Raw genomic sequence first — 72,089 nt, forward strand, 5'->3', positions numbered from 1 at the left:
AATATGTTTGCATTGTTTAAAATAAGTTATCTTTACTTTGTGGGGAATTGCCAGTGAAAATTGTATTTTCCTACGGGAGTACGGTCTGTGTAGCACAGGTGTGAAGAGAAAAAAACAGCGAAGAAGAGCGGAGAGGAGAGAGTTGGTTGAGCGAGAGAGGTGATATCGGAGGAGGAGCAGTTAGCTGGTTTCGAAGTAAGTAAGCTGAGACTTGTCGTAAGGAGAAGTTATAATATACAGTATGCAAATTAGAACCTAGCTGTTCGCTAACATGGACTACTGTAGGCTGCCGTTTCGCTGCTAGAGTGGAACTTAAGGGTTTGCAGAAGATCGTTACCGGATTGGATAACGAGAGCCGGACTCCAGATAGTCACTTTGAGTGCCCGCGTCGCTCAGAGTACCTCTGGCAACGTGGGAAACGAGGACCCGGACTCCAGACAGTCACTCTTAGCGCCCGCGTCGCTCAGAGTACCTCTGGCAACGTGGGAACTGAGGGCCAGTAGATGTGGAGCACGTGGAGAGCACATGGGAACCACACAACTGTATCCTTCCTGAACCGCTGTTTCTTCGGATCGCTTTAAGGTCCTTCTGAACAAATGACGACGTATTGCCCGGATTCATCTGTGTAAAATCAGGATTACACAAGGTACTGAGTTGTACTTTAATATTTTGCTCATTGAGTGAAGAGGCTCTGCACTGTTGAGTCGGTGGGATTCCTACATGCATGAGCATCTGAACAGGCCTGCAACGTAGAGTATATTTTCTGCCGGCAATAGGTTAGGTTTTTACAATAGTGGGTTATATAACTGGTGTTTACACTGTATATGCAGATTCATTGTACTGTTGGAACAATGCTCTGTTTTGCCTGAAACCCAAAAACCTGCCATTTCCTTATTTTATTATTATTTTTGCCAAATTAAAAAAGGGTTACTGAGTCTACTTTACACAGTGTGTAGTGTAATTTACTGTAGTAGTGTTCAAATGCTGATTGATCCAAAAGTATTAGAGAGATTCAAATTAAATAGTAGAGAGTATACTGAAGTAAAGAACCCAAAGCTCACTTATTTACTAATATTGCTTAAGTGAGGGCTACATCTGTTTAATCTATTTTAGTTCTTTGGTGTTTCCCTTAAGGAGTTAAAAAAAAACAAACAATAACAGCAAAACAACATCACAGCAGAACAATTCAGCAAGGACAGGTCAAACTGTGCTTCAGATTGATGTCTTGTTTCCTCCGATGATCCAACAGTTAATTCTGTTTCAGTGACCCACTCCTAATGCGCACAACAACATAGGCAGGTCATACCCAGTTGCGGGGTTGGCAATGTCCAGCAGAAGGTGTAGCTCCTACTAGATGGTCATTAAGCTCCCGGGTTGGCTCGCCATCTCGTTCTCCTTAGGAAGATCCTAAGGAGATCATCGGATCATCATTCAGTGATGATCCGAGACTCCTTAGTCCAAATCCCAGTCGAATGAAAAAAAAATAAAAAAACAAAACAACAACAACAACAACAAAAAAGCCTGTTGCCAACAAAGAGCGACAGTTAGCAACAGTTCGCTCCTCTGCTGATAAGCCGTTAAATTTCGGTTGACAAGAGCGGCTGTTAGCTTCAGCGGATCAGCTGTTACTCCTGCTGACTTTCAGTTGGCTTGCTGTTAACACCAAGAGCAACAGCCAATGCCTCAGCTGATCAGCCTCCGCTTCAGCTTTCCATTTAAATTAAATAAATGTTTACATTATCTAAAAAAACAAAAGAACAAAATACACTTCCAACTCACCAAGTCCAGTTTCACAACACACAAAAGATGATCCCGAACACAGTCAGGGTGAGGGAAAAAAATAATGCGAAAAGCTCCTTCTCAAGAAATAAGACAAAACAAAACAAAAACTTGTCTTAGACAAGTCAGCTACGAGTGGTCAATTTCTCTTATCTGTCTCTCTTTTTCTTTTTTGCAGCACAATCCTGTTTGCTTCTGCGCTCTCTGCTTGCTTTTCGCTCTCTGCTTCTTCTCTCTCTCACGTCAGAGAGCGCAGCAACCCGATTGGCTGAATTTAGTCACATGGATTACACATAAATGTAACCCTTCAGAATAAGAGAGTTCGCTGACAAAGCAAAACTGGTTTATACAGTTTCTCTAATCAATTAAAATATCAAAAAATCAAAATACAGCAATTTTAATGTCTCTAATTGTTGCTCTTTTTATGTATATATATATATATATATATATATATATATATATATATATATATATATATATATATATATATATTTAACAATTTTAAGATCGATTAATTCCCTATTTATTCTCCTATTTATTTATTTCCTATTTATCTAATTTACTATTATTTTTATGAAGAGGCTATTTCAACCTGGGTTACACCCTCCCCACTTAAATCTATGCAAGTCCGTTTTGCATACTATCCAAATTAAACTAACTGGATCTCAGGGATTTCAATAGAACTTGTGACAGCTTCACTTAAACTTTGGAACAGGGATTGAACTACACTGACAAGAGTCTTCCCTAATTTCGGGTAGGTTAAGAATTTTGGTTTTGTTTTCTGTTGGGAAGGTCTTTTAGCAGCTTGCTCTGTCTCAGGTTCATGTCCTTTGTCCTCATTGGTCATAGGTTCGGTCTCATTCACTTCAGTCTGAGTCACTTCCATAGTATTATCTTGACTAAGGTCTGAAGCATTTCCCATCTCATCAAGGTGAGTTTCTGGTAACCTGACTATTTTAGGTTCAGATACACTCAGTGTTTCCACCGAGTTGTCCATTTCAGGTAAGTTGTCCATTTTTTTTATATTGTTGTCTGCTGACACATTATCAGGTAATGTGTTTTGTTCTGGGACATGAGTATGGTCTGATTTAAGCTGCTCAACAACAGGTTTCAGATAAGTTTTAGAACAAACGACAACCTTGTATTCTTCAACCACCCTAGAAATTTCTTGCAGAGGGCCGGGAGTGTTATACAAAGGATAGTTGTCTTCCCCCTCTGAGTTGTACTCAATTTCAGGTTCATCATGATCAGTAGTGTGGTATTGGTGTGTTTTTGGGCGGCTGGAATTCTCCCGGACCACAGCAGGATTCTCAGGGACAGCTGGCAAGAACCCGCAAGGTAACAAAAGGTCTCTGTGGAGAGTTCTGGTCGGACCATCCTGGTTCTCAGGTTTAACTGTATATACAGGTAAGTTGTCTTTTTGATTTACAACTACGTGGACAACGGATTCCCACCTGTCTGATAACTTGTGTTTACCCCTAATCCTAACATTCCTTACCAACACACAATCACCAACATCCAAGACAGATTCGGTTACACGTTGGTCATATCTGATTTTGTTCCGTTCAGCCACTTTAGCAGCATTTTTACTAGCCAGTTGGTAACTCTCTCGAAGGTGAGATTTTAGAGCTTGGACATCATGGGCGTAGGTTTGGGTATGGACGGTCGTGACATGTCACGAGCAATATTCAAGGGATATAAAATAGTCCCGACCAATTTTTGCCATATAAATAAAAAAAAAAGAACATATGTATTTTTTAACAAAAACAAAATAAATAAACGAAAATCTACATTGATTAGTTTAATATTTCAATATACTACGCAGTGGTAGCATTCATTTTAAATGCTGGTGAGTTGGTGAGTAAGTTGTAAGGTCCCACCAAAACGTAGACCAAACCTACGCCCTTGTTGGACATACTGCGAGTGGGATTGTTGCTGGCGATGACTCAAAGTAACCTTAAAAGCAAGGTCTATGGGTAATCTAGGCTGCCTACCAAACATTAACTCGTATGGTGTAAACCCAGTACTTTCATGTTTGGTACAGTTGTACGCATGTACAAGGGGCTTCACGAAGTCACGCCAATGTTTTTTGTTCTCATCGGTGAGTGTACCCAGCATGTTTAATAAGGTTCTATTAAATCTCTCTACTGGGTTTCCCCTGGGGTGGTAGGGTGATGTTCTGACTTTCTGTATTCCGGCTAGGTTACATAGCTCTTTAATAGTTTTTGATTCAAAGTCTGCTCCTTGATCGCTGTGCAATTTTTCTGGAAAGCCATAGTGGATGATAAAGTTTTCCCACAGGGCTTTTGCTACAGTACGAGCCTTTTGGTTCGGTGTAGGAATTGCTACAGCATACTTTGTAAAGAAATCAGTGATAACAAGGACATCTTTAGTATTGCTGCGATCTGGTTCGATTGTCAAAAAGTCAATGGACAGTAACTCGAGAGGTCTGGTTACTTGAATGTTTACTAGAGGCGCTGCCTTCTCCGGCAGAGTCTTTCTGCAAACACACCGGCTACAAGTTTTGATTTTTTGATCAATATCTGAGGCCATTTTTGGCCAGAAAAATCTGGTTCGGATCAAATCAAGGGTTCGGTCAAAGCCAAGATGACCCATGTCATCGTGGAGGCTTTTCAACACCATAGATCTGAGGCTTTCAGGGAGAATAAGTTGATACTGGATTTCTTCACCTACTTGCCTTTTTCTGTACAAAATCCCATTCTGCAGCTCAAGTTTGTTCAGCTCACGCAGAAAGATGGAAAGTTGTGGAATTTCTTCTCGCACCACAGGAGATGGTGTTTCACCTGTTTCCAGCTGATGTATGATTTCATTGATAGCAGGATCGCTTCTTTGACTTTGACTCAATTCTTCTTCTGACATGCTTGGGATGACAGGACAAACGCTGCACTGATCAAAACTGTCAGGGACCGCGTTAGCAGTCATAGACAGAGATGTTACAAGGGGACAGGTAAGATCATAAAGATCTGCATCAAAAGACTGAAATACTAGATGTTTTTCACAGATTGCATTTACAGCACAAGAAGGAACATGAGTGAAAGGATCTGTGCCAGGTAAGTGATGTTGTACAAATTGGCGAATTCGCTCCTGTTCTTTCAGGGAGACGAGATCATTTACTGGTTCAGGATGTGGGCGGTGAGACAAACCGTCTGCATCCGTATTCTGTTGACATCCTCATCAGCCTCCGTATCGGCAATACCGCAGACAATGACCGAGTTCGGGACCTTGACGTTTTCTCTGTTGACTATTTCCATATTTTCTATTCTTGCTGAACTTGGCTTTTTTTTTTTTTTGACCAGGGTCAGAAATAAATTTTATGCTTCTATTTTCTCCTGGCTGGCTCGCCACTTTCTGTAACACTCACTATGTGTTTACAGTTAATGAACTCGTAATAAAACCAGAGCTAGGTTCGGCTACTGGAGTAGTGAGAAGTGTATTTTGAATTAATGACCACAGACCCAAAAAATTAAGTTAAAAAACAGCTGGCTTATTATTTGTTGAAAGAACAATAAAAGAATAAACAACAACAATGTTACACAATTAACACAAAATGACACAATTTCCAGAAGAAAATAGTTTCCAGTTTCTTTCAGAATATTTTATAAATCTAAATTAAGGATACTATTTATTTTACCTAGGTTATAGTTCTATTTAAGTTCCAGTTGATACTATTTATCCGTTTTAATTTACAGTTTGTTCTAATCTGTTTAATCTATTTTAGTTCTTTGGTGTTTCCCTTAAGGAGTTAAAAAAAAACAATAACAGCAAAACAAAACACAGCAGAACAATTCAGCAAGGACAGGTCAAACTGTGCTTCAGATTGATGTCTTGTTTCCTCCGATGATCCAACAGTTAATTCTGTTTCAGTGACCCACTGCTAATGCGCACAACAACATAGGCAGGTCATACCCAGTTGCGGGGTTGGCAATGTCCAGCAGAAGGTGTAGCTCCTACTAGATGGTCATTAAGCTCCCGGTTTGGCTCGCCATCTCGTTCTCCTTAGGAAGATCCAATTCAGTGATGATCCGAGACTCCATAGTTCAAATCCCAGCCGAACGAAAAAAAAATAAAAAAACAAAACAACAACAACAACAAAAAAGCCTGTTGCCAACAAAGAGCGACAGTTAGCAACAGTTCGCTCCTCTGCTGATAAGCCGTTAAATTTCGGTTGACAAGAGCGGCTGTTAGCTTCAGCGGATCAGCTGTTACTCCTGCTGACTTTCAGTTGGCTTGCTGTTAGCACCAAGAGCAACAGCCAATGCCTCAGCTGATCAGCCTCCGCTTCAGCTTTCCATTTAAATTAAATAAATGTTTACATTATCTAAAAAAACAAAAGAACAAAATACACTTCCAACTCACCAAGTCCAGTTCCACAACACAGAAAAGATGATCCCGAACACAGTCAGGGTGAGGGAAAAAAATAATGCGAAAAGCTCCTTCTCAAGAAATAAGACAAAACAAAAACTCGTCTTAGACAGCAAGTCAGCTACGAGTGGTCAATTTCCAGTGTTGGGTAAGTTACTTTAAAAATGTAATCCATTACAGTTACAAGTTACCTTGTTTAAACTGTAATTGTAGTGTAACTTTTTCGATTACTTTTAAAAAGTAATGTAACTAATTACTTTTGATTACTTTTTGATTACTTTGAGGTTTTAATGAGTATTGACCCATGTTCAACATTTAATTTTTGAGAACTGAGTGGGAACCTTAAAAGAGCACTAAGCTGTCCGGGTTTTCCCACAGTAAAATATGGTCACCCTACCACAAGCTAATGACTACTATTTAGCTAAGCTTAGCATTGACGCTAATTTTTAGCATCAGAACGATGGGTCCAAACCAACGGGCACACTTTGGCCCCAGTTAAATTTCTTCAGGAATTTTCTAGTTTACTTTATGTTCATCATGAAAAACACAACACTAGCACATTGCATACAATGTCTCATGGGAAAGAATAGATTCCAACGTTTGTCATGCATCAACACCAAACAGTCAAATATTCGTAAAACAATACGCTTCGTCTATCAGTGAGTTGCACTTACCTCTAAATGTTTCCTCAGGTTTCACAAAGATTGCTTCGACGTGGACAAGTTCTTGATAGCCGGCAAACACTTCTTGCATTGCACGGTTAAATTTGAGCCATTTTCACATGTGTAAATGAAATGCTCTTTATATTTCCAGTGCTGGAAGGCTGCCATTTTTGATGCGCTGCTTGAGCTGAAATGGAACCGTCCGCTCGCTTGCTGTTCCTCCAGGAGGCTCCACCAGCACAGGATGGAACATCAGAGTGGCATTGCGGCTGGCAAATATGATAGAGACAAGGAGCCGTAGCGGGAAACGGCGATATAGGGCGCAAAGCAATAAAAATATCATTACATATTTCGCAAAGGTTTTTGTTCATATTTTTTTTTAAATGTAACTAAATTTGTAATTCTTAATATTTTCGGAAGTAACTGTAACTGAATTACATATTTTCTCATTGTAACTGTAACGAATTGCAGTTACTCTTTTTTTGTAATTAAATTACGTAACGTCGTTACATGTAATCCGTTAATACCCAACACCGGTGATAGACAAAACATAAGTCTGTAGCAGAACTAAAAAGAAAAATTTAAATCAAAAACTACAATTAGTGAGGAGAACTGGGATGAATCCTTCAAATAATAAAAGACGTCACCTAAGCCTACATTATTGTCGGCATCATAAAAATAGCTGAGCATGGTGATAAACGTAGACATAGCTGTAATGGGCCAGGAAGATACTGTTTTAAACTGTACCGATGCGTGATACTAATCGAGGACTAATAGTAGCTTAGCTAACGTAGACATGAGCTATTGCTAACATAGAAGGCCGAGAACTTTGGGTCGAACTACTTGAAAAGTAAAACTTAATCTGAAATAATCTAAAAAATATGCATTACAACGGTCAGTAAAACGTGCAAATTTTAACATCCACTTACTTCGGATGGTAGACCACGAACACAATCACTCGGCTGACCCGCCATTCTCTTGTTTCTTCTCTCAGTTTGAATGAAGGCTTTTCCCAGTCAGAGCAGAATAAACTTCCACCACCTAGTGGTCGAATTTTTTACCCAAGTAATTACAGTTGTATAGGTCCCAAATGCAGATTCATATATAAACAATCTTATAGTATTAAAAAGTAGTCGTGGGTGTAATGACATGTATTTTTCTCTCACAAAAATATGTCTAAGCCACGAGACAAGTAAAGAGAGAAATACGTATTGAACTATGGAAAAAAGAAACAGTTCTGAAGAAAACTCAGATGTCCCAGCATTTACTAGCATGTAAACGCACCATCTACACACAAATCTTGGAGCTTCCACCGAGGCGTGAAATGAGTCTCAAAAATAGTTGTGCACTCGTAACCGGATTTGTGTGTAAATGCAGTTTTGCGTGTGCGTACCAGGTGATTTGTGTGTACTTTTTCAACATGTATTTTATTTTTAAGGTTTACAAATCCTGAAACGCACACACAAATCTTTTTACACACGCACAAATCCTGTTACGCACACACAAATCTTTCTGACACTATTTTCACTCCATATCTGTATTACTTTATCTTTCTCTCTGTAGTTAGAGAACCTGACGATGATTGATCGTGGAGGGGCGGAGTCTTTAGGTTTCATATTAAGCTACCGGTGGGCCCTCTCTATATCTAGATTCATATCTTGTGGTAATTTGAGTGAAGTGCGCATCAAATCAGTCACGAAGGAAATCATGTCGTTCTTTTCTTCTCCTTCAGGTATCCCATAGATGCGTAGATTATTGCATCTCGCTCTTGACTCGAGGTCTTCACACTTAGCTGAGAGATTAGCTTCTCTTTGTAGCATGTAGTGCATCACGCGGTCATGGCGGAGCAGCTGATCCTCAGCGTCGCTCACTCTTTGGTTGGTGTCTGTAATTTGCTGCTCCAGTTTCGTCGTTCGCTCAAGCACGTCTTTCAGTGATGCTTCAACCCTTGATAAAGTGACTTTAGTATCGTGTGAAGCATCTGTGTGTTCCTTTCTCAGTTGTATTAGCTCTGCAAGCACAGTCTCCATGTTGTTTTTCTGTTCACTTACGACCATCGTAGTTTCTGGAAATTGGCAGGTTTCTTTTCGCGCAGTCGTTTTACTTTTCTTATCCGCTTCTTTCCTGAGAGTAGACATCTTTGTAATTCGTCGAGTTGTTCTAAATTTTATGTTGTATCGTCAAATAAGCTAGTTTTTAGGAGATTTTCCTCGGAGTAGGGTAATCAGCCTGCTTCTCCTTTCATGGCGTCACCGGAAGTCCTAAAATACTCTTTCTAGAGAGTTCGACAGATATTATCTCCTCAACTTTGCCCAGGATTTTCTTCGAATTCCAGTTGCTAATATTGCCTTATGGATTTTTTTAGTTTGTAAATTCATATTTTTGTGTGTGTGTGTGAAATATATTCTTCCCTTCGATTGACTTCTTACGTGCAGTGTGAACTTTTTTGAATATATTTATTTTTTATTGTTTCAGACAGGCGGCTCTTCAGGAGGAGAGGCCTCAGCTCCCGGTTTGGTTGCAGCTTCCCAGAATCTAAGTATTTCTCAGTGCTGCGCTGATAAACCCACTAGTGATAGCCTTAGAGGGTGTAGGCTATACCAAATAAAACTAAGTGTAACATTGATATGTTTCACTGCCTGTGGAAAAGCGCACTGTTTACAGAAGTAAACATTAATGACAATGAAAAGAATGTACAACTAATAGGGAATGCGTTTTGTGTAGCATTGACTGCAAATTCTGTAGAGATGTCTGTTTTTATTTGTAATCGGACCAGGAGTGGTGCGATTTTCATGCACTTCATTGTTTTCTTTGCTCCACTTGGTGTCTCCTCTACGGTGAGCTGAGTGAAGCCCAGCGATGGACGGTGAATGTCACTCTGTTTCTGTTCCATTTGCATGACTTGCATTACCTGCAAAATGTGATCATTTGTCAGTATTAAAAGCGAGGTGTTCACACTTAACCAAATCTCATTATTTCTCAACAACCTGACCAGAACACTGAGGCGTTCTGGTCAGGTCCCAAAAACCGTTAAACAGACCAGGGTGGTGCACAGAGATAACATTGAACTTCAACAAAACGAAGACACGTGGCAGACGCTTAGAAGTAGATTTTTTTTGGCTAAGTTATTACAAAAAATAATAATAATAAAACTTGGGTCATATTTGCCTGCAATGTGAATGTAGCCTAATTTCTGATCAGATGTCTTTTGTGTACATGAGAAATTTACCTTGTGTAGAGAAAATATTTGAAGAGGAGCGCTGCTTCCTCTCTGCCGATGTGGCATCCACTTGCAGAGATCCTAGCACATCCACTACTCAGCAAGATATAGAGGCCCAATCCGAGAAAATGGAAAGTTTCAGGAAGAGGCACGGGAGTGGTGGGAAATTTCATTCAAGTCCGAAGGCGTCCATCCTGGGGCATTGCGCGCACCCTTGCTCTTCAGAGCCTCTGTGCTGCAACAGTGGTAACAAAGACATCTTGATCTCCCAAGAGGAGATTCTGGAGAGGAATGGCAGCGAGGTCGCCCTCTGCCCCCAGGAGACCATAGGGACGCCAAGGCCCATTAGAGTCAGCAAACGCAACAAACTTAAACCCCCACCTCCACCCAGGCTGGACCTCAAACCACCCTCTGGGGAATCTGTAGCACGGGTCAAGGATGTTTCCATGACAACTTCAGTCTGTACCCGGAGAGTGGGTCAGTATTCGCTGTTTGAACTTGGAAACGGTATTGAGCCTCAAAGCGTTGAAGGTGGTCAGGAGAAAAGATCAGAGTGGGTGTGAGCTTTAGGCACACATTACTGTAGTTCCCCGTACTACAGCAATGTGTTTTTCCTTTAAACCCAGGCTGCTGTTTAGTTTGAGAATCTGAAATGGAGACATAAACATCAGACACAACACATCATAATTAGAGATGCACCAATCAGAATGGGCTGCTGCTTTCTGCACTCCAAACAAGTCAGTCGTGAACCACTGCAGAAGTACAAAATTACTAAATAACCTTGAGTCTTTTTCACTTCATACGCCTATAAAAGGATTTGAGCACTTGTATGACCTGGTAGTTGTTATGCATGATGTGTTTACTGATTGGAAAAAAAATAATCTTTCCTTTTCTAGCTGCCTGGACACTGGTTAGGGGTGATCAAGTTGGAAATTGTTTTTTTTTTTTAGTGCCGCTCTAATCATAATCCATTTTGTTGCTTTTTTTATTATTTGCCCTCTCTCTTAGGGTACGTGCTCTGTGATGCTACGACAAAAATCCTCCTACCTCCTGAATCAGAGTTAGCAATGACAGAAGAGTTTTGAATAAGGCGTCTTTGAGCAAGCGTCGTTCTTGGGGGGTATTAAAGATTTAAAAGAAAAAAAAAACCTACAAGAACGCAGCCCACCTGTTTGTTTCCATACAGATTTGACCCCCAACACTGTCCACAACAAAGCCGAGTCTTGACCTGGACTCTGTTCGCTCCCCCATCTCAAATCTCTCTATATGATTCCCAACATAGATAGCCCTGCTTTTGAGCATGGATCAGTGAGGTCAAAGTCAACTGGACCAGGTCAGATGGTTCAACTAAAACGAGAGGCAATGCCGTCACCCGGCCCATACATGGAAAGAGAGTCCTCCTGCAAAGTGAAGGACACTACGAAGGCCCCTAAAAGCTGACATAGGATCACTAAGTAATTATGCTCCCCCGTAGGGGCCCAGTATTTACGGCGACAGCTCGTCACTCTATTTCAGGGCCTCCGAGGGATCAAGAGGACCACAAACATCAGCACACTTCCACACTGGAAATAGAGGAGAGTTAGCTGTTGCCCCCGCAGGATCTCTGCGCTCTGCTTCGGCTTTAGTTTCACCTTGATCGAAGCCGAAATTAATTTTGACACTCGCCCGTTAAGGACAGGAGGATGTGTCGCTGTGTTTACACAGCCAGTGAAACCACTTTAAACGATTTACACAAAATGATTGAAATGAGTCATCGATATGACTGAGTTGCTGTAGAGCTGAGGGGCTTATCTTTGTGTAAAGAGATACTGTAGCTCTTGATCTTCTTCTTTTTGAAAAAAGCTCCCCGACTCATATCTTGGATTCGTAAAGAGAACTGCACACTGACTGTGAAATGGCTTTTCCTTTTTTTTTTTTTAAACCAAAGACAAAAGCATGTATGATGAAGAGTTTTGTTTTCTTCTTCCACCAAAGTGTCTTTTGTGTATGCTTTCATTGTTCAGCTGGGCCGGCATTTAATCTAAATTAAATTCTCTGATGAAATTCTTAAGTGCTACAATTCTTGTACTAAAAAAAAAACTTAAGCCATTTGAGATTTTATACGCCCTTCCCATAGACTTTTGTGCTGCTGTGCCAGTGAATATGCTACTGTTGATGTACAATATGTAACCTGCAACTCACAAAAACAGGTTTATAATTAATTTATACTATATATATAGGAAGTTGGGCCTAATCAGAAGATATTAAATTCTAGGGAACCCAGGTGTGAGCAACAACAGAACACACAGTGTCTACAAGAAAAGAGCAAATATTTAATATAATAAACAATTGTGGATCCACATTTAAAACAGACAAACAAATACTGCGTGCTTTTTAAAAATAAATAAATAAATTGAATACTTCAGTCTCCAATGAATTAATTCTTCAGTCTCAAAGTCTCTCAGCTGGTGACCAGTCGGGTTACTATCTACCCGTGCGCCTGGTCCTCTGGGCTGGGGCTCGCCATCCAGTTTCAGGTGAAGAGGGTCTTGGAATCTTTGGCCCTCCAAGCCAAAAGTGTACTGTACACACTCCAAAAAAAAACCTGACCTATAACAAGGCCAAAGTAAAACATTTTAGCACATAAGATGCTATTTAATCATTTCTCAAGTTCTTCTTATTTTTTTCTTTCATGTTGTATAACAAGTTAACAGAACACAATTTTTCCAACATATTAGTAAAACTAAATAGATTAGCTTATATGTGGTAAAAAAAAGAATATAATATACATTCAATCTTAAAATAAATGCAATTACATAAAACAAATACAACATACACAACAATAACAATACAAAATCTTACAATCAATTTTATTTTATATTAAATTTTATAATTTAATAGGTATTTTAGCCAATTTTCACCAAATTTACTTAACCAACTGCCGAGCGCGTGCGATGACTCACCGATGCTCCGAGCTGTCAACGGCTATTTTTCGGGCTTCAGCTGTTCACGGGGGAAACCCTCCGAGATCTAATAAAACCGAATGTAGTATTTTGAATTATATATTTAGTGAATTTATATTAATATTGTTTTCCTTACCAATTTCCAGATTCGTCAATTTCTTTCTACCTCTTTACGGAAACGACCGTCAGCTGTTAGCTCTCAAGCGTTCGCAGCGAAACAACCGTCAGCTGTTCTCAAGCGTTCTGAGCGAAGCAACCGTCAGCTGTTAGCTTTCAAGCCTGTCTGCCGCGCTCCGAACGAAACAACCGCCAGCTGTTAAAAAGGGGCGGGACGATCAACCCCATTGGCCGACACGAAACCAGACCGCGCCAGCCATTGGCTGCCTAATCTGTCAATAGAAGCTAACACTAAAAGCATATTTCACATTTTTTTGAAGATTTACGTAATTACCTTTTAGCTATTTTGGTAGAATAAGACATTGAATCAACATCTATTATTTTTTTCTTGTGTTTTTAAACACTGGGTTACAAATAGGTTGCAAAAATAGTCACACATCTTAAACTTTCTGGATTTTGACATGTACAATCACAAACGTCAGTATTATCCATGTGGATCTTGTGTTACACGTTAAAACAAAGTAGTGCCTCATTAGGAAGTGGAAGAAAAACAAGGATGCAACGTTTTGAAATTGTTTTAAACTTTAAAAAAAATCTCAAAAGAGACGTATTAATCAGTCTCTAACAGCTTCGTAGTGTCTGATGAGCTTTGCAGATTTCAGATGAGCTTTTTCTTCAACAACACTTCAGATCAGGAAGAGTAATGCAGTGTGTAGCTGAGTTAATTTTATTTATTTATTATTTTATGAACCTTCTCACAACATTTTTATTTCTATTTTGTCGAATTAACATGTCTGCTGACATGGCTATGGGCTCTTTGCACCTCAGCTTCCGCGTTCGGGGAAAAGCGGCTCATTTTTTTCCGGTCTATTAAACATGTCATTTAACAGTAGGTGTTTGCAGGGCTTGCCAAAGCTAACAATTAACAATGTACATTTTGTAAGGCGGGATCTAAAGCCCCATCAAGCAAACTGGAAAAGGTTTTAACATGTACGTTTGGTCATACATTCATGGATATGAAGGTGAGTCTTGCTTTAAAGTTCTTTAAACTTCGTGGCTAACATTAGCTTTAGCTTATGCTAATAAGCAATATTCTCGGACATTTTACTAATACAATTGTACTATTTAAATATCTACACATTCTTATTCTTACTAACGGACAATGTTCTTACGTTATTTTTTATTCATTTTTAAGTTTATTGCTTTAATGTGTGTTTTTTGTCGTTAGTGTCAAACAGAGACCAAGTAACGGGAGATTACTGTTCGGGCTTTTTGCTTCCGAAGCACGAGAAGTCCCATAACTTAAAAGTAGGGCAGCATTGTTAATGTTTTAGAGTTCGAGTTCAGCTGAATGTTCAGGTTCAAATTTGTTATTTTGATAAACATATGGCCGTGTTCCTCCTGCAGCCTCCGTGTTATTTTGTTTTATTACGTTTGCATGCTTCTTGTGAGGAGCTCAAATGGGATTGTGTTTACAGCCTCTGTCCATTTTTAATCATTATCTTTCTTCATCATAACATTAAAACAAGACCAGTTCCACATTGTTTTAATGTTGATTGTGGATCAGTTTGTAATTTTATGTCTGTAGAAGCTGGTCTTTAAAGTTTCACTTGGTGAACATGGGAGACATTTCTAAAAGATCAGCGTTAATCCCCAAATGTACAGTCATACTCAACAAATTTGAGTAATTTTCAAAAGTTCATTTATTTCAGTAGTTTGATACACTAAGTAAGCTTTTATTTCTGTTAATTATAATAAGTTACAGAAATGATTTACAGCTGACAAAAGATGAATGTTACATCACATTAATATGGCAAACTAATAAATCTCATAAGCAGACCTCATCAAAAAGCATATTCTAATTCATTGATTATGACTGTAATTACTTCCTGTACTGTAAACACGAGTTCATTTGAGCACAGTATTTTTTACAGTTTTAAGGAGGGCACTCAGCCAGTAGTTGGAAAGCAAAGTCTTAACAAAATGTAATGACTGAAAATAATCTCTCAACAGGTAGTTCTCAGAGATGCAGTTCCGGTTATCATGGTGACATGCAGTTGTTCCTGTGTGGCTGGTACTGCTTTGTGCAACCATATAGTGGCTCTGCTGTTCCAGACTGCCCACTTCTCCCAGCTCAGTGTCCCAGTCGTTCCTCCAGTTCACAGCTGTACTGAAACAGAACAGCAATGGCACAAACCCCGAACTGCTGTAGGTTTCAAAGCTGTGCACATGCATGGTATGTTTCATTAAAAATAGTTCAGTGAGATGTCTGTGATGCAGTAAAGTTTAGCAAGTAATTATGGGCTAGGTTCATTGTATTTTTATACTCATTATGGATAATGACTTTAACATAACACTATTTGTAGTCTTATGTAAAAGTAAACTATTTTTATATAGAGGTAATACATAAAAATATATTACTAAATTTTAAGTACAACATAAAAATTTAAATTGCACTTGACGTTGACATGTAAACACATGATGAAGACTCTTATGAACACTATGTCTCTGGTTCTCTATTTCAAAGGGTGTGAAACCTGGTCCAGTTGGAAAGATGGTGGTAGTAAAGCCTGTACAGGGCCCACTGTCTAAAGGAGGATTAAGGTAAATAATGTTCATAATATGTAATTTTCATGTCTTTCTGCCTTATATATTTTCGCCTTGAGTTAAATACATGTGTGTTTTTTTTCTTTTCTTTTTTTCTTACTTAAAGGAGTACCCTCTTCTGGGGAATGACAGGGCCTCTTCCTGACCTATCTGCGCTTCGAGTGGCAGAGGCATACAGCGATTTGGATCCACTGGAGAAGCCGCTGGTGACAACCATGGGGATGAGTGTGGAGAAACCGCTTGTGGATTCTGAATTTGGACTTGTGCAAAAAGGAAGTGTACTGTCCTATCAGCAACCCAAACTCTTAACCTGATGTATAGAGTTACATCACCATGCTCCACCTTCTCCTTCTCTTCCACTTTGTACTCATCTGTCACCAACAGAGTGTGTCTGGGTTTGCACTGAAGAGGAACAGTTTCATTTGCAGAGTTTGCAGTTATCCTTTGATACAGCTCACAGAATTGAGTCATCAACACGAGACCAGAGCTATATTCACGAGTGGCACATGCTGCGACAATCGAGAATAACCTCTTCAAGATTTAGGGAAGCGTGTCATGTGAGAGGTCACAGCACTGCTGAATCTCTTGCAGAGCGAATAATCAGGGGTACCAAAGAAACTGCAGAAATGCGGAGAGGTTCTGACATGGAGTTTCAGGCAGCAAAAGAATACGGCCACCATTATAATGTGAATTTTTCACCTTGTGGGCTAGTAATTCACCCTGAGGCCCCATGGTTAGGTGCCTCCCCTGATGGTCTCGTTTATGACCCCAAGGAAACACCGTCATTTGGCTTGGTTGAAATAAAATGTCCAAATATAAAAAGTTATGTTGACTGCAAGTACTTGCAGATGTCAGATGGAATTTTCAAATGAAAGAAAACTCATGCTTACTATTGGCAGGTACAAGGCCAGCTTCTTGTTACTGGTCTAATGTGGTGTGACTTCTGTGTTTGGGCACAGGAGGATTTCTTTGCGCAGCGACTGGATCCAGACATGGAGGTTCAAAAAATAATCAGACAGAAATGTGACCACTTCTATTTCAACATTTACATGCAAAAGTACCTCTCGATGAGACGTGCAGCACATAACGTGTGACATTCTGCATATGTGCCTTTTAATTTTAAAAAGTAAGGTTTCAATGAATGCAAAAAATAAATAAATCTCAAGTTACACTATTGTCAGTACCGTCATTTTAATTTTGCTTTAGCTTTGTTACCAAGTTCATATAAAAAGTGTACTAAGAAATGCTTATTTACAAACACATTTATTTATAAAATTTGATAACATGCAATCAGTACATAACAATAAAAATACAAATACATTTGAGTGCTTCTGTGATAACTCATTCCTTTAACAAATATACAGATCAGAAAAAAATGAACTTTTTTAGGTAACACTTTATTTGACGGGGTGTGCATAAGATTGACATGATACTTTCATAAACAGGACATAACACCTCTCATGAACATGAAAGAGTCTTTATGAATGTCTACGACTGTTGTCATGAAGAGTTACACTTTTAATGTAAAGTTACTCTAAAAGTTGCATTGAAAGTCCATTAAAAGTGCCAACTGTGTATTATTTTGTAACAAAATGACACTTTAATGCAAAGTTGGCACTTTTAGTGGGCTTTTAATGCAACTTTCAGAGAAACTGCATTAAAAGTGTCATTATTTACCGAATGACACTTCATGACAACAGTCATAAACATTCATAAAAACTCCTTCATGTTCATGACAGATGTTATGTCAGTCTTATGCACACCACATCAAATAAAGTGTTACAAAATGTTTGAGTTGTTACTCCAATTTATCATCTGCTTGCTGATTTTCTGATTTTGAAGAATAATAAGCATTTGCTGAACTGCACTCAGGGCAATGTGCCTTTAGGACAAGGTTTGGGAAACACCTAAAGTGAACTACACATTCGCTCACTTTATTTAGCCCATGCCTTGACCAGAGGTTTGTTTTGATAATTGATTAGCAGGTAAGCCACTGCAAAAAGTTAATTAATGGTGCCAACAATAGATAAAGGAATAACTGAATCAAAGAGTTTGTTTTCTTTAACTCTTCGGATTACCTGCTCAACGTGCACTCGCAGACGTGCGATTTTCTGTGTCTGGAGGACATTTTGAGCTGGCATCAGCCTTTTTTTGCTGAGAAAAGGTGGACTGTATACCTTGCACTTCACACACTCAGAGATGAGAAATCCTTTGTCTACCATTATGGCCATGTCCTCAGTAAGAAGATTAGCCAACCCTGACCTCATAAACAGCTCTTTGTCACTTATTGACCCCTCGTAGAGTGAAGAAACAAAGGTCACTGCACCATGGGGAGCCATTCCGATCAGACCTTTCATTGTGCAGTGAGATTTGTATTTGGAGAACATCTCACTTTGGAGGAGAGGAGAAGCAGGAGTTTGACATTTGAGCTCAGTACAATCTACTATCACTTGAATATCAGGGAACTCTTTGAAGTCTTCAGGGAGCTGAGCTCGGATGTCCTCTGTATCAATCCAGATACATAGAGAACCCAAAAGAGTGTACAAATAATTGGTCCATGAACAAATAATGCGGCTTACAGTAGAAAGGTGAATATTAAACCGGTTTGCTAGGTCTCTCTCCTTAAGACCTGCAGCAAGGTACATCTGGAACAGGAACAGCTCATCAATGGGTTGCAAGGAATGCCTCTGACGAAAGAAAAAGCAAAAATACATTCAAAATATATAAAGATCCACATTTATTTGCTTATTTATTTCAAACAGGTATTTATAAACAAAAGTAACCAGTGGAACAAGAGAAAATGTGTATACACATAACCAAGAACAGAATAATTAGCTTGCCACTACTTTTTGGTTTGTTAATTTCTTCCTGCTCATTTTCTCTTATTTAACCCTTATCTCAGTTAAATAAAATATATTACATACTGGCTCAATAATTATCAGAAATTTGTGATAATAATATGCAAGCAGCACTTTCTGAACATAACATAGTCCTGTATAATCTGTAGTAAAAGTTCTTATTGTATATACAATGTGTACTTGAGGAAGCTGCAGATACAAACGGTGTGTGCTGCTCTGACAGCAGTTACTGCTTCGCTGCTTCCCTCAACAGCTCTGGCTCTCGATGAGCCAATCATTTTGTGGACAGAAGGTTCAATGAGCCCCCAAAACATCATGAAGTGACGATAACTTGCAAATCTGTTGGTACACAACACAGTAACATTGCAGATTATTTTTAATAATACAAAAGGGGATAAAGTAACCACAACTTTTACTTATCTTACTTATCAAGAATATAAATACTTTCAAAGGATGACCTCCAAACCTCCAATAAATTAAATTTAAAAAGTTAAAAATCTTTTGAAACTACAGCAATATATTTCATTAATTCTTGTATTTTATATTATAAAATTGCAAAAATACTTTCAGCAACATTACATACTTTTTATTTTCACGTGATATCCATATAGTGCAGAAGGTTCATCAAATACAAGTCACTTCTGAACAATGACACTTATGACCTAACAAGTGTGACTTTAAGACGAAATGTAAGTCTGTTTATTGTATTTTTGAGTTCAGACATATTTAATTAAGAAACCAGAGGTGGGGCGAGTAACACAAATTTTAAAAAGAAAAAGGTTTGTTGCGGTGTGGATGCTTACCTCGTGTAAAATCGGATGTCATCATCAGACCCTGCGAACCTTTGTAATCCGATGGTAGAATGGATTTTCAGTTCTTCGATCTGGCTTGTTAGGGCTTTATTTCTTCTTTTAATTCCTGGTTTTCATTTATTACCATGTCCAGGCCAGCTGGTTCTGGGACAGAGCAATAATCGTTTTCTGCATACGTGCATTCCACAGGCGGATCAGTTGCGCCGCTGTCCGGTTCTGGTCTGCTCATTCTTTCCCATACACTGGCTCTTCCAGGCTGAACACAGAAGTTGTTCCATTGAAATAGCACAGGGACGGCTCCTGTTTTTACCATTCTTCTCCCGCCAGGAGTTTTAGGCTGATGAAACTGATCCGAAGGGAAGTGAAGGCTGCAAACTTTGCTATGCGATGTTAGCTTGACGTTGTCGCGACGAATATTGACAAGCCATCGTCTTTTTAAGTCAGGATCGCTTGGAAACCCATGAAAACTTAAACGACTGTTATATTTAGAAGACGCTGTGCACCGTGGAACACAACAGTGTTTATGGTATTGCTTAAATTGCCTTTGAAATACCAGTTTATCTTTCCTTGCAGTCATGGTCACTCAAAAGGAAAAAATGAGCCGTATTTGCGCATGCGGATGTGACGTCAGAGCGGCAGGTGCAAAGAGCCCATTTCTGTTTTGACTGCTTTTATTTTTGGTTCCTAATGTTTTTGGGGGAACGTTATTAGTGTTGCACAAAGCAACGTTCAGTGACGTAGCTGCAGCAGCCAGGCAGAGGCTGCCTTAAAGGAGCTGCTGGTAAGACGCGCGCTAAAGCTACCTCTCACTTTTAATAATGTTTATATTGCTAAAAATAGTTTTCACAGGTTTTGTTCTGCAAAAATATAATGTTAACTGTGCAAGTGTTTTTAAAACAACTTTGGTGTTGGTTAAAGTTAATTTGTTACGTTTATTAAGTTTGTATAAAGTTTCCCTCCAAATGTGTTTGTTGGGCCGCAGGACTGTGACGGTGATCGTGTGTATCATACCTGGTGCTGAGTGTGTCCCACTGTTTTATAGGTATGTAATGAATACACAGATTTATTTTGTGGTTTGATGTTGATTTGTACAAGATTTTACTTTTCTTTAGTCCATTTGTTGTTAATATATTAAAAAAAAGAAGGCAGAAGCTGCCTAACGGAGCTGCTGGATTGTGACGGTGATCGTGTGTATCACACCTGGTGCTGAGTGTGTCCCACTGTTTATAGGAATAAAAAAACCAACGCAGAGTACTATTCCTGTGTGATCCTTTCCACATCTGTTACAAGTGCACTAGTTGTGTAATACTGTACTAATGCACTACTACTTCCATTTTTCTTCAGATAATAAACTGAACATTGTTTAAACCTTTGGATATTTTAGATACTAGGACCTAACCCTGCTTTAAGCTTCAGCTTAAAGCAGGGTTTTACAAATGATGCAACAAATTGCATCATTTGTTCATAGAACGTGGCAACATTCAGATCAGTCTTCAAATAGGATGAAATATTTCATAAAGCATAAGAGCCAAAGTTGTTAAATTTTAAACCACGACTCCTGCTAAGTAAAATTAATTATGGGCCATTATAAAGAGAAATTGGCTTTTTTCTGTCTTGTTTCTAGAGCTGACAGAAACCAAAACTATATTGAATCTATAAATAGTTTGGTTTCTGTCAGTTCTGTAAAGATACAAGAGAGAACCAAAGCGAATTTCTCTTTACATGACCAGTACTTTAATTTTACTTTGCTGTAAAAATAACCATTAAATGGTTTCAAATTTAACAAACTCTATGCTTTATGTTGATCTGAATTGATTAGCTACTTAAGCACCTGAACTTCTGATTATCTGTCAGAAAATGTGTGCAGTTCACTTATTTTTGTGTTAATTGTACCGTCATTGCGTGTGACGTTAAGCTGACAGACTGACATAAAAAACACCCTGTTTTTCACCTGGACAAATTGCATCATTTGTTCATAGAACGTGGCAATATTCAGATCAATCTTCAAATAGGATGAAATATTTCATAAAGCATAAAGAGCCAAAGTTTGTTAAATTTTAAACCACGACTCTGCTAAGTAAAATTAAATTATGGGCCATTATAAAGAGAAATTGGCTTTTTTCTGTCTTGTTTCTAGAGCTGACAGAAACCAAACTATAGATTTATTATCAGAGATAAAATATATTTTACATATCCAAACATCAGCATCTCAGCATTAAGCCACATTTTATAGAATCCAATAATAACTAAATAAAGAGTTAACTGACCCCAACCAGACCCAAAAAAGGTTTTGCGTCTTTATTATTTGCTATACTAAAGACACATCATATCTTAATTTATTGCATTCTCGTGTAAGTTTTGGCTTTATTCTTAGCACTAGAAAAGAAAAGGTCGTCCAGTGACTGTGGGTGCATCAGCACTCTAACCCCCCTTCATTCCCACCAACTTGCAACACAAAGTTACACCCTTAGCCTAAAAACTTCTTTTCCTGAATAGTCAAAATAATCGGGGCACCAGGAGAAAAACTTTGCATCCAATCAATCATCAATCCATTCATCCAATTATCCAATTGATAGTTGTTACCGTCCCTCATCCTGAGCAGTCAAGTAGAGAGGAACAACTCCCTTTTAACAGGAAGACACTCCAGCTTAGAGAGACTGATCATATTCTATGACCTGTTCAAAATTAAGACGACTAAGAAAACAGAAAATATAGAAACATTAGGACTGGAAGCCATTTTATGAGGCCATGTAAGGAGTGTGTGCTAAAAAGAATCTGAACTAGATAAGTTCATATTCTTTGTATCTCTAACAGTCAGTGAGTGAGACACAGAGGTAAATTTAAAAGACACCAATTGACCTAATCACTTTTTCCCCGAAGGTAGGAGAAACCGGAGCACCCGGAGAAAACCTATGCATTGAGTTTAAAGTGTGTCCATTTAAAGAATGTCTCCAAATATTAGTGAGTGAGAGACTAAGGTAAATTTAAAGAGACCAATTAGCCTAATCACTTTTTCCCCAAAGGTAGGAAACCGGAGCACCCGGAGAAAACCTTTGCATTTAAAGAGATGGGATGCATATCAGGAGGCATCCTAACCAGATTTTCCGCTCAAGAACTCAATGGCCTTGAATTTGGAGGCACCCGATCCTCATCCCGGCCACTTCGCACTCGGCTGCGAATCGCTCCAGTGAAAGCTGTAGATCACGACCTGATGAAGGCAGAAGGACCACATCTTCTGCAAAAAGCAGAGATCTGATCCTAAGGCCACCAAATCGGATCCCCTCAACACCTTGGCTGTGCCTAAAAATTCTGTCAATAAAAGTATTGAATAGAATTAGTGACAAAGATTAGCCTTGGCGGAGTCCAACTCTCACTGGAAACGAGCCCGAGGTACTGCCGGCAATGAGGACCGGACTCTGGTCTGTTCCTGAGCTTCTGTAGCTCAGGATCAGATCACCAAGGTCCCTACCTTCAGCTGCCATCCTTTTGACTCTGCACCCCACCAGTTTGTCTCCCCCAAAGGTGGTGAGCCCGTGTGAAGAGGGAATCATGTCTCCTCTTCGGCTGTGCCCGGCTGGGCTCCATGGGTTAAAGCCCAGCCCCAAGGTGTATACGCCTCTTCTATGTGATGCTCACAAATGCACCTCATAACATCTTGTTGCCTTTAACCTCTAATGAGGGAACTTTAACGTTCCATCAACTGTGGCACGCCTGCCTGATTGACCACTATTTTGTCTCTGCTCAGGTTCCCTGAGGACAATCTTCCTGCCTGAACGTGTAAATGTGGCATTTCAAGCTTCTGCTTGCTAGGGGGCATTGGGCTAAGGTTCAACTTATCTATCTTTATAAGCTTCTCTTCTTTCAATAGTGGATCTAACCTACCTCCACCAGAGACAAGGTTCCTTTATAATGAACTGAGTTTCCTGTCAATGGATGGAAGAAATTTGGCTTGCTGATTGTTGGTCTGCGTTTCATTTTGGGTATTTTTGCAGCAGCATTATCTTGTATCTTTGTCTGTTCTCTCTTTATCGATTCATTTAAATCCTTGAATTTCTTCTTCTCCCAGTAGTTCTTAGTTTTCATCATATTCACTTCTTCAGTGAGATTCTTAATGCACTCTTGATCCCTGTGTCTGTTTGAGTTAGTGCCTGTATCTCACCATTTAAGGACTGAATTTTCTCCTTCAGCCTTTTCCAAGTCATATTCTGTGCGGTAAAAACTTCTTTCCTTATTCATGGCTTCTTGCTGTCGTCGTGAGTCTTCTTCCTGTAGTTTTAAATGTTCTTGCTGTTGTGAGGCTGGGAGCGTTGAGTGGCTCTCGCCTGCTTCTTCAAGGGTTTTCCCTCCTGGAGAGCTCTTGCCTTCTCATATGACTGATTCTCGTGGGACCTCTGGTTCATTATCTCACTTTCTAAGTGTGGGATTGTCTTAAAGTTCAGGTTTTCGTTTTGTCTTTGAGACTCATCTAGCTGTTTCTTGAGTGAACCAATGTTCTGATTTAGGTGCACAATTTCTTCCTGAGCTGCTTTCAACTCTTCCTCCACTGCGGTTCTACTCTGATGCTTCTTATCTATTTTTTTAAACCTTTGTATGAAATCCAGAATCAAAACGATCAATTCATCTCTACTCATTTGTTTAACTTCGCATTCTGTTAAATAATAAGTGTTAATTGGCAGCATTTCGACTGTCCGACTGATGTATCACAAAAGCTACGAAAAAATGCACTGTTCAATCCAATATGGTAAACCCAACGTCCGAGCTGCTGCTACTTGACTTCTGCAAGTTTGATTCAGACGCTGGATATTCAAGGCATCTGTTCATTGTGATGTCATAAGGGACAGATGCCTTGTCCCTTATGACATCATAACACTTTGGCATCATCAGATTACATCAGTGGAATAATGTCATGTATGCTATGTTGCCAGGCAACAGCAAAGCCAGCTCACTTTCCACCATATTCCTGGGAGGCTTACTGTGTGAAACGATTCTAAAATTCATTAACTCTTATTTGAGGAATTGTTTAAGAGAAGTAGTACTGCTCAGCACGCCACGCTGCCAGACCTCTCTATTCCTGGGAGGCTTACTGTGGAAACGATTATGAGTCTTACTTCCGGCGCCCACCGGACGTAGCGGCATTTTACTGTAATTTGTAGGGTTTTTTGTTCATCTATATTCATGATAGAAGTTACATCTCTCTTTTCAGTTACTGTACAATGTTTGGTAAAACTTGTTCACGGAGACGCCGTCTGCCATCAGAGAGCTGCTCAGTTCAGAGGACAGTTTGTGAGTTTAATCACGGGGAGCGACAGGAACACAGCGTTAAGTTTGGTAATGGAGTGACGGTGAATTAGCAGCGCTGCTAGCAGCTCGTCTCTCTGAAGAACCGACTTTAACAAAGAGAAAATCAGAGAAACTGGTCAGAGTTCTGAGCTGCAGGTTTGTGCCAACAGTGTAAAACAGCAGAAATACATAATATTAGCTTGGTGTGATGTGAATTTGAGTTTTCATTTGGATTTAAAAAGTCATAAAATTCATGATCTGAATCTTTATCATTATGTTTGGGCCAGCAATACATTTCTATAGTACAAAAAAATATATATCTGGGTTTATTTAGTCCATCACAACCAGAACGTCGAGGTTCTCCGTTGCTGAGTGTCGCTGCAAATAATCGGAGAAAAGACCGCAGCTGTCCGTAACCCGGAGAATCTCCTCACTGGACCCGAACCGAACCGAACCGAACCACACATTAATCTGTTCTAGAGAACAACTTGCCACTAGAAAGGGCCGTAAGATGCCCCTGTGGAACTCGGGTAACTGCTGTGCTCTAATAATTAGACCAAACTTAATTTGTGGCAGCAACAGGTGTGTTTTGAACGTGCTCCCGAAACCAAAAAGACAGTGTTTCTGTGATAAGAGGTAGTTTTCATAGCCTACCGACAGATAAGGAAACAAAAAGAATTCGGCTAAAAATTCTAAACTTGGAGAGAGAACCCAAAATGCTTTATGTGCTCGTTTCATTGTGTGGACAAAAAGCCAATGGAAGAAAACCTGCATAGGCATCCGAAGCAATTGAGTCAGTGAAGTAGCAAGATATGCTAACATTGAGTGAAATAAATGACATTTTCGTATTCAACATTATAAACAAACAAACAAAAAAAGCTCCTTGAATAGAAAAGAAAAAGAAAACTCAGTTAAACTGATTACCACAAAATGATGTTGATCAGCAGGTCCTGTTACAAAGTCTACATCTCCACCTTAGTCAGTATAGGTACCTTCCAGTCCGATTTGGCGTCCATCAGTAGGCCACCTTCCCGGCTCCCCTGGCTTGATCAATCTGCAGCCACAGACGATTTCCCTCCTCCCAGGTTTCTTTGGGTAGCATTTTAGCAAACCGGATGCCCAGTTCTTTGCAATAAGTGGATTTTTTGGTCTTCTTCCAGATTTCTTCCTTCAATAATCTTCGTGTAAATAGCACAATAACGGTTCTGTGTTTGTTCTCCATCCTTCGTCCCAGTCGATGAACAACATGCACGTCCCCCTTCAGCCTTGATGCAGATTCAGGAACGATGTGCTTCAGAGTACATATGACTAAAGCCCTGATGTCTTCATCTTTCTCCTCCTTCAGACCTTTTATGCGAAGGCTCCATTTCATTCTGTACCTTTTCTCTGAGCCTCTTCTTAAGACCAGCATTCTCCTCTCGTAGTTTTTCACTTTGCTTTTCCAGCTCTTTATCTTTTGCGGCCCATGTATTTTCAGGCAGTTTGTTTTTTTTTTTGTTTGCAATGAAAAATGAAAAAACGAAAATAGACTAGTTTTTCGTTTATTAAACCAAAATCGGATGACGGCTCGTTATCCGATTTCCCATTTAGTGAACAAAACGAAAATGGGAAAACCGGATAACAAGCGCTCAATTTCGATTTTCATGACAACATTTTTGACAAGATATCTGACCCGCAAGTTCTCTCTGTCAGGCTTACACAGGGTCCCTATCACACATAGACTTTATACAAGCTGCAGAAAGACGATCTGCCAAGCGCAAGTCAGTTTAAGTAATGCTCCTGTGCGCAGTCTGCTTCTGTGTCCCATCGCGCGTGTGCAGTCACCTGTCCTCCTGAATTAAAAAAAACCAAACTATTTCACTTAACAATGTATAGTTATGTATTTATATTTGACTGTTATATTCCAGACAACCACGCACACATATGTAAAACAATAGCTAATTAAAATATTTATTTTACCTGGTTAATGTGATTTTTGCTCCTGAACCTCGCCGCACAGCGTCTTCACGTCAGGGCTGTAAGATGTCACCTTCAGCTTCAAACAGGAGCGTAAGCTGACGTCTGTGAGGCGTGAGCGGTGCTTGTTTTTAATAAAGTTCATGTTGGAGAAGACCTGCTCACAGATGTATGTGGATCCGAAGATCGCAAGGACTCCAAATGCACACCTCTTCATGTTGATGTAGCTGTCGGGAATGGCATTCCATGTTTCGAATACAAGTTTGTCCTGTTTGGGAAGGTTTGCAACTTCGCTCCATTTGTGATTCTGAGCGAGAAAGGCCTTCTGATGGCACACATTTTCAAGATCAGCTGTCAAACTCTTGAACTTTGACACCCAGATGTCTTTGTCGGCGATGTCGGCCAGTTCCATCTCTAGATCAGGTTGACTTACACCTGGAAATGCAGTCATATTCAACAGGGATGGATCGATGCTTAGAGGAATGACAGGGAAAGATAAAGTGTCTTTTTCCTCTCTGAACTCACAGAATCGTTTCCCAAATGATGCTTGCATTGCAGTGATTGCAGATTGCAAATATTGCGTATTTATCACATTCCCACCTTGTTGGTATTCTCTCAAAGAGGGGAAGTGATGCAGTGCGACTCGCTGTAAATCCTTGGCCAACACTGTTAGCTTGCGCTCGAATCCCAGCACCTCTTCCAGCAGGTGCAGAGCTGTGCCTCCTTTCCCCTGAAGAGATGTGTTCAATGTGTTCAGGTGCGCTGTCATATCGACCATAAAGTGTAGCTTTTCCAGCCACTCTGGCTGTTCCAGCTCAGGAAAGGTGAGCCCTTTGTTGCTGAGGAATGTTTTCACCTCTTCTAGACACGCTGCAAAGCGTTTCAGCACTTCCCCTCTGGACAGCCAACGGACTTTGTTATGCAGCAGGAGATCAGAGTACTTGGTGTCCATCTCATCTAGTAATGAGCGGAACTGATGGTGATTTAAACCTTTTGCCATTATTTTGTTGACAATCTGAATGACAACATCCATTACTTCTGTGCATTCCGGAGGAAATGTTTGCGCACACAGTGCTTCCTGATGCAAGATACAATGGAAAGTCAGCAATTTTCTATCCAGTGACTTCTGGAGTAAAGTTACAAAGCCCTTCTGTGCTCCTGTCATGCACGGTGCCCCATCAGTAGCTACTGACACCAGGTGAGTGGTCTTTATTTCTTTATTTCTCAAACAGTCCAATACAGCCTCACATATGTCCTCCCCCCGTGTTTGGCCTTTTAGCGGTATTAAATCAATCATTTATTCCTGTGGCCCGGTAGCGCTCACGTATCAGCAGAACAACGCTATTTGTTCAATGTCATCTTTGTCTTTTTACGCATCACAGGCGATTGAGTAGGCCAAAGCTGAATTGATATCTTCAATCTGCTGTCTGGTGACGTTTTCTGCCATCTTCCCAGTTCTGTCCTGGACAGTTTTGGCAGAGAGAGGCATGTCTTTTATTTTCTGCAAAATTTCATCTTTGTTTCTGAAGTCCGAGAAAAGATGTTCTGAAATCTTAACAAATGTTTCTTTGAGATAATCTCCATCTGTAAATGGCTTACCATGCTTGATTATTTCCTGAGTAGCCACGAAACTGGCACATGTAGTAGAATTTGCGTCTTAATCCACTTCTTGAAGTGACTCTTGCTAGCTTCAGCCTTCTGCATCAGCTCCGAAACGGCCTTTTTTCTCTCCTCTCCCTCGGGATATTTTTTAGCAAAGACAGAGTGTTTGCTCTTGAAATGTCTTTCAACATTTGACTTTTTGTTGTTTGCCAGTCTTTCGCCACATATTAAGCAGACAGGTGAACCAGTTTCATCAGCGGTGAAAGCAAAATGATCTGTCCACGTAGCATTAAATGTTCTGCCATCTTCAGAATGTTTCCTTTTCTCTGATTTATTCATGATTTATCTCCCAGGCAAGGATCAAAAATTCAATAAATCAGTGCGCTAAAAAAAAACCGCGGTCTGCCAGACATGTGGGGTACGTCAGGAATGCCTGTCACACATCGGCGGACATGACGTATATTTTGGGTGCTAAAACAGTTCAAAAGTTTTTGTTTTAATGTTAAAAGTTTACCGTAATCTTCAGATTTAGAAATGTATTTTAAAATGATTTTAATTTATAATTTTTTAATGATTTAATTTTAATAAAATATTCTATTTCCCAAAGTCACTGGGGGCCACAACGGAAGGACGAAAGAGCCACACGTGGCTCCGGAGCCATTGGTTGCCGACCCCTGGACTAGGGCGACTCCAACGGTGCAGCTCAGAAGTTTATTGATGTTTCGTATATGAGTGTGTGTGGGTGTGTGTGTATGTGTATGTGTGGTTATCTGAAACAGAAAACAATAAAGGTACATATTAATACCCATGCAAGCAAAACACAGATACACGTAGATACAGGACAAAAATGGCCTGCAGCACCACAGAAATCCACCGGAGGGCACCATAACACTACAAATGAACAGTCAGGTAAATGCAACAAACATACAAAAGACAAAAACCGTCAGAACACATGAAATGAATGGTAATTCCCTCATATACTAATACAATAACAATATGTATCTGGTAAAGTATAGTATAACCTGAGCTATCATAATTAAACGCCTCCATTGTCGGCAGCCAGAGAAACACGAGGACGCCATCACCTCCTGGGCCAACAACCGACACAAACACAAATATAGAACATGAAACTGCACACTTACATCATAAAAACGCCCACAGGTTTCATACACAAAGGACCCAAGATAGATTGATGGTGGACGTCAGCGGATGCCACTTCCATGCCACCGAGCCACACAGTAGCACAGAAAAACAAGCCACTCAGCTACGTGAAACGGAACCACAAAAGAACAGATGCATCTTGGGTAATGTACTGCTAAACAAACAGACGGACTTTTAACAGCCGCCCCTGTATTTGCAACAAATACACTCATGCAAAGTCCGCTAGTTTGAAGGACGATCCAAATCTTCAGGCACTTCAGGAAGCTCCACCAGTTTGGTTACCGGGCGAATGTAGGTACTGTCCTTGACCTTCACCTCAGCAGCTCAAACGACGCCATCCGTCCCAGGGAAGACCTTGGTGATGGTCCCGACAGGCCATAGTCCCCGGGGAAGGTTGGAATCAGCGATCATCACAATTTGTCCCACAGCAGTATTATCAGTAGATTTCCTCCATTTCTGTCTTAACTGAAGTCCTGGGAGGTAGTTCTGGATGAAGCGATACAAATTTTTCATTTGATAGCAGACGGGTGCCTAGCCTCCATGGAGGCCGCTCAATGGGGTGAAAGTCAAATCTAATAGTTATAGAAACTGGGGCATGATCTGATAGGACAATAGCATCATATTTGCACCCAGTGAGAGAGGACAGCAATCTATTATCAATCAAGAAAAGATCAATACGCGTAAAGGTGTGGTGGACTAGGGTAAAGAATGAGTAAACCTTCTGGGAGGGGTGAAGAAAACGCCAGGCATCATGAACATTAAATTCAGACATAAAGGAGTTAATCATTTTAGATGAGCGCGAAGGCATGGTTATGTTTGTTGAGGAGTGATCCAACTGAGGATCAAGCCAGCAGTTAAAATCACCTCCCAATATTAAGAGATAAGTGGACAGATTGGGAAGTGACTGGAAAACATGTTTAAAAAAGTATTCGTTGTCATAATTGGGAGCATATATATTAGCCAATGCCACCGGGGTATTGCAAATGGTACCAGTGATAATAACGTATCTACCACAAGAATCAGAAATGGTTTGAGAGTGCACATAGGGGACAGATTTACTGATAAGGATAGCCACTCCTCTAGATTTAGTGTTAAAAGAGGAATGATAAACTTGACTAACCCAGCTGCACCTCAGTTTCACGTGGTCCACGTTCTTTAGGTGTGTCTCTTGAAGGAAAGCTATTTGTGCCCCCAATCGTTGCATATGATGTAATACCTTACTACGCTTCACAGGATTGTTGAGCCCCCCTGCAGTTAAAGCTGGTGAAACTGATCTCTCGTCCTACCGCTGTAGCTGGTGTCAAGTGAAGATCAGCCATAGGTCAAAGTAAAACACAAAAGTAAACGAGAATCACCCTGGTCAACTGAAAAAAAAGAGACAAAAAGAACCAAGTAACACACACACCCCTGCCACCTGAAACCCTCCCTAAACCAACCCATTCGCTGAAGCATTCCCCAAACGGGATGCGCGAAAAACCCATCAAAAAGAAAACAAAAAACAGCATCCAGCTTACTAGAGGCTGAAAAATGAAAGTAGTCTTAACTACTGACTACTCTCCTGGGAATGTGATGTAAATATAACAATATGTGAAAAATGCACCATCTAGAGAACAACAGGTTTGTAGAAACATGAAATATATTATAAGGCATGTAGAACTAATGTGCAATCGGACACACAAAGGCCCCCTTGTATCAACAAGAACCAAGAAAATAAAAATACATTTCCAAACTAGGAGTTAAATCCACAGTGTATCCAGAGTACTCGAAAGGCACTGTTGAGAACCACAATGCATTAAATAATAATTGTATTGTACAGAGTATTACAGTTCCCAAACAAAGTGTTATCCCATCACTGGGTAGCGGCCCCTCTGGAATTCAACTGTGGCCGGAACAACCACACTTCAAACTGTGGCTGGATCAACCACATTTTTAATGTTTTTCTCAACAAAGTCTGCAGCAAGGGCTGGGTCCTCGAACTTACCAGTCTGCCCGTTGGGAAGAGTGATCCGTAATATTGCAGGGAAAAAAAGCCCAAACTTGATTCCGGGGCAAGAGTGGAGTTCCTTCTTCACTTTCGTAAACGATGCGCGTTTTTTAGCAACTGAGGTTGAATAATCGGGGAAAATGAACACACGTTTTCCTTCATAAAGTAAGGGAGACGACTCACGAGCCCGCCGTAGAATCTCATTCCGTTCTTGAAACAGGTCGACACGGACTACGACTGGGCGCGGTGGGTCCCCCTCTGCTGGCTTGGCCCGCGATGTGCGATGAGCCCGGTCAAGGGCAGGCTTAGCGTTGAGGCCGAGCAGATCCTGAAGCAGCTTCGATACAAACTTTGTCGGCTGTTGACCTTCAGATCCCTCCGGTACGCCCACAAGGCGGATGTTATCTAGTCTGGAGCGACCCTCCAAGTCTTCACATTTCTTGGACAGTGTGTCCACTAATACATTTAACGATTTAACCGAGGCCTCCATCAGTGATGGGATTTTCGGCTCCTTTTCGAGATGCGGCTCTAATGGCTCTTCTTACTGTGGAGAGCCGGCTCTTTCGGCTCCCCATATATATTTTTGACATTATTAATTAATAGCTTAAACCTAATTTTATAATGTTTTGTTTCATTATTGACATTGTTAAGCACTTATGATAGGGTGACCAGACGTCCTCTTTTTCCCGGACATGTCCTACTTTTCAGACCTAAAAAGATGTCCGGGGGGAATTTAAAATTCGTCCGGGATTTTGGTCAACTGCCTCAAAACACATTACATAGCTTACAGTGCATTGTGATTACATTGCCACTACGTTCCACTACTCCATTCCAGGTTTCTTTGTATGGCAAATTAGTCACGCCCTTCTCCCCAAATCCAATCACGTTGCATTATGTGTGTGAGTGTGTGTGGGAAAAGTAAAGATAGCTGAGTTGACTTGTACACCGGCCGCAAGACTAGTTAAACCTTAAGTGTGACAGGCGATAGCACATGTGTGTCCGCCGATTCTACGGCAAAAATGCCTAAACGAAAGTGTACAGTTAGGGCCAGAAATATTTGGACAGTAACACAATTTTCGCGAGTTGGGCTCTGCATGCCACCGCATTGAATTTGAAATGAAACCTCTACAACAGAATTCAAGTGCAGATTGTAACGTTTAATTTAAAGCGTTTGAACAAAAATATCTGATAGAAAATGTAGGAATTGTACACATTTCTTTACAAACACTCCACATTTTAGGAGCTCAAAAGTAATTGGACAAATAAACATAACCCAAACAAAATAGTTTTTTTTCAATATTTTGTTGCGAATCCTTTGGAGGCAATCACTGCCTTAAGTCTGGAACCCATGGACATCACCAAACGCTGGGTTTCCTCCTTCTTAATGCTTTGCCAGGCCTTTACAGCCGCAGCCTTCAGGTCTTGCTTGTTTGTGGGTCTTTCCGTCCGAAGTCTGGATTTGAGCAAGTGAAATGCATGCTCAATGGGGTTAAGATCTGGTGATTGACTTGGCCATTGCAGAATGTTCCACTTTTTTGCACTCATGAACTCCTGGGTAGCTTTGGCTGTATGCTTGGGGTCATTGTCCATCTGTACTGTGAAGCGCCGTCCGATCAACTTTGCAGCATTTGGCTGAATCTGGGCTGAAAGTATATCCCGGTACACTTCAGAATTCATCCGGCTACTCTTGTCTGCTGTTATGTCATCAATAAACACAAGTGACCCAGTGCCATTGAAAGCCATGCATGCCCATGCCATCACGTTGCCTCCACCATGTTTTACAGAGGATGTGGTGTGCTTTGGATCATGTGCCGTTCCCTTTCTTCTCCAAACTTTTTTCTTCCCATCATTCTGGTACAGGTTGATCTTTGTCTCATCTGTCCATAGAATACTTTTCCAGAACTGGGCTGGCTTCTTGAGGTGTTTTTCGGCAAATTTAACTCTGGCCTGTCTATTTTTGGAATTGATGAATGGTTTGCATCTAGATGTGAACCCTTTGTATTTACTTTCATGGAGTCTTCTCTTTACTGTTGACTTAGAGACAGATACACCTACTTCCCTGAGAGTGTTCTGGACTTCAGTTGATGTTGTGAACGGGTTCTTCTTCACCAAAGAAAGTATGCGGCGATCATCCACCACCGTTGTCTTCCGTGGACGCCCAGGCCTTTTTGAGTTCCCAAGCTCACCAGTGAATTCCTTTTTTCTCAGAATGTACCCGACTGTTGATTTTGCTACTCCAAGCATGTCTGCTATCTCTCTGATGGATTTTTTCTTTTTTTTCAGCCTCAGGATGTTCTGCTTCACCTCAATTGAGAGTTCCTTTGACCGCATGTTGTCTGGTCACAGCAACAGCTTCCAAATGCAAAACCACACACCTGGAATCAACCCCAGACCTTTTAACTACTTAATTGATTACAGGTTAACGAGGGAGACGCCTTCTGAGTTAATTGCAGCCCTTAGAGTCCATTGTCCAATTACTTTTGGTCCCTTGAAAAAGAGGAGGCTATGCATTACAGAGCTATGATTCCTAAACCCTTTCTCCGATTTGGATGTGGAAACTCTCATATTGCAGCTGGGAGTGTGCACTTTCAGCCCATATTATATATATAATTGCATTTCTGAACATGTTTTTGTAAACAGCTAGAATAACAAAACTTGTGTCACTGTCCAAATATTTCTGGCCCTAACTGTACGTTTACGGAGGAATTAAAGAAAAGATTCCCGTGCTTTCGTCAAGGTCGTGATCCCTATGAGGCGGAGTGTTTGACGTGTAAGGCAGGCACTTATGTGTCTGTGGCAAATAAAGGTGCCAACGACCTGCAAGCGCACGTAAAGTCAGCAAAGCACGCGAAAGCAGCCAAGGGCGAAAGCTCTTCGGCTAAAGTCACAGATTTCTTGTGACATTTCCGAAATGTCCTGTTTTTTTTAATTTCCTTCGTTGGACCATTAAATTTACAGGCACTGGGGCACTGCACACGGCGCTGCGTGTCACGTAATCCCTGAGCCGCGTCAGTGCGGGCAGCCCTGTTCTTAATCAAAGGTAGATAGCGTGGCTGTCAGTGCGCCAACAACATGCCAAAGCGCAAATGTATGGAATTTCCCCGCTTTTACTATTTACTTATTTACCATAGTATGATACCTTCAGTACTTCTAGGTTCTGCAGAATAAGACGTTCCTGAAGTTGTTGATGATGGTCCTGGCATATCTGGGTGTATTTCCAATACTCCCTCCCTCCTGAAGGAAAAAAATGTTATTTATGTGATAGGAAATGACATCCAGCTATATTACAGAATCAGTGATAGAAAATGTTTTCAAATATTTTATAAGGGCTAAATTTTTAAATTAACTGTAGTTGTAAAGCTCTTTTTTACATGTTGTCTGAATACTCATACCATTTTTACATTACATGCCCTATTCACATAAAAACATATCCGTCTACCTTCCTAAAGAAAAAAAAATTATACACTAATACCTGTCACAACATTCACTGGCATGATAAGGAAGCACAGACTTCAAGAAATCCCTCTGGCAGATAGGGCAGCACTGCACAGAAAAATATTTTTTCAAAATAATAAAAATAAAAATATATATTCTTTGCAAGAATATTGGAAGTTATTTGCTTTATTTTGTAAAAATAAATTACTTCGTGCGCAACTTTTTTAACAGGATCCTACCTCTCTTTCTTCCAAATCTTCAATTGTGTCTTCTGGCTCCTCCAATGTGTCACAGTCATCCTCATCAACCTCTATAGGTTCAGTCTGATCAGTCCGATTCTGTTTAAATTGGGAAACATTAATGCCAGTATTGCCACAGGCATGTGTGTCTGTGTATATATATACATATATTTATATATATATATATATATATATATATATATATATATATATATATATATTATTAAGGAAGAATAATTAACATTAACTTTGGACAAAAAGTTTGGCTCCTTCTTCCTTAAAGTCCACGGATCTCTGGCAGGCGGACTGCGGCTGGAGGAAGTGAAACCACGACACTGCGCGTTGCCGTCACAGATCACAGAGTTTAATTCCACACAAAATAACGCATGAATCAATTAACAAAGCTGCAGAGATATAGAGATATATTCATTACCTGTAACAGGAAAAAATAGAAAAAAAGAAACACAAAGAAACAAGGGGGGCAAAGACGCGTCTTTGGAGAAAGCTTTTTATGCCAAAAGCAAAACAGTGGTAGCATTCTGAATTTTTAACGTTTACATGAAGTTTTATACTGAGTGGGCGTTTCTTCAATTTAATATATTCAACTAAGGCGTTCCGCTCTTTAACCAATTAGAAACTCCCGTAGGAACTACAGGAAACTTCAGAAGTCTCCCAATTTACAACGAAGTTCCAAAGGCGTCTGGTTTCTATCGAGAGACAAAGGCGGACCAGTTAATCTTGGACGATACCAGGTACGAATGTCCCCGGCGCCGAGAGTCTTAAGATAAGATTTCGCAGACACCCATAAATCTGACGTCTCTTCCATTATCTCTCCTAACGTTCTCGAAGAGACTTGCATCTGGTAGTTTTCAAGAAATGTTATCTTTGCAAACCCCTTTTTTTGCTTTTGGACACTCAGCCCCCCAAAAGATTAAGTTCTGCCAAAATAATACATAAAATCCACAGGACAAAATAAAGTATAATTCCTGAGCCATTTTCTAATAGTAAAAAAACATTTTCATTCAAACACTTTCCATTTGCTTCTAATATCGTCACAGATAATACAGTTTTCAAATACATTCATCCTTTAATAGTTTTTAAATGAGATAATACAATCTTCAGTAAACATGGTATTAATACTTAGAAGTTAAATGTTACGGGGTTTCAATCTTCTATTTTGCATTAGTTTTACACCATCGCAGATGCTGGCCTCCAGCAGTTCTCCCCAACTGCCTGCAAGAATGTTAATTTATGTTTCTGTGTTCTGGCCGGGCTGCAAGCGGCCCCATTTAGTGATCTGCATTCTAACCCCTGTCTGTCCGGTTCAAAACAAGAGTATCAAACCTACCCTTTTACACATGCGTAAAATTAACTGCATTAAGCACCAAAATCAATAATTTTCCTCGACAGTCCCCGTTTTGAGGTCTCAATTAAGAGACCTCACAAAAATTAATAAAGCCTTCTAATAGAGGACCAAAAACTATGCATTATACTACTAAAGAATAAAAACCCAAAAATCAAAAATAAAAAACTCAAAAAAGAGAGACCTGAATATATAACAGTCCCCGTTTTCAAACAGAACCTGCAAGCTCCACAACTCCCTCATCAGGAACACCACGAAAGAGCATCTGATAGGGAGGTGGAGCCGGTGGTCCACTACTTCCCTTTTCAATGGAGACTGTAATAAGCCTAAGGATAAGTGAACGGACGCACGGAATACAACAGCATCCACACGTCACCACTATGGCAACAAACGTAGCCACAGAAACTAGTAATGACATGACAATCCCCTTCCATTTACCAAAAATATTAGAAAACCACCTGTCTAAACCACCATCAATACCCGAATGTTCATGCATAGTGTTACTCAGAATTCTCAAACCCTCCAGCGCTCGAGTGACAGATCCATCAGGGGCAGTATTGTTTGGAATAAAAGTACAGCAGCTCTCTTGGAACATAAAGCAGACTCCACCCTTTTCGGCCAACAGCATGTCCAGCGCCATCCGATTTTGAATTGTCATTAAAGAAGTAGGAGCTAACTGATCCTTCAAACCCCCCACAGCATCCCTGGTCAGATTCGCTAGCCTCAAAAGATTATAATGGACATAATTTATCCTGTCAACATTTTTATTTGGCGTGATAGGAAAAAGAGCTGATAGTACTGGTAAATTTTCAAAACCTGGTGCAATTTGATCCGCCAATTTGTATTGATCCGGAACCCCTCTTGGCACACCGATGGCATCTACATAAGTGGGAGAATTAGTAGTCAAATCAAATGCAGTATCAACACGTGTATTACGCACCTGTCGCTCATGTCTCTGTGTCCGTAAAGTGAGCACCTGCGCCGGACCTACAGGATCAAGTCTTTCTCCAACAACCATAAGCGGCACTGCAAGGCGAGTCATAGCACATATTCCAACAGTCCTAGGAGGAATTCGCACATATAATCTATCACCCCCACAAAAATAATAAAGTCCAGCTCTTGCCCAACTCCCGATTCCGGATGCTGTTAAAGTAACATTACACCAATCACTAGAAATCTGTCCTAGATTGAAATCCGGCTTAAGATGAGTAAAATTAAAACACACATACAAACCTTTACCCTTAACCGGAAGAAAAGTTCCCGTCTGAGTATAGTTATTAATAGGTGGATATATGTTGGCAAGCGCATCACAATTTACTGGGTCTGCCTCAGTTGTCAATTTTAGCATGCAATTAAAACCCCAACTATCTCCTAAGTGTAATGGGGCAGGTTCCGTGTAAAGATGGGGTCTAGCTGTGGCACATGCAATGCAGTTCCCAATATTAGTTTCTTTAGCCGTTTGAACCATCCAATTCAGCCATAAATTCCTATCCCTATACCCAGTCGCTGTTTGAATGATGTCCAATGGTGTGACTGCAGAATAGTCAATTTTAGCCGCATACTGATCAGGAACGTCCATGTCCCTGTCTTCTTCACCATCAGGTGTGACCATATTAATTTTGATAACCCCAAGTGGATCCTTATCATCAATTGAGGCACCTAGAGTCAAATAAACAGCTGAATCCGCCGGATACTTTTTAAAGAAAGCATTGTGCATTGAGGAAATGGTTAACACTAAAGGATTTTGACCTTTCGCTGGAGAATGTATTAAAGACCCTCGTTTTATGGTAACCTTGTCATATTCAGTGTCATATTTATGAGCATAAGGTGGACTCCAACTTGATCCCACCCATCTGAAGGCCGATTTCCAAGTGGGACACAAGTGACGAACCCCATTTTCCTGAGTAATACAATGTCGCTGGAAGGTCAGATCTCCACACAAATAGAAAGAAGTCTTCTGCCAGGATTGGGGGTCGACCAGCAGCGACGAATTACCTCACACAGATCAATTTGATAATCAGTTACAGTACCCAGAGTGTAGTTCAACTCAATTCCACGATATTTAGTGAGGCACTTATCTACAGGAGATCTCAAAAAACGCTTCACACGAGCAGTCTCATTTCCGCCAGACACTTCGCGCTTGACGGAAATCGGTCGGAGATCAAGTGTCTGCGAGGAAATGATTCCACTCGTGGATCCTCCTAAAGCCCACACACCCAGCAAATTGAGTCCAAAAAACACACCCAGTAAAAACTTCCACTCCCAGTTCATGTATCTTAAACTGAACTCCATCATGCGAACCTGTCAATTGTAAGCCTGTGTTATTCAACAATTCTAATACTCACCTTTTAACCGCAAAGTTGCACCGGTAAAATTAAGCGTGAAAGGCACTTATCATTCTACAAATATGAAAAAATCATAAACTCAATTATCAGAATACAACCCAAAAACACAGTACACAGAACAGCCCCAAATGTAAAAATGCAAAAATAAGACTAAAATATGTATATAACAATAGCTAAAAATTATTCTGGAAATTTTAAAAATATATTCGCCACCAATCAAAAACATGCAGACATAAAGAATTACACAATAGTTTTCTCTTTTTTTTTTTTTTTTTTTTTTTTTAAAGTCTGTAAAAAACAAAATATGAAGTCTTTTTTTTTTTTTTCAAATGTTCTTTAAAAGTCTGTAAAAACAAAATATGAAGTCTTCTTCAAAAAATGATAAAAATTACGCGCAAAGACGAAAGTTCTTTTACAGTTCGCAAAAACGAAACTCGCAAGAAAAATGAGTTAATGTGGATCTTCTCGTAGCCTGATCCTTCTCGGTCGGAAACCTCAAGTTTCCACCTTCGCAGCCGTTGCTCACTGAAAATTGGATTATTATGCCAATATTCCAGTGAGTTTTTAAGGAGAGTATGAAATCTCCTTCTTCCTCAATGGAAGGACATCGGAACAGGAGTATTATGCCTGTCCGAGCCTTTTAAACCTTGAATTTCAGGAACCTGAAGTGGTCGCGGCAGGAATTCCTGCTACACTCCCTCCTGGAAGCGCCTGGCGATGCTCCTCATCCGAAGATTGAAGCCGAAGATCTTCTTGTACGTCTCGGAGCGCACGCTGTGGCTCCTCGGCTGCTGTGCACTGACTCCAATGAAACCAGGTGTCTTCTTTCCCTTGCAGACGGACAGCATGAGATGTTCTCTCCACGACTCGGTATGGTCCGGTGAAACGAGGTTCAGACCACTTTCTTTTGATGACTTTCAGGCGCACCCAGTCGATTCCCGGAACGGGTGGTGAGCCGGGACATTCCTGTGTTGTCTGATATTTCACAAATTCCCCTGCCAGGATCTGTAACTCATTAAAGAAATCTTTATGAGATAAGTGTGCAAGTTCACCTTTCCATCCTGGAATGCGGGTTGCAGGTCCTGGAAACATCCGTCCCGTCTGAAGCTCATATGGAGAGAATCCTGTTGATTGGTTAACAGACATTCGAACAGACATCAAGGCAATAGGCAAAGCATCCACCCAATTTAATTTAGTATGTGCACATATTTTAGCCAATTTTTGTTTAACAGTTTGATTCAGTCTCTCAACTTTGCCTTGTGATTGAGGATGATATACTGTACCGAATGAATGTTTCACTCCGAGCAGCTGCTCCACTTTCTGCAGATCTTGGTTCCTGAAATGAGTGCCGTTGTCTGATCTTACCTTCTCTGGAAAACCATGGGTCGGAATGTAATAATTGATCAGACACTTTATGACAGTTTTACTGTCCTCTTTTTTAGTTGGCCACGCCTCCGGCCAGCTCGAATATGCATCAACACACATTAATACATACCTGTATCCTCTAACGGGTGTTATCATGTCTGTAAAATCAATAATAATCTCCTTACCCGGTTGTGTAGTCCAAGGGAAATGTCCCACTGGTGGTCTGACAGTTGGTTTCGCATTGTGTTGGCCACAAATTTCACATGTTTTCACATGATGCTTGACCATGTCTCTCAAAAATGGATGCCACCAGTGCTCCAGATTTTTTAACATCTGTGCGATACCTACATGTCCGAGTCCATGAGCTTCCTGGAAAACCTGGAATCTCATATTTGGAGGGAGAATTACTTTACCATTCGGTCCGCGCCAGAGTCCCTCATTGCAGATGGCACCTCTTGCTTTCCAGACAGAACGTTCCTCAGGTGACACGCCTTTCTGATGAAAAATAATTTTTTTCCAGGTTATTCTGTTCCATCTGCTCCATTTCAGTACTCACCATGAAGAGAGATGGCAGGTATCCAACTGCTTCTTTGGCTGCCTCATCCGCTGCCGCATTTCCTGCTGCCACTCTGGTCTTGCTCTGATCATGTCCCTTACATTTAATCACAGCAACAGACTGAGGCAACAGCAATGCCTCCGCCAATTCTTTCATTTCAGTTTCATGTTTTATGGGCTTTTGTGCTGCAGTTATAAATCCTGCTCTAAGCCACTGAGGAAGTTCCACATGGACGGCACTTGCTACATAGGCTGAATCACTATATAGATTTACCCTCATTCCCTCAGCTAATTTCAGAGCTTCAATCATTGCTTTGAGTTCTGCTCTCTGTGCCGATTGGGCACCCTGCAGTCTTTCTGCCCTCAAAACGTGAAACTCGCTGCCCAAGTCTTCCACTACAGCGAATGCTGCTCTCAGTCCATCTGTATCATGTCGAAAACAGCAACCATCTGTATAAAAATTTCTCACACCTTCACCTGCCAAAGGAAAGGCTTGTAGGTCAGGTCTTATTTTTTCTTCCTTTTGTACTAACTCCTCACAGTTATGCGGCTCTCCGTCCTGCATCCTGTCAGCCATATTCACTCCGTTATGTACAAAAGTTATATTAGGTGATTCCAGAATTTTGCTCAATTTTTGTTGTCTCAATGTTGTCAATGTGAAATGTTGTGAATTCACATATGCTACCACACTGTGTGATGTCATAACCTGCAGTGGATGACCCATCACAATGTGTGCAATTTTTTGAATCATTTTTCCTACACCTGCAGCATGTCTTGTACACGCCGGATGTCTTTTCTCCATAGGGTCTAGCATTGCGCTAACATAATGGAGAATTTTCCTCTCACCCCCTTTTTTCTGAAACAGAACGGCATTCACTGTCAGTTCTGTTACAGAAACATCCAAATAGAATTGTAGAGAATAGTCCGGAATAGCCAGCTGCGCCGCAGCAGCCAACTGTTGTTTCAGAGAGATAAAAGCATCTTCTGCCTCCATAGTCCAAGTCAGAGCATGGGTGAGCTTACGAATCCCATGCTCTCTGACCAACGCCCGTAAAGGGTCCGTCAATTCTGTATAGTTAGGAACATAGTTCCTACTATATCCAGTCAGTCCAAGAAAAGACAACATGTCTTTCACCGTACATGGTTTGGGGTGATTGAGAATCGCAGATTTATGACTGGCAGACATCTGAGTGCCTGTCCCAGTGATAATCCGCCCCAAAAAAGAAACTTGCTTCCTAGCAATTTGCAGCTTAGATCTGCTCACTTTGAAACCCCTGTCTGCTAGGTGTAACAGCAAACTTCGCGTGCCCTCAATACAAGATTCCAACGTCTGTGCTGCCAGCATGAGGTCATCAACATACTGAACCAGGGTTACACCGTCTGATAACAAACGGTCCGCTAACTGCTGTTTCAGAACCTGATTAAAAAGCCCTGGTGAGAGAGCAAAACCCTGAGGCAGACGTGTATATCGCAGCTGCTGACCCCTGTAGGTAAAAGAAAACACATCCCTACATTCCTCATCCAATGGGAGACAAAAGAAAGCGTTAGCAAGGTCCACACAGGAGAACCAAGTCTGAGAAGGGTCTAGGTTAGTCAATGCTACATGAGGATTAGGTACTGGCACCGTAGGGGTCAATAAAACAGAATTAATTGCCCTAAGGTCATGTGCCATGCGGTAGTTGCCTGTCCCCTTTTTTCCACTGGTAAAATAGGAGTGTTCCAGGAGGAGGTGGAAGGTTCTAACACACCTGCCTCCAGAAGACCCCCAATAGTTTCTGCAATTCCCTCCTCTGCCGCTTGCTTATGAGGATATTGTGACCTCCAAATCGGAGTGCCCGGTTGTAAATCAAACGTGACAGGTGTGACATCAACAAGCCCCACATCAGTGGGACCCGTAGCCCATAAACACTCCGGGAGAGAAGCCAACATTGCAGCCGCAGTTGGATGATCAGTCAGCTCCCTACCATGGTGTCTAGGAAGTTGAACATGTTCCAAAACCACAGAGTCCACAGCCGAACACTTTATTTTGTATGTGTTTGTAGAAGGAGAGAAAGAGAGGTCAGGAGCAACAGTATTCTGCCAGTCTGTAGCTGCAAGAGAGCGTTTTACCACGCCCCCTAACTCCATGGCCTGATGTCCAGGATGGAGAGCCAAAGAAATATGTGGAACCGCTTCATCATGCATCTTATACCAAAACAACTGATCCTGAGTCAGATTAACTGCAGCAGCAACACCCTCCGGTGCCACATAAATGTCCTGTGAAAACACAGTCCAATCATTACCGGCTAAATTCGCCTCAAACTGCTCCTGGAACCATTCAGTCTGGTCTCGGTCATAAAACAAAGTGACATGAGGAAAATCAGGAGCAGACCCATACGGTGCGAGCGCTTGGATCCAGGGTTTCCAAAGCAGAAAACAGGACAGAATCCCAGCATGGTCAGTCGATTCCGGCTGTAAAAGACCCCAGTATATATCAGCCAGGTGCTCCTCGGATTGTTGGAGCAAAAATTGTCCATGTGTATATACTTCAGTGCAGGCATGGGAAGATCCATCAGGAAAAGTGACAAGTAGTCCATCAGGTCCACACAAAATAGTGGCCCCCAGAGCAATCAACAAATCTCTCCCTAATAAATTCACGGGAGATGAGGGGGAACACACAAAAGGATGTGCCACTTGTTGTCTGCCCACAACAGTGTGCAGAGGTGTGGAAATAGGCAGAGTTTGTTTCACCCCGGAAAAACCAACCACTGATATGGTCCGATCAGAAAGTTTTTTTGAAGGCATGACAGTATTCATGGTGGAATATGTTGCTCCTGTATCCACCAAAAATGGCAATGTTTGTCCATCAACTGTCACATCAATCAGGGGATCTGCCAAAGCTCCCTGATTCAGGTTCCTCTCTGGGGTGTGTCAATATTCTCCAGCCTGAAAGTACTGTCCCGGATGTCGCGGAAGTAATGCAGCATTTGGAGGCTGTTGTGGCAGACTCGGCAACGCGTCATCTTGTGCAGCAACCGGTGTATAATGAGGACACTGTCGAACCCAGTGTCCCTCCTCGCCACAATAAAGACACCTGTCTCTGAGTTTCCAGCCTCGTGCACCCCTTCCTCGCACACCCGACCACGCGGGGGCTCTCCCTCTTCTTCCACGCCACCCCTGAAAACCAGACTGCCAGCGCGGAGCAACAGAGATGTGCGGACCAGGTTGTGCTACTGGAACAGGGACCTGACCCGGAGCAGGAATTGATGGAGCAGCTGCTGTTAACATAGCTTTAGCCTCCTTCTTGTCCTGTTTGGCAAGATGCAGTTTTTGTCTGGCTTCGCCTAATTGAAGCTTCAGCAATTGTTTCTTAAAATCTTCCTGCTCCTTCTCCGCCTCTCTCTCCTCATCCTGAGAAATCTGTAAATTATGCAACAAATGCAACTCCCATTTTGCATGGTCACAAGATTTCAACTCCGGGTTTTTTCTCATTTGAGCAGCGACAGAAGGAGGGACACCATTCAAAACAGCTTGGCGAAAATGTTCCCTCATTAATGTGGGCTGAGTTGGATGAACTCCAGTTTGTCGACTCCAGATGTCTAAGGCTTTGTCTAAAAATACCTTTGGGTGCTCTTTGGAATCCCAAAAAAATTTAGGAATAATTGAGAGAGACACAGGAGGAAACGTGTCCCTCAAAGCCGCACCCACAAGAGTCAGAACAGCTGAAAGGGGCGTGTGATCAGGCATATTCAGAGTTCCAGCAGACAGTTCAACATTATGGAAATTCGTTGTCGTTGTTGAACGACTTAAAATAGCTCTAAAATCCCCCAAAGCTAACGTTAGCCCCCCTGTTAGTGTATCCAATGCATGTAGCCAAGGAGTAGCCCCATCCGCTAAAGAGGGTAGCTTGTCAATCAGGGTCTGTATATCCCCAAAAGAGAACGGCTTGTATCTCGGTCCTTGTTGTGATACTAATAAAGGCATAGCATGATTAGAGGAGCTCACAGACTGTACTGACGAAGCCTCCAAAATACCCGATATATTCTTAATGCGCGTGGCCAAATCATCCGCATCACGCTGCAGTTGCCCTTCCAGTTGCGAGAGACGGTCATGAAAAGACTCTCCATTAGAGGGGGCAATCACACCCTGTGGTGTGTTAACATCACGAGGAGAGGGACCATTCCCCCTATTCTGCATCTCAGTTTGGTCAAACCCCTCCCGATGCAACCCCGGAGTAGAGGCAAACCTCGCAGCGCCTCCCACATGTGGAGGAGAAGACAATGCGCCGCCCCGAGCAGGCGGTGCTTCCTCTACAAGACTGCCCACCAAGTTCATATCTACGCTCAATTGTACCTCCCTCTGCTCCTCCTCGTGTGGGGGAGGGACGAGGGCGGGTACGGGGCTGCCTAGTTGATGTGTAATTTGAGCCATACTTGGGTAAATGGCAGAAGGAGGCAGGGAAAAACAAAGTTTTTCACGCTGAACCCGATCTGCCATAGGCAGACCATCAGAAACAGATTGGGAATTTTTAAAGGAAGTCGTCAAATCAGGTGACTCCCTCACCGGCGGAGAGCTAGAACTCGGAGGAAACGCTCTCATAAGATCCCATCCTACCGTGCCCCCACGAACATCTAACACTGGATATAAACCCATGTAAGAGGGATTATTATCCTTATATGGAGGCGGAAGTGGAGCGCCCGACTGACTAAGTACCTGTTCAGGTTGTTCACAGCACACCACCGGACGATCTACATGGGCCTGAAATGAGTCCGGAGTCCGTGTAGCTGACCCCTTTTTATAACAGTGATCCGTACCTTGCCAACTCACCAAAAGCTTAGCCCATAACTGTCTATCCTGTTCCGCGTTCTCCAACTTCTGACTCAGTTTTTTTCTAGCAAAAAAATTAGCTGCGTCTCTCTGAACTCGCAGCGAATCCCTGTCAGCCAAAGCCTGCTTTAAACAGACATTCAAAATCAAACCCAAAGGCTTTTCAGCACTGAGCAGTTCATCTTGTTTGCAGACCGCATTTTCCAACATGATTTTCAATTCATCCGCCTTCACATTAAGCGAATCCAAACCGAGCTGTTGATCATAAATACAAATTAAGTCAGCAATCTGGTCCCGCAGAGTTTTCCATGGACCTAGACCATACGAATGGCCTATAACATCATTTGTGAACTCAGTGTCCATAATAGCTTCACCATAAAACGCAGCAAAAGCAGCGCAAATTCACACAAGCAGCGCTATTCAAACACAGCGTTCCGCACAGACAATTAGCGCATACACACGCACAGATACACACAGAAACACAGAGAAACACAGACACGGTTTCAGGAGAGACAGAGGGGAGAAAAAAAATAAAAATAAAAATAAAATGCCGGCTAAAAACTGCAGTAATTTCCAAACTTATAAACTTAGTCCTCCGAGTGATCCAACTCTATCTTAGTCCTCCGAGTGATCCAACTCTATCTAATTCTAAGTCCGCTGGAGATGAGTCAGTCTCCGGGCTGATTCAAACCCACACTAAATTTAATACACCAAAAAATTCATTATTTTAGAGGCACAAGAACGAATCCTCAGGGCCAAAGAAGACAATTAACAAACCCAGCAATTCTGACAGAGGCTACGTAAACTCCTACTGTCTTGACCAGCCACGATCACTTGTAGTGTGCATTTTCCGTCCAATTAGTAAACAACAGACTCTTTTAAAAACAATCTATCCTCTCCTGCAGCTTCGAAACTCCGAGCAGCTGCAGCTGGCTACGACAAGCCACGCCGGCCCGACCACAGACGACCAAAAAACAAACAAATAGTATCTTACCGCATCAAGCCGTCGAGCCGAAACAGGCCGATCCGCCCGCCAAGATTTCAGAACCGGACGAAGCCCCCAATTATTAAGGAAGAATAATTAACATTAACTTTGGACAAAAAGTTTGGCTCCTTCTTCCTTAAAGTCCACGGATCTCTGGCAGGCGGACTGCGGCTGGAGGAAGTGAAACCACGACACTGCGCGTTGCCGTCACAGATCACAGAGTTTAATTCCACACAAAATAACGCATGAATCAATTAACAAAGCTGCAGAGATATAGAGATATATTCATTACCTGTAACAGGAAAAAATAGAAAAAAAGAAACACAAAGAAACAAGGGGGGCAAAGACGCGTCTTTGGAGAAAGCTTTTTATGCCAAAAGCAAAACAGTGGTAGCATTCTGAATTTTTAACGTTTACATGAAGTTTTATACTGAGTGGGCGTTTCTTCAATTTAATATATTCAACTAAGGCGTTCCGCTCTTTAACCAATTAGAAACTCCCGTAGGAACTACAGGAAACTTCAGAAGTCTCCCAATTTACAACGAAGTTCCAAAGGCGTCTGGTTTCTATCGAGAGACAAAGGCGGACCAGTTAATCTTGGACGATACCAGGTACGAATGTCCCCGGCGCCGAGAGTCTTAAGATAAGATTTCGCAGACACCCATAAATCTGACGTCTCTTCCATTATCTCTCCTAACGTTCTCGAAGAGACTTGCATCTGGTAGTTTTCAAGAAATGTTATCTTTGCAAACCCCTTTTTTTGCTTTTGGACACTCAGCCCCCCAAAAGATTAAGTTCTGCCAAAATAATACATAAAATCCACAGGACAAAATAAAGTATAATTCCTGAGCCATTTTCTAATAGTAAAAAAACATTTTCATTCAAACACTTTCCATTTGCTTCTAATATCGTCACAGATAATACAGTTTTCAAATACATTCATCCTTTAATAGTTTTTAAATGAGATAATACAATCTTCAGTAAACATGGTATTAATACTTAGAAGTTAAATGTTACGGGGTTTCAATCTTCTATTTTGCATTAGTTTTACACCATCGCAGATGCTGGCCTCCAGCAGTTCTCCCCAACTGCCTGCAAGAATGTTAATTTATGTTTCTGTGTTCTGGCCGGGCTGCAAGCGGCCCCATTTAGTGATCTGCATTCTAACCCCTGTCTGTCCGGTTCAAAACAAGAGTATCAAACCTACCCTTTTACACATGCGTAAAATTAACTGCATTAAGCACCAAAATCAATAATTTTCCTCGACAATATATATATATATATATACATATATATATATATATATAGAGAGAGAGAGAGAGAGAGAGAGAGAGAGAGATTAAAACCAAAGAGTTCAACATAGTAATGTTGATTGATTAAGTTATGGAGGAAATGAGGACAACTTACTTTTTTATTTTTTCTGCAAGACCCAGCATGTAACGCCAGCATCTGAAGAGGCATTGTTATACCACAAGTTACACAGGGCACCTGAGGCATTTTCGCAAACTCCTCCGCATCAAATGGAAGTGGACTTGTCTCCAGTTCTTCCTGGACGGGTACCAGGAAGAGGACTATTTTCCCATTATTTGAAGCAGAACAGAGCAGCTTGCCGCTGTACCCTTCAGCATCCATTGGGATTATTGACAATTTCCTTTGACCACCTCCACCTGAGATAAAATAAAGATATGCATTTATTGGTGTAACCTGAACATTTTACAAATCAAAATAAATATTAACAATCTTATTAAAGAGGAATCATTTTAACCTGATGCTTTATGGAACATCCATCTTCCCTTCAGTTGTTTAAGTTTGATAAACTCGTCCTCCAACTGACTGACAATCTGTTATATATAATGCATACTACTATAAGAACACCAATACAAAATAAATTATGAATGAAATATTATGAGTAAATGATAATTATTGTCATTTATTACCTCCTCATGCCTGCTGTCGTCAGAAAAAGAAAGCACCCTTCTCCCTAACCCTGCATGTGCTAAGGGAAGTTCATCAGAACTTTTTGGGGTTAGATTGGTGGGGCCTGGCAATATGTATATTCCAATGTTGGAGATTTTTGTAGAACGAGTTGAGGCGATAATCCTCTGTTTGCCTTTTTTCAGGTCTGACTTTTGAAACAGATTTGGAAATTGCCTTTGAGAATAAAGATAATAATAATATTTTGAGACAAAACATCCAGTAAAGGCAGAGTCCATAAAATAAAAAAACAACAATGAAAAAACATATATGAAATAAATACATAACTGCTATCTACTTCGTTTCCAATTTTAAAAAGAAATTCAAATCTTACCGTTTTAATGCCTGGTTGACCCGTGTTGAAGAATTTGAAGCCAAAGGGCCAGAATTGTTGCCGATATTAGGGCATGAACTTGTTGAGGGAGAGCTTGTATTTCCCACAAGTTCCCTTGTGAGTGCTGTAGCCAAGGCATGAGCCATGTTTCCAACTATCTGCTTTTGAGACAACAAATAAATCTCAATTATATAGACCAATCAACACCTGAGTTGCTAAAAGTTTTGGAATCATAAATATAAAAATATCTTGTAAATCGAAAAATTTATGTGTTTTCCACATTTGAGTCAGTGTTAAATTTTTCACTTTATAAATTGCATAGTTGAAAAAGGACATACACAAATTAAATATGGAATATTTTATTAATTATCTGCCAAATAATTAATAAAATATAATTATAATAAATTATAATAAAAGTCGTCACATAAGCCTACATTATTGTCGGCATCATAAAAATAGCTGAGCATGGTGATAAACGTAGACATAGCTGTAATGGGCCAGGAAGATACTGTTTTAAACTGTACCGATGCGTGATACTAATCGAGGACTAATAGTAGCTTAGCTAACGTAGACATGAGCTATTGCTAACATAGAAGGGCGAGAACTTTGGGTCGAACTACTTGAAAAGTAAAACTTAATCTGAAATAATCTAAAAAATACAGTCAGTAAAACGTGCAAATTTTATCATCCACTTACTTCGGATGGTAGACCACGAACACGATCACTCTGCTGACCCGCCATTCACTTGTTTCTTCTCTCAGTTTGAATGAAGGCTTTTCCCAGTCAGAGCAGAATAAACTTCCACCACCTAGTGGTCGAATTTTTTACCCAAGTAATTACAGTTGTATAGGTCCCAAATGCGGATTCATATATAAACAATCTTATAGTATTAAAAAGTAGTCGTGGGTGTAATGACGTGTATTTTTCTCTCACAAAAATATGTCTAAGCCACGAGACAAGTAAAGAGAGAAATACGTATTGAACTATGGAAAAAAGAAACAATTCCGAAGAAAACTCAGATGTCCCAGCTTTTACTAGCATGTAAATGCACCATCTACACACAAATCTTGGAGCTTCCACCGAGGCGTGAAATGAGTCTCAAAAATAGTTGTGCACTCGTAACCGGATTTGTGTGTAACTGCAGTTTTGCGTGTGCGTACCAGGTGATTTGTGTGTACTTTTTCAACATGTATTTTATTTTTAAGGTTTACAAATCCTGTTACGCACACTACAAATCTTTTTAAGCACGCACAAATCTTTTTACGCACGCACAAATCTTTTTAAGCACGCACAAATCTTTTTACGCACGCACAAATCCTACTACGCACGCACAAATCTTTCTGACACTATTTTCACTCCATATCTGTATTACTTTATCTTTCTCTCTGTAGTTAGAGAACCTGACGATGATTGATCGTGGAGGGGCGGAGTCTTTAGGTTTCATATTAAGCTACCGGTGGGCCCTCTCTATATCTAGATTCATATCTTGTGGTAATTTGAGTGAAGTGCGCATCAAATCAGTCACGAAGAAAATCATGTCGTTCTTTTCTTCTCCTTCAGGTATCCCATAGATCATTGCGTCTCGCTCTTGACTCGAGGTCTTCACACTTAGCTGAGAGATTAGCTTCTCTTTGTAGCATGTAGCGCATCAAGCGGTCATGGCGGAGCAGCTGATCCTCAGCGTCGCTCACTCTTTAGTTGGTGTCTGTAATTTGCTGCTCCAGTTTTGTCGTTCGCTCAAGCACGTCTTTCAGTGATGCTTCAACCCTTGATAAAGTGACTTTAGTATCGTGTGAAGCATCTGTGTGTTCCTTTCTCAGTTGTATTAGCTCTGCAATCACAATCTCCATGTTGTTTTTCTGTTCACTTACGACCATCGTAGTTTCTGGAAATTGGCAGGTTTCTTTTCGCGCAGTCGTTTTACTTTTCTTATCCGCTTCTTTCCTGAGAGTAGACATCTTTGTAATTCGTCGAATATATTTAAAAAAAAGAAGGCAGAAGCTGCCTAACGGAGCTGCTGGATTGTGACGGTGATCGTGTGTATCACACCTGGTGCTGAGTGTGTCCCACTGTTTCAAAGGAATAAAAAAACCAACGCAGAGTACTATTCCTGTGTGATCCTTTCCACATCTGTTACAAGTGCACTAGTTGTGTAATACTGTACTAATGCACTACTACTTCAATTTTTCTTCAGATAATAAACTGAACATTGTTTAAACCTTAGAATATTCTAGATACTTAGGACCTAACCCTGCTTTAAGCTTCAGCAGAACTCTATCATTGACTGCTGTGTTTCTGTTCGCTGGTGTTCTCCAACAAACCTCTGAGATGGACTGTTTTCTAATTACATGACTTTCCTTGTTTTCCTTTTTAGTGTCTCAAAGTATACAAATGCTTGCCGACCTCTTATTTGTAGAACATTTTGCAACCTGCTACTTTCTGTTGGTTTATTATTCTATAAAATCACGATAAAATACATTAAATGAGTGGTGGGAATGTAGGATCTCTTTTTTCTTCTTTAAGTTCAAGATGTATAAATCCTTTTTCGAGGCACTGCAATACTCAGTTTAATCTCCAGCACAATAAATCCCAGATTTTGAATAATTGTTTGTTTGATCTCTTCTGTTTTTGTATGAAACAGCCACAGCTTTCATCACGTTTGTATGGTTCAAAACCATACAAACGTGATTAATGCGATCTTTTAATGCGATTTTTATAGTTTTCAATCAAGTTTTGTATTCGCTGCTTCTCCCAACACCGGTGTTTTGATATTCTGCTGCCCCCTGGTGACAAAGAATGATAACCGCAGCCTCATGTTTTATTCCCCCGCCTAAAACATCAGCAGGCTGGTACTCTGAGGAAGACAACATTAAGACATGGCGTGCTTTTCATTCGTTGAATTTTATGCTGTAACAAGGGTTAATAAGAGTTTTAAATGCAACTTCTTTTAAAGTTGCTTTCTACTGACTACAGTCAGTAAAAGGGCTTAAAATGCTGCTAGTGTTTGAAAAGTGATGATGAAAAAGGATATTTTTTCATATTTTTATCCAATAAAATCTTCTGTTGAGTTCTACTGTGTTTTATGAAAGCTTTCCTCCTCTTTTAAAGTTTGATATATATATATATATATATATATATATATATATATATATATATATATATATATACAGTACAGACCAAAGGTTTGGACACACCTTCTCATTGAATTCAATGAGTAGGTGTGTAGAAACTTTTGGTCTGTACTGTATATATATCTTCTTTTAAAGCTGAAGTTATATATATATATAACTTCAGCTTTAAAATAATATATATATATATATATATATATATATATATATATATATATATATATATATATATATATATATATATACAGGCTTGTCAGATTAATAGTACCTTTCAAAAACAAGTTTTTAGCACGTATTAAACATGCTATGAAATATAAATATGTTAAAACATCTAATTAATCATATAATGTCTTACTTGGTGATGGAACTACTAACAAAGAAACTTTTCAGTCATATTCTAATTTATGGAATGTGTATTTGCTGAGTATATTTGCTTTAGTATAGCAAATATTAAAGACCCAAAAACCTTGTTTTGGCTCTGGTTTGGGGCTGTCAGTGAGTAAAGTGACCATCGATGTTACTGGACTCTATAAAATGTGGCTTAAAGCTGAGATGCTGATGTTTGGACATGTAAAATGTATATATTCTCTCTGCATATGAATCTATAAATAGTTTGGTTTCTGTCAGTTTTGTAAAGATACAAGAGAGAACCAAAGCGAATTTCTCTTTTACATGACCAGTACTTTAATTTTACTTTGCTGTAAAAATAACCATTAAATGGTTTCAAATTTAACAAACTCTATGCTTTAGGAAATATTTTGCCCTATTTGATGTTTGATCTGAATTGATTAGCTACTTAAGCACCTGAACTTCTGATTATCTGTCAGAAAATGTGTGCAGTTCATCTTATTTTGTGTTAATTGAACCGTCACTGCGTGTGACGTTAAGCTGACAGCTGACATAAAAAACACCCTGTTTTCCCCTGGACAAATTGCATCATTTGTTCATAGAACGTGGCAATATTCAGATCAATCATCAAATAGGATGAAATATTTCATAAAGCATAAAGAGCCAAAGTTTGTTAAATTTTAAACCACGACTCCTGCTAAGTAAAATTAAATTATGGGCCATTATAAAGAGAAATTGGCTTTTTTCTCTCTTGTTTCTAGAGCTGACAGAAACCAAACTATAGATTTATTAGCAGAGATAAAATATATTTTACATATCCAAACATCAGCATCTCAGCATTAAGCCACATTTTATAGAATCCAATAATAACTAAATAAAGAGTTAACTGCCCCAACCAGACCCAAAAAAGGTTTTGCGTCTTTATTATTTGCTATACTAAAGACACATCATATCTTAATTTATTGCATTCTCGTGTAAGTTTTGGCTTTATTCTTAGCACTAGAAAAGAAAAGGTCGTCCAGTGACTGTGGGTGCATCAGCACTCTAACCCCCCTTCATTCCCACCAACTTGCAACACAAAGTTACACCCTTAGCCTAAAAACTTCTTTTCCTGAATAGTCAAAATAATCGAGGCACCAGGAGAAAAACTTTGCATCCAATCCAATCATCAATCCATTCATCCAATTATCCAATTGATAGTTGTTACCGTCCCTCATCCTGAGCAGCCAAGTAGAGAGGAACAACTCCCTTTTAACAGGAAGACACTCCAGCTTAGAGAGACTGATCATATTCTATGACCTGTTCAAAATTAAGACGACTAAGAAAACAAAAAATATAGAAACATTAGGACTGGAAGCCATTTTATGAGGCCATGTAAGGAGTGTGTGCTAAAAAGAATCTGAACTAGATAAGTTCATATTCTTTGTATCTCTAACAGCCAGTGAGTGAGACACAGAGGTAAATTTAAAAGACACCAATTGACCTAATCACTTTTTCCCCGAAGGTAGGAGAAACCGGAGCACCCGGAGAAAACCTATGCATTGAGTTTAAAGTGTGTCCATTTAAAGAATGTCTCCAAATGTTAGTGAGTGAGAGACTAAGGTAAATTTAAAAGAGACCAATTAGCCTAATCACTTTTTCCCCGAAGGTAGGAAAAACCGGAGCACCCGGAGAAAACCTTTGCATTTAAAGAGATGGGATGCATATCAGGAGGCATCCTAACCAGATTTTCCGGCTCAAGAACTCAATGGCCTTGAATTTGGAGGCACTGATCCTCATCCCGGCCACTTCGCACTCGGCTGCGAATCGCTCCAGTGAAAGCTGTAGATCACGACCTGATGAAGGCAGAAGGACCACATCTTCTGCAAAAAGCAGAGATCTGATCCTAAGGCCACCAAATCGGATCCCCTCAACACCTTGGCTGTGCCTAAAAATTCTGTCAATAAGAGTATTGAATAGAATTAATGACAAAGATTAGCCTTGGCGGAGTCCAACTCTCACTGGAAACGAGCCCGAGGTACTGCCGGCAATGAGGACCGGACTCTGGTCTGTTCCTGAGCTTCTGTAGCTCAGGATCAGATCACCAAGGTCCCTACCTTCAGCTGCCATCCTTTTGACTCTGCACCCCACCAGTTTGTCTCCCCCAAAGGTGGTGAGCTCGTGTGAAGAGGGAATCATGTCTCCTCTTCGGCTGTGCCCGGCTGGGCTCCATGGGTTAAAGCCCAGCCCCAAGGTGTATACGCCTCTTCTATGTGATGCTCACAAATGCACCTCATAACATCTTGTTGCCTTTAACCTCTAATGAGGGAACTTTAACGTTCCCATCAACTGTGGCACGCCTGCCTGATTGACCACTATTTTGTCTCTGCTCAGGTTCCCTGAGGACAATCTTCCTGCCTGAACGTGTAAATGATGGCATTTCAAGCTTCTGCTTGCTAGGGGGCATTGGGCTAAAGTTTAACTTATCTACTTTTATGAGCTTCTCTTCTTTCAATAGTGGATCTAACCTACCTCCACCCAGAGACAAGGTTCCTTTATAATGAACTGAGTTTCCGTCAATGGATGGAAGAAATTTGGCTTCCTGATTGTTGGTCTGCGTTTTATTTTGGGGTATTTTCGCAGCAGCATTATCTTGTATCTTTGTCTGTTCTCTCTTTATCGATTCATTTAAATCCTTGTATTTCTTCTTCTCCCAGTAGTTCTTAGTTTTCATCATATTCACTTCTTCAGTGAGATTCTTAATGCACTCTTGATCCCTGTGTCTGTTTTGAGTTAGTGCCTGTATCTCACCATTTAAGGACTGAATTTTCTCCTTCAGCCTTTTCCAGTCATATTCTGTGCGGTAAAAACTTCTTTCCTTATTCATGGCCTCTTGCTGTCGTCGTGAGTCTTCTTCCTGTAGTTTTAAATTTTCTTGCTGTTGTGAGGCTGGGAACGTTGAGTGGCTCTCGGCCTGCTTCTTCAAGGGTTTTCCCTCCTGGAGAGCTCTTGCCTTCTCATATGACTGATTCTCGTGGGACCTCTGGTTCATTATCTCACTTTCTAAGTGTGGGATTGTCTTAAAGTTCAGGTTTTCGTTTTGTCTTTGAGACTCATCTAGCTGTTTCTTGAGTGAACCAATGTTCTGATTTAGATGCACAATTTCTTCCTGAGCTGCTTTCAACTCTTCCTCCACTGCGGTTCTACTCTGATGCTTCTTATCTATTTTTTTAAACCTTTGTATGAAATCCAGAATCAAAACGATCAATTCATCTCTACTCATTTGTTTAACTTCGCATTCTGTTAAATAATAAGTGTTAATTGGCAGCATTTCGACTGTCCGACTGATGTATCACAAAAGCTACGAAAAAATGCACTGTTCAATCCAATATGGTAAACCCAACGTCCGAGCTGCTGCTACTTGACTTCTGCAAGTTTGATTCAGACGCTGGATATTCAAGGCATCTGTTCCTTGTGATGTCATAAGGGACAGATGCCTTGTCCCTTATGACATCATAACACTTTGGCATCATCAGATTACATCAGTGGAATAATGTCATGTATGCTATGTTGCCAGGCAACAGCAAAGCCAGCTCACTTTCCACCATATTCCTGGGAGGCTTACTGTGTGAAACGATTCTAAAATTCATTAACTCTTATTTGAGGAATTGTTTAATAAAGGCACAAGATGAGTTGAAGAAAAAGCAGTCTGACACTAAGGATTTAGAAATTCAGCTGTTGAAGCTCCAATTGCAGGAAGCAAAACAAAAATTGAATAAAAAAAAAAACAGATAAAAAGGAACATGTGATGGTTGTGGCTGCAGGTGCCGGAACCCCCACACAGAATGCAACTTCCTGGTAAAACACTAATCAGATTGGGGGAGGCCTGGTTCCTCCTCCTGTTTTTTTCTGTTTCATATCCCCAAAACAGGTACAGAGCGTTTCCTCGTGGACGGGGAAGGCGTTTGGCCGGTCACGAGGCGGTGCTCCGTGGAGGGGTCGTGGGGCGCGAACCGGGGGACCACAGGAGGACATATGCTACCGATGTGGATGTGTTGGACACTGGGCAAAACATTGCTGGGCCATACCAAATCACGGGGAACCAGGTATGATCCCCCACAATCCCAATGTTATACCTGGACAGTCTTTTCAGGGGAATAACGAGCCCACACAGAACATCTAGTGACACGCCCCTAGAGACCCACAGCCCAGCATGGGAACTGCAGACCCCATGCTGTCAGCAACACTGGAGGGGAGAGAAACACACTTCCTGGTGGACACAGGTGCTACACACAGCACATTGAACTTTGTTTCTCCCCTCAGTTTGACATCACAAACTGTATCTTTAACTGGGTTCTCAAGGACAGAACAAAGTCTGCCTTTCACTAAGCCTCTGACCTTCACACTGGGCAATCAGCACCTGCAACATTCTTTTGTCAGCTCTCCCACAACTCCCGTCAATTTGCTAGGAAGAGACTTACTGATAAAACTGGGAGCAACAATTATGTGCTCTGTGAATGGATTAATTGTTTCATTTCCCGATGGCACGTCCCTCCCTTGTGCAAACTTTCACACGGATGGACAATTTCTCATGCAGCCAGTTGTTTCTGAGTATGCAGACATATATTGGGGCCTTTTAACGAACTTACCCTCCAGCTGTCTAATGTCAACGTTTGTGGACTGGAAACCTTGGCTCCTGTGTCTGTGCTCCTACGTCTCTCCTCCGGATCCCCCCCACGTGACCCTGTTCTACGACAGAGACGTCTCTGAATGGTACCAGGAACCTTTCCTTTCCACTTTGGAGGAAACAACCTGGGAGGTAAAAATCTCAGATATTCATGTAGCTCCAGTTGGTGTAGCTGCTGCTGTCTCTTTCACAGAAACGCAGTCAGAATGTTATCAAATATCTGATGAAGCTGTGCCTCACATCTCTCTCTGTTTGCACCCTGAGCACCAAGCAAAAGAATTGGGCCCAATGATAAAACGCTCCCTGGCAGCCACAGATTGGATTGCGACAGCAGTGCCAGGTTTGTCTTTCTCCCCTTCTCTTGACACATATAAGATCAGCTTTTCAGGGTCTGAAACAGTAGAGCTACATCATGAACAGGTGTCCAGACATCACGGTAGGGAAAAATCAGACCACCCTTCAGCAGAACATATGATAACATCTATGCCTGCATCCCTCTGGGCGGAAACGCCTACAGATGTGGGGCTTGCTTCCTGTTCTCCTAATTCATTTCAGGTGGACTCTGAGAGACCCCTCTGGATTCCTCAGTATCCACACAAACCCGCAGCTGAACAGGGCATCGCAGAGACAATAACAGGACTGATTGAGGCTGGAGTGCTGGAACCCTCAAAGTCTGACTGGAACACACCCATTTGAGAAAAAAGGTACTGGCAAATACAGAATGGCTCATGACCTGAGAGCAGTAAATGCAGTTCTGAAAACACCAACTGTGCCAGTTCCTAATCCATATGTCTCCATTGCTGCTTTGACTCCTAGCCAGCAGTGGTATAGCTGTATTGATTTGGCAAATGCATTTTTCTGTGTCCCACTAGCTGAAAGCTGCAGGGACTACTTTTCATTCACTTTCAGGGGAGAACAGTGGCGTTACACCAGGCTGCCACAAGGTTTACCCAGTCTCCAGGGCTGTTTAACCAGGTTTTGAAAGATGTTTTGCAGGATTGCCCCCTTCCACGAGACACGACCCTAATTCAGTATGTAGATGACCTTTTGCTGGCCGCAACAACCGCTGAGCTTTGCGTTAAAGCCACCTCCCTGGTTCTGGCTCACCTCCATCAAAAAGGTTTTAAGGTCAGTAAAAACCAATTACAGATTGCACGAAAATAGGTTTCATTTCTGGGCAGAATAATTTCAGCAGGAACAACGGGGACCTCTCCCTCACACAAGCAGTCCATTTTGCAACATCCGAAACCCACCAGAGTCAAAGACATGCTCTCCTTTCTGGGTTTAACTGGCTACAGCAGAAGCTACATTCCGTCTTACACGGATCTGACCCAGCCGCTTCGAGCCTTGGTTAATGAACAAGGCATGAGAAATCTGAATAATCTCCTCTTTTGGACAACTGAGGCAGAACAAGCTTTTATAGCTGTAAAACAACACATGTCGTCCGCTGCAGAGCTCTCCATGCCAGACTACACTTTGCTGTTCTTTCTGGATGTTTCTGTTACAAAACTGGCCGTTAACAGAGTTTTGTATCAGAAAAAAGGGGGTGAGAGACGAATCATGATTTATTTATCTGCAATTTTGGACAAAATGCAACAGAGACATCATCCCTGCACACAGCATGCTGCTGGTGTAGCCAAATTGATACAAAAAACTGCACACATAGTCATGGGACATTCACTGTTGGTGTTAACGTCACACAGTGTAGTGGCATTGTCCTGGAAGCTCCTAACATTTCATTCACACACGAAGGCGTGAACATGGCAGACTGTTTTTCAGAAGGAGAACCACACGTGTGTGCAGAACTTGTGGCAAAGTCAGAAAAGGTAAGACCAGACCTGGAAGCAACTCCCTTGATTGGACCAGAGGTGAGACAGTTCTTCACAGATGGTTGTTGTTACAGACACCAAACACAAGAACTAAGAGCTGGTTTTGCAGTAGTAGAAAGCACAAAAGCAGGCTTTCTCACAAGAAAAGCAGAAAGACTGGAAGGAACAGCGTCTGCACAGAGGGCAGAAATAAAAGCAGTGATCGAAGCGTTAAAGCTTGCCCAAGGATCACAGGTAAATGTGTACACAGATTCCGCTTATGTTGCAGGAACAGTGCATTTGGAACTTTGCCAGTGGATGAGGGGCGGATTTCTGACCACCAGCGGCCGAACCATAAAACATGAGGCGGAGGTAAAAAAAAAAAAAAAACTTGCGGAAGCATTGCTATTGCCAAAAACAGTAGCTGTAATCAAATGCAAAGGTCATGACTTATCAGACACAATGATTGCAAAAGGTAATCAAGAAGCGGACAGAGCAGCTAAAGTAGCTGCGGGGTACACCAATTTGGCCATGGTGTGTTCCTCGGAGGAGGAATTACATGACAAACTCACACTGGAGGAGGTGGTAAGATGCCAAAAGGGGGTGCCACTTGAAGAGAAAAACATGTGGAAACACAGAGGGGCCACTGAAACAAATGGATGCCGGAGGGGCCCAGACGGCAGGTTAATTCTGCCCCCTGGGAAAAAACAAGAGCTGTTTCAGGAAGCTCATGGGGTTGGACATGTTGGGACTAAACAGATGATGTATAATCTTAAAGACTGGTGGCAACCCCAAATGATCAACATGGTGAAACAGTTTGTAAATAATTGTGAAATGTGTGGACAGGTTAACCCTAAGAAAACTTTGAAGCCACATCAGGGACAGTTTCTTCCACTCACAGGTCCAGGGAAAGAGGTTGTGTTGGATTTCACTGACATGATAAACATGGTGCAAGGCAAAAAATATTTGTTGGTTTGTGTTGATGCTTTCACAGGATGGCCTGAAGTGTGGCCAGCAGCGAGAGAAGATAGTAAAACTGTCATAAAATGTCTGATCAACCATTACATCCCCAGGCACGGTTTTCCAGAAAAAATCAGATCAGACAATGGAACACATTTCAGAAACAAGGACCTGCAAACAGTGGAAGCTCATCTTGGTTTGAAACACAAGTTCGGTACGGTTTATCACCCGGAATCCTAAGGCAAAGCAGAACGAATGAATCAAAATTTAAAAACAAAATTGGCTAAAGTTTGTGCACAAACTAAATTAACAGTGACCACGGCGCTAGAAGGACTTAAGGCCCTTAGTAAAACGATGCATGAGCACTCTGGAGTTTCAAACCCCTTGGATAAGTGGTTCACTGATCTGTTTGGAAAATATAAAGAAATCATCATCTCTTTGCTCCTTTCTGTGACAACTTTCCTTGCCCTCCTGATCACCTGTGGTTGCTGCTGTGTCCCCTGTCTGAGGTCATTGGCGGTGCGGTGCATCACCTCAACCATAGAGAAAGGCAGCAGTAGTGATGGAAATCCACCTGCCTATCAGATGTTTTCCCGGAGACGTGAAAGAACCATGAAATTCCAGATTGCCAGAGTTTAAGGAATGAAGTCCAATCCTTTCTGGGTGTGCCGGGGTGTGAGACTGTGGGCGCATTCCACGATTGTTGGACCAAGTTACAGCCGAAATCCCACACTGAAGCCTTCCAGGCAATGTCGGGGTTTCCCAGCGACCGCGCCGGCTCTACATCTGGACACACGCAGAAACTGATTTGACGTTGATAGGTCTCGCTATAGAGAGGCTGCAGTGATTTGATTTCATTACAATGATTAAAGTTTGATCAGAAAACATTTTTACTTACTTTTAATCCTAGTTTAATCATGCCAGTGTATTTTGAGTGTACTGCCTTTAATCCTGATTTACTTTATTGATTTGATGTTTTACGAATGTGTTCATTGTTCTGTGCCTTTCAGTACTCAGAATTCTAAGCTTTTCTTACCATTTCATTAACTTTGCATCCTTTTCGTAGTTCATTAACTTTTACATATTACATAGAAATCTCACCTTTTAGTCTTCTAACAATGTGTTCATTTTTGCATACTACCTAACATTTCACTGCCTTTACAAATAATTTTAACCTAACACTTCACTATAAGTTCCACACACTATCCTAACATTTTGTTCACTTAGCACTTTTGTAGAACTTAACAACTTCGTAGCTGTGACTTTTCACCTTGTTTTTAAATACTAACAATAAAACAAAAAAAATATACAAAACCTAACACAAAATTTTAGACTTTGCTCTTTTGAGTTCATTACCCTCCTGTGGCATGGCGTTGACCTGAGGTAACTACAGAATGAATATAATGAGAAATCAGACATATGAAGTAATAATGACAACATTTGGTTTCAAACAGTGCAATGATATTCTGCGTGTGTGATTACAGACAAATAATAAAATAATAACAAAAAAAACTAGAAAAACAAAATTTCTGAAGAAATTTAGCCGGGGCCTGCCAAGGCGCGCCCGTGGGGTTCGGGCCCGGCGTGGTCACGCCACAAATTGGCGTCGACGCTAAAGAACGCCGCAATGTAATCAGTGGCACGCGGAGAACCGCAAGAACGTTAAGCGAGGCGGACGTGCAACATTCGGTACGATTTAAAATGTTGTCAAGGCTTTTATTTTGGAAGTTTTGTTAAACGTCATTTCAAAGGGCCAAAGTAATCCCATGCGTAATAGTCCTTGGGTTAAAATAGTTATATAATGCTCAAAACACAAGTGGCTGATGTAAAAATATTCAAGGCTTTTATTTTGAAATTTTGAGTATGCTTCATTTTAAAGTTCCGAACTAATACCATGTGTAACAGTGCTTTGGATGAAAAAGTCAAATAAAGCCAAAAAGAGCAATTACGTCATGTAAAAATATTCAAGGCTTTTATTTTGAAATGTTCAGTATGCTTCATTTCAGAGGGCCAAACTATTCCATTGTGTAACAGTGCTTTGGATGAAAAAGTCATATACGGCCAAAAAGAGCAATTACATGATGTAAAAATATTCAAGGCTTTTATTTTGAAATTATTATTATGTTCCATTTTAAAGTTCCAAAGTAATCCCATGTGTAACAGTGCTTTGGATGAAAAAGTCAAATAAAGCCAAAAAGAGCAATTACGTCATGTAAAAATATTCAAGGCTTTTATTTTGAAACTTTTGTTAAGCTTCATTTCAAAGGGCCAAACTAATACCATGTGTAACAGTGCTTTGGATGAAAAAGTCAAATAAAGCCAAAAAGAGCAATTATGTCATGTAAAAATATTCAAGGCTTTTATTTTGAAATTTTTGTTAAGCTTCATTTTAAAGGGCCAAACTAATACCATGTGTAACAGTGCTTTGGATGAAAAAGTCAAATAAAGCCAAAAAAGAGCAATTACGTCATGTAAAAATATTCAGGGCTTTTATTGTGAAATTTTCAATATGCTTAATTTTAAAGTTCCAAACTAATCCCATGTGTAACAGTTACTGAGTTAAATCAGTTATATACAGCCCAAAGCAGCAATTAGTTCTAAAGGCCAGTTCTCAGTCCTGATCTGTTTCAACTGAGTATTCCACTATAGATAGAACTACAGCGATGCGTATTTGTAGTCCAAACCAGCAGCCAATAGCCTCTTGAGTTCCGTTGCTATGGTAAATAATGGTCTCAGCAGGGTGTGAGCTCTGAGCAAACACGTTTTACTGAAAAAAAGCATTGGAAACAAATCCTTCTTGTTCGGGAACCGTAATACATATTTGAAAAGCGTTTTAAGCGTATGACAGTTCAATGTGTCTTCTGCGATAGTCCCGAGATTCATATCTGTACCTCACTCAGAGCATTTACAGCGATGAGAGAAAGAAATGTTGTGCCCAGATATGAACCGAGATGGGCTGTCACTCTAATTTGAAGAAAAATGAGAAACTTTGGGTCGCTTAGAGGCAAATTGTGGACAAACCGTAACTGGTATCGACGAGCCGTCTTCACTTTCGAAGAGATCACAGACGTATCTACAAAATGAAATTTGAATGGCATTTCTAGGTGAATTTGTGACGACACAGCAAATCCTCAAAAATAGGGTATTTCTAGGATTTTGCCCATTGACTTATAATGGGGTTTTTTTCGTAGTTTTTTGCGAATTATGTCGCCACGTTAAGCCCAAATCCCACCAGAAGTAATAGCTCCAATGGCGTGAATTTTCTGCACGTTTTGATACCTCATTTGTAGGTGTGCACCCAGCGGTATGAGCCGCATTAACGGTTACGGAAGAATAAAGAATATTAAAGAGACGCTTCTCTCTGACAATAGTAATAGGTTCCTGCCATTGCTTTGCATGGCAGGCCCCAATGATTAAGACAAAACTCACAAGACTACGGATAACATTTTTATTGAAAATAAATATAATATATAAAACAACAGAAACAGCTGACATAGTCATGCCATGGGTGGTTGACTAACATTTCCCTAAACCCTAACACCCTTCAAAATTTTGTTTCTATTTGTGCATTTCTCCAGATTGTAAGGGGGACATTGTGATTTTTTCCACCGCCTGAGAGGCCAGGGGTGCCCTGTCCGTTTTTACCCCCAAAATATGTGATGAAATGAAATGACATGAAATAAAGACATTGGTTGAGGATGCGGGAGGACGAAGCCTCAGGGGGAAGTTTTCCAGAAGGGACAGTGTCTACTCGAGGATGTACAGCCCCCTCTTTTATTCTTTTCGTTATTTTCCATTTTTCTTGTTTTGTGTGGTCTCGTTGAGACCAAAAGGGGGAGCTGTTGAGGCACTTATCAAGCTCAAATACATTCACACACTACACTCTCATATTCTCACACAAAGGGCCTTTGTAATTGTAACATCTATAGAAACTCCTCAGACTCCCGTCTCCCAGGAAATAGAAACTTAGTTGATAAAATGACGTAAGGCATCAGATGACCACCAGGTGCATCCGTAGTATAGTAAACGAATCTTCCCGTTTTTGATCAGATGCTGTATAGACTCGGTCACATTCACACCTAGTCTGTAAGGGTAAGCGTCTCCTTTTTTAGCGCTAAAAAAGAATAAAATAAGTAAAGTCTGATTACTTGTACTGGCTGATTTTCTGCTCTGTGTGCGGTACATTTTTGATCCATTTTCAACAATGCTTTCGGGGAAGGCAAAGGCGGCATTGGAATCTCCAGGAAGCGTTTTTTGACCCAGTTATTTCAAAGAAATCTTTTAAATGGGTGGGGCAGGTCTTCTGGAGGATGACTATCCTTGGACTCCATTCTGGGAGTTAATGATTCTGCAGGTCCTGTGTACTGTGCTGCTCTTCTTGAGGGAGGGCCTAATGGTTATTTCCCGCTTTGGATTGGTTCAGCGGACTGATTCTGCTCTCGCCATTGGATACTTTCAAACTAACGAACAAATCAAAAAACTGAAATGCGTCTTGGATGTAACGAGTAACGAAACGCTATATAGAAATGTAGTGAAGTAGAAAGTACAGATACTTACTGTTAAATGTAGTGGAGTAAAAGTAGAAAGTATCCATTATTAAATCTACTTAAGTAAAGTACAGACACACGAAAATTGTACTTAAGTACAGTAACGAAGTACTTGTACTTCCCACCACTGACTGGGACGAAGGATGGAGAACAAACACAGAACCGTTATTTTGCTATTTACACGAAGATTATTGAAGGAAGAAATCTGGAAGAAGACCAAAAAATCCACTTATTGCAAAGAACTGGGCATCCGGTTTGCTAAAATGCTACCCAAAGAAACCTGGGAGGAGGGAAATCGTCTGTGGCTGCAGATTGATCAAGCCAGGGGAGCCGGGAAGGTGGCCTACTGATGGACGCCAAATCGGACTGGAAGGTACCTATACTGACTAAGGTGGAGATGTAGACTTTGTAACAGGACCTGCTGATCAACATCATTTTGTGGTAATCAGTTTAACTGAGTTTTCTTTTTCTTTTCTATTCAAGGAGCTTTTTTTTGTTTTATAATTTTGAATACGAAAATGTCATTTATTTCACTCAATGTTAGCATATCTAGCTACTTCACTGACTCAATTGCTTCGGATGCCTATGCGGGTTTTCTTCCATTGGCTTTTTGTCCACACAATGAAACGAGCACATAAAGCATTTTGGGTTCTCTCTCCAAGTTTAGAATTTTTAGCCGAATTCTTTTTGTTTCCTTATCTGTCGGTAGGCTATGAAAACGACCTCTTATCACAGAAACACTGTCTTTTTGGTTTCGGGAGCACGTTCAAAACACACCTGTTGCTGCCACAAATTAAGTTTGGTCTAATTATTAGAGCACAGCAGTTACCCGAGTTCCACAGGGGCATCTTACGGCCCTTTCTAGTGGCAAGTTGTTCTCTAGAACAGATTAATGTGTGGTTCGGTTCGGTTCGGTTCGGTTCTGGTCCAGTGAGGAGATTCTCCGGGTTACGGACAGCTGCGGTCTTTTCTCCGCTTATTTGCAGCGACACTCAGCAACGGAGAACCTCGATGTTCTGGTTGTGATGGACTAAATAAATCCAGATATATATTTTTTTTGTACTATAGAAATGTATTGCTGGCCCAAACATAATGATAAAGATTCAGATCATGAATTTTATGACTTTTTAAAACCAAATGAAAACTCAAATTCACATCACACCAAGCTAATATTATGTATTTCTGCTGTTTTACACTGTTGGCACAAACCTGCAGCTCAGAACTCTGACCAGTTTCTCTGCTTTTCTCTTTGTTAAAGTCGGTTCTTCTGAGAGACGAGCTGCTAGCAGCGCTGCTAATTCACCGTCACTCCATTACCAAACTTAACGCTGTGTTCCTGTCGCTCCCCGTGATTAAACTCACAAACTGTTGTTAAGAAGGAAAGTTACTAAGTTAGCTTAAATTTTGGAAAAAGCATGGCTCTCCTTTTCCTCCTGGATGCCCGGGTCGCGAGCGGATCTCGTCACAGCCGGCAAGGAAACGGCAAGGCACGATGACGTCACAAAAATACAGAGTTTAATTCAATAGAAAACACCGTACGAATTTAACAAGAAACTTCAAAGTACACAGAAGTACATTCTTTACCTGAGACAAAAGAATTAAAAGAATAAGAACAAAAGCGCTTTTGGAGACAGCTGATGCATAAAAGCAAAACAGGGCAGTTGTCTGAATTTTTATTATTGAGCATTCCTTTTTGTAGTGAAGGCGTTTCTCTTTGTTAATATATGCAAATAGGGCGTACCCCTGTTTTAACCAACCAAGAGCTACCTTGAAAAAACTTAAACCTTCCCCTGAGTTTTAATGACAAATATCAAGAGTCATTTTAATTATTAAAGTTATAAGTTATTTTCACAAAACCTATCTTGCTCCTCTGCAGTCAACTTCTCCAAAGATTTGAATCTTTACCTTATCACAAACAATAATGAGATAGAAGTCTTTTTCAACCTGTAACACATAATATTCAAACCATTCTCTTTTGATTCCAATATTGTCATAGTTAGTACATTTTCAAATACATTTCCCTTTACTAAATTAGTATTTGTATCTTGGGTAATATACTTTAATCTAACACACTATTGCTATTAATATTAAGAGGTATATCAGAAATTAAACTAAGTGTTTTCCAAGATTCCTAAGTTGTGGTCAACTCCAGATGCAACTCTGAGCTCCTGAGAAACCCCCGACCTCTGACCTGCGAGCCGGGGAAGATATTCTTTATGGCCTCCTAATTTAAAACCTTTCAAGAGCTTTGTGTTTTATGGCTGGTCTAAATTACAGCCTTGCCAAAGAATGTTTATCTGTGAACTCCTGCCTTGCATCTGCTTTTGTCCAAATGGAATGCTGGTCTACTTAAACGCACATGGCATTAGCTTAACTATATTAAACCATCAAAAATAGCCATGATTCCTTAACACTGTCCTCTGAACTGAGCAGCTCTCTGATGGCAGACAGCGTCTCCGTGAACAAGTTTTACCAAACATTGTACAGTAACTGAAAAGAGAGATGTAACTTCTATCATGAATATAGATGAACATAAAACCCTACAAACTAGAAAAACAAAATTTCTGAAGAAATTTAGCCGGGGCCTGCCAAACCCTGCCCGTGGGTTTGGGCCCGGCGTTGTCACGCTACAAATTGGCATCGACGCTAAAGAACGCCGCGACGTAATCAATAGCATGCGGAGAACCGCAAGAACGTTAAGGAAGGTGGACGTGCACCATTCAGTATTATAAAGTAAGTATATCAGCTACAATTAGCAAAAACGCTAATGTTAGCGTCATTGCTTTCATCAGCATGTGGGAAATTACTAGGATATTTTATATAATTGATTTACTCCATTCATTATACTAAACATTGCTAAAAAGTAAAATAAATAGCTAATAGCTTATTGAAGCTAAAATGCTAACGCTAATGAACCTTGCATTGAACTGTTTAGTAACAGTTCAATGCTCATAAACTGCAGGAAGGCAGTTCATTAGGTGTGCACCCAGCGGTATGAGCCGCATTAACGGTTACGGAAGAAAAATAAAGAATAATAATAGTAATACTTAAAGAGACGCTTCTCTCCGACAATAGTAATAGGTTCCTGCCATTGCTTTGCATGGCAGGCCCCAATAATATTAAAGAGACGCTTGTTGGGTGTAGAGTAATAGGTTCCTGCCATTGCTTTGCATGGCAGGCCCCAAATATTAAAGAGACGCTTCTCTCCGACAATAGTAATAGGTTCCTGCCATTGCTTTGCATGGCAGGAACCTATTACAGTAAAATGCCGCTACGTCCGGTGGGCGCCGGAAGTAAGACTCATAATCGTTTCCACAGTAAGCCTCCCAGGAATAGAGAGTTCTGGCAGCGTGGCGTGCTGAGCAGTACTACTTCTCTTAAACAATTCCTCAAATAAGAGTTAATGAATTTTAGAATCGTTTCACACAGTAAGCCTCCCAGGAATATGGTGGAAAGTGAGCTGGCTTTGCTGTTGCCTGGCAACATAGCATACATGACATTATTCCACTGATGTAATCTGATGATGCCAAAGTGTTATGATGTCATAAGGGACAAGGCATCTGTCCCTTATGACATCACAAGGAACAGATGCCTTGAATATCCAGCGTCTGAATCAAACTTGCAGAAGTCAAGTAGCAGCAGCTCGGACGTTGGGTTTACCATATTGGATTGAACAGTGCATTTTTTCGTAGCTTTCGTGATACATCAGTCGAACAGCCAACATGCCGCCAATTAACACTTATTTTTTAACAGAATGCGAAGTTAAACAAATGAGTAGAGATGAATTGATCTTTGTGATTCTGGATTTCATACAAAGGTTTAAAAAAATAGCTAAGAAGCATCGGAGTAGAACCGCAGTGGAGGAAGAGTTGCAAGCAGCTCAGGAAGATATTGTGCATCTAAATAAGAAGATTGGTTCACTCAAGAAACAGCTAGATGAGTCTCACAGACAAATCAAAAACCTGAACTTTAAGACAATCCCACAGTTACAAAGAGAGATAAAGAACCAGAGGTCCCACAGGAATCAGTTGTTGCTTGAGAATAAAAACTACCAAACTAAATTCATAGACCTTCAAACCTCTTTAAATGACCTCAAGGACTCAAAACAGAAGCTTGAGAAGACGTTGGCAGAAAAAAGTGAAGCGATGTCTCAACTCGCAGCCTGCAAAATGGATGTTGAAAAGCAGGAAAATGAAGTGGAGAAACTTCGGTTTGAAATGTACAAAAAGAACAACTATGTTGACCAGAAGGATATTGAAATTAAGAGAGAAAAAGAAAAGTCCAGAACTCTTGAGGGCATGGTAAAAATTCTGGAAAAGCAGTTGAATGAGGTAAAGAATCAAATGAAAATTCCTGGGAATAGACTTTCAAAAACTCTGGTGGGAGATGAATATAAGTATGAACCAAGTGTCACGTTTTCTGACATCGCATTATTTCAGAAAAAAGTGCAAAACAGGGTATTAGCAACATATCAGAAGGCAAGAGCTCTCCAGGAGGAAAAACCCTTGAAGAAGCAGGCCAAGAGCCACTCAACGCTCCCAGCCTCACAACGGCAAGAAAATGTAAAACTACAGGAAGAAGACTCACGACGACAGCAAGAAGCCATGGGTAAGGAAAGAAGTTTTTACCGCACAGAATATGATTGGAAAAGGCTGAAGGAGGAAATTCAGTCCCTAAATGGTCAGATTCAGGCACTAACTCAAAACAGACATAGGGATCAAGAGAGCATTAAAAATCTCACTGAACAAGTGAATACGATGACAACTAAGTACTACAGGGAGAAGAAAGAATATGAGGATTTAAATGAATCCATAAAGAGCACACAGACAAAGGTACAAGATAATGCTGCTGCGGAAACACAGACCAACGAACAGAAAGCCAAACTTCCACCATCCACTGACGGAAAGTCAGTTCATTATAACGGAACCTTGCCTCTGGGTGGAGGTAGGTTAGAGCCAGAATTGAAAGAAGAGAAGCTTATAACAGTAGATAAGTGCCCAATGCCCCCTAGCAAGAAGAAGCTTGAAATGCCATCATTTACACTTTCAGGCAGGAAGATTGTCCTCAGGGAACATGAGCAGAGAAAAAAAGTGGTCATTCAGGCAGGCGTGCCACAGTTGATGGGAACGTTAAAGTTCCCTCATTAGAGGTTAAAGGAAACAAGATGTTATGAGGTGCATTTGTGAGCATCACATAGAAGAGGCGTATACACCTTGGGGCTGGGCTTTAACCCATGGAGCCCAGCCGGGCACAGCCGAAGAGGAGACATGATTCCCTCTTCACACGGGCTCACCACCTTTGGGGGAGACAAACTGGTGGGGTGCAGAGTCAAAAGGATGGCAGCTGAAGGTAGGGACCTTGGTGATCTGATCCTGAGCTACAGAAGCTCAGGAACAGACCAGAGTCCGGTCCTCATTGCCGGCAGTACCTCGGGCTCGTTTCCAGTGAGAGTTGGACTCCGCCAAGGCTAATCTTTGTCACTAATTCTATTCAATACTTTTATTGACAGAATTTTTAGGCACAGCCAAGGTGTTGAGGGGATCCGATTTGGTGGCCTTAGGATCAGATCTCTGCTTTTTGCAGAAGATGTGGTCCTTCTGCCTTCATCAGGTCGTGATCTACAGCTTTCACTGGAGCGATTCGCAGCCGAGTGCGAAGTGGCCGGGATGAGGATCGGTGCCTCCAAATTCAAGGCCATTGAGTTCTTGAGCCGGAAAATCTGGTTAGGATGCCTCCTGATATGCATCCCATCTCTTTAAATGCAAAGGTTTTCTCCGGGTGCTCCGGTTTTTCCTACCTTCGGGGAAAAAGTGATTAGGCTAATTGGTCTCTTTTAAATTTACCTTAGTCTCTCACTCACTAACATTTGGAGACATTCTTTAAATGGACACACTTTAAACTCAATGCATAGGTTTTCTCCGGGTGCTCCGGTTTCTCCTACCTTCGGGGAAAAAGTGATTAGGTCAATTGGTGTCTTTTAAATTTACCTCTGTGTCTCACTCACTGACTGTTAGAGATACAAAGAATATGAACTTATCTAGTTCAGATTCTTTTTAGCACACACTCCTTACATGGCCTCATAAAATGGCTTCCAGTCCTAATGTTTCTATATTTTCTGTTTTCTTAGTGGTCTTAATTTTGAACAGGTCATAGAATATGATCAGTCTCTCTAAGCTGGAGTGTCTTCCTGTTAAAAGGGAGTTGTTCCTCTCTACTTGACTGCTCAGGATGAGGGACGGTAACAACTATCAATTGGATAATTGGATGAATGGATTGATGATTGGATTGGATGCAAAGTTTTTCTCTTGGTGCCCCGATTATTTTGACTATTCAGGAAAAGAAGTTTTTAGGCTAAGGGTGTAACTTTGTGTTGCAAGTTGGTGGGAATGAAGGGGGGTTAGAGTGCTGATGCACCCACAGTCACTGGACGACCTTTTCTTTTCTAGTGCTAAGAATAAAGCCAAAACTTACACGAGAATGCAATAAATTAAGATATGATGTGTCTTAATATAGCAAATAATAAAGACGCAAAACCTTTTTTGGGTCTGGTTGGGGCAGTTAACTCTTTATTTAGTTATTATTGGATTCTATAAAATGTGGCTTAATGCTGAGATGCTGATGTTTGGATATGTAAAATATATTTTATCTCTGCTAATAAATCTATAGTTTGGTTTCTGTCAGCTCTAGAAACAAGAGAGAAAAAAGCCAATTTCTCTTTATAATGGCCCATAATTTAATTTTACTTAGCAGGAGTCGTGGTTTAAAATTTAACAAACTTTGGCTCTTTATGCTTTATGAAATATTTCATCCTATTTGATGATTGATCTGAATATTGCCACGTTCTATGAACAAATGATGCAATTTGTCCAGGTGAAAACAGGGTGTTTTTTATGTCAGTCTGTCAGCTTAACGTCACACGCAATGACGGTACAATTAACACAAAATAAGGTGAACTGCACACATTTTCTGACAGATAATCAGAAGTTCAGGTGCTTAAGTAGCTAATCAATTCAGATTAAACATAAAGCATAGAGTTTGTTAAATTTGAAACCATTTAATGGTTATTTTTACAGCAAAGTAAAATTAAAGTACTGGTCATGTAAAAGAGAAATTCGCTTTGGTTCTCTCTTGTATCTTTACAGAACTGACAGAAACCAAACTATTTATAGATTCATATGCAGAGAGAATATATACATTTTACATGTCCAAACATCAGCATCTCAGCTTTAAGCCACATTTTATAGAGTCCAGTAACATCGATGGTCACTTTACTCACTGACAGCCCCAAACCAGAGCCAAAACAAGGTTTTTGGGTCTTTAATATTTGCTATACTAAAGCAAATATACTCAGCAAATACACATTCGATAAATTAGAATATGACTGAAAAGTTTCTTTGTTAGTAGTTCCATCACCAAGTAAGACATTATATGATTAATTAGATGTTTTAACATATTTATATTTCATAGCATGTTTAATACGTGCTAAAAACTTGTTTTTGAAAGGTACTATTAATCTGACAATCCTGTATATATATATATATATATATATATATATATATATATATATATATATATATATATATATATATATAGAGAGAGAGAGAGAGAGAGAGAGAGAGATAGATAGATCTATATATATATATACTGTATATATATATATATATATATATATATATACTGTATATATATATATATACATACACAAACATATATATATATATATACATATATAAATATATATCTTCTTTTAAAGCTGAAGTTATATATATATAACTTCAGCTTTAAAAGAAGATATATATACAGTACAGACCAAAAGTTTGGACACACCTTCCCATTGAATTCAATGAGAAGGTGTGTCCAAACCTTTG

General features: G+C 40.6%; 2 protein-coding genes across 2 annotated transcripts; one reads left to right on the forward strand and one right to left on the reverse strand.

Annotated features, from left to right (window-relative positions):
* Nucleotides 1–39,381: 39,381 nt before the first annotated feature.
* LOC111606249 (uncharacterized protein K02A2.6-like) lies at nucleotides 39,382–40,603 on the reverse strand. The gene has a single exon (XM_023326603.1). The coding sequence runs from the start codon at nucleotides 40,498–40,500 to the stop codon at nucleotides 39,400–39,402; it is 1,101 nt and encodes a 366-aa protein (XP_023182371.1). The 5' UTR covers nucleotides 40,501–40,603; the 3' UTR covers nucleotides 39,382–39,399.
* Nucleotides 40,604–56,210: 15,607 nt separating this feature from the next.
* LOC111606285 lies at nucleotides 56,211–57,602 on the forward strand. Its single transcript, XM_023326798.1, has 2 exons — nucleotides 56,211–57,038; nucleotides 57,462–57,602. Exons 1-2 carry the CDS (start codon nucleotides 56,433–56,435, stop codon nucleotides 57,600–57,602), a joined length of 747 nt encoding a protein of 248 aa, XP_023182566.1. The 5' UTR covers nucleotides 56,211–56,432.
* Nucleotides 57,603–72,089: the final 14,487 nt, after the last annotated feature.

This window comes from Xiphophorus maculatus, chromosome 21 (assembly GCF_002775205.1).
Source record: "Xiphophorus maculatus strain JP 163 A chromosome 21, X_maculatus-5.0-male, whole genome shotgun sequence".
Lineage (NCBI taxonomy): Eukaryota > Metazoa > Chordata > Actinopteri > Cyprinodontiformes > Poeciliidae > Xiphophorus > Xiphophorus maculatus.

Excerpts from the sequence above, each read along its gene's own strand:
- LOC111606285 (XM_023326798.1), top strand. The coding sequence starts at position 56,433 with ATGGGAACTGCAGACCCCATGCTGTCAGCAACACTGGAGGGGAGAGAA. Across the intron at positions 57,039-57,461 it reads TGGAGGAAACAACCTGGGAG|GTGGACTCTGAGAGACCCCT; the intron begins GTAAAAATCTCA and ends AATTCATTTCAG.
- LOC111606249 (XM_023326603.1), bottom strand. The coding sequence starts at position 40,500 with ATGAGATTCCAGGTTTTCCAGGAAGCTCATGGACTCGGACATGTAGGT.